The sequence below is a fragment of the Rattus norvegicus genome, chromosome X, assembly GCF_021556685.1.
Source record: "Rattus norvegicus strain SHRSP/BbbUtx chromosome X, alternate assembly SHRSP_T2T, whole genome shotgun sequence".
Classification (NCBI taxonomy): domain Eukaryota; kingdom Metazoa; phylum Chordata; class Mammalia; order Rodentia; family Muridae; genus Rattus; species Rattus norvegicus.
The window spans coordinates 24,725,999-24,798,087 of record NC_141554.1 but is presented as its reverse complement, the minus strand read 5'-3'; the positions used below and the strand labels follow the sequence as shown (position 1 = coordinate 24,798,087).

At 39.1% G+C, this 72,089-nt stretch overlaps 1 protein-coding gene across 3 annotated transcripts; it reads right to left on the bottom strand.

Annotated features, from left to right (window-relative positions):
- Positions 1 to 31,814: 31,814 nt before the first annotated feature.
- Positions 31,815 to 42,849, bottom strand: Kctd12b (potassium channel tetramerization domain containing 12b). 3 transcript variants are annotated; one of them, XM_087600952.1, is made up of 4 exons: positions 42,724 to 42,849; positions 42,273 to 42,322; positions 40,601 to 40,745; positions 31,815 to 36,627 (listed from the first exon to the last, which is right to left on the bottom strand). In XM_087600952.1, the coding sequence occupies exon 4, from the start codon at positions 36,619 to 36,621 to the stop codon at positions 35,743 to 35,745; it is 879 nt and encodes a 292-aa protein (XP_087457078.1). In that variant the 5' UTR covers positions 36,622 to 36,627; positions 40,601 to 40,745; positions 42,273 to 42,322; positions 42,724 to 42,849; the 3' UTR covers positions 31,815 to 35,742. The 3 variants fall into 3 exon arrangements, with proteins under 3 accessions (XP_087457078.1, XP_087457076.1, XP_087457075.1); XM_087600950.1 differs by lacking the exon at positions 40,601 to 40,745; XM_087600949.1 differs by lacking the exons at positions 40,601 to 40,745; positions 42,273 to 42,322.
- Between the last annotated feature and the right edge of the window lie 29,240 nt (positions 42,850 to 72,089).

Here is a 72,089-nt window from a genome sequence, read left to right as displayed (position 1 = left end):
AGAAGTCTAATGTAATGCGGATAGGGCTGGCTTTATATGTTACTTGACCTTTTTCTCTTACTTCTTTTAATATTCTTTCTTTGTTTTGTGCATTTGGTGTTTTGACTATTATGTGGCATGAGAAATTTCTTTTCTGGTTCAATCTATTTGGAATTCTGTAAGCTTCTTGTTTGTTTATGGATATCTTTTTTTTAGGTTAGGGAAGTTTACTTTTATAATTTTGATGAAGATATTTACTGGCCCTTTAAGTTGGGAGTCTTAACTCTCTTCTATACCTATCTTCCTTAGGTTTGATCTTCTCATCTTGTCCTGGATTTCTGGGATGTTTTGAGTTAGGAGCGTTTTGCATTTTACATTATCATTGATGGTTGTGTCAATGTTTTCTATGGTATCTTCTTCCCCTGAGATTCTCTCTTCTATCTCTTGTATTCTGTTGACAATGCTTCTGTCTATGATTCCTGATCTCTTTCCTAGGTTTTCCATCTTCAGGGTTGTCTCTCTTTGTGATTTCCTTATTATTTCTATTTCCATTTTTTAAATCCCAAGATAGTTTTGTTCAATTCCTTTACCTATTTGGTTGTGTTTTCCTGTAATTCTTTAAGGGATTTTTGTGTTTCCTATTTAAGGGCTTCTAATTGTTTACCTGTGTTGTCCTGTTAAGGGAGTTATTTATCTCCATCTTAAAATCCTCTTCATCATCATGAGATGTGATTTTATATCCAAATCTTGCTTTTCCAGTGTGTTGGGATATCCAATATTTGTTTTGGTGGTAGAAATGGCCTCTGATGATGCCAAGTAGCCTTGGTTTTTGTTGCTTAGGTTCCGTGCTTGCCTCTTGTCATCAGGTTGTCTCTGACGTTAGCTTGTCTTGCTGTTTCTGACAGTGACTTTACCCTCTTGTAAGCCTGTGTGTCAGCACTCCTGTAGACCTGTTTTCTTTCAGCCGGATCTGGGAACAGAATGCTGCTCCTGGATTTGTGTGTCCTGAACCCTGCAGACGAGTCACTTGGGCAGAAGAGTTGGTCTTACCTCTGCTCTCAGGTGTACTCTCAACTCCTAGCGACTTTCTGTTCTTGGTTCAGGCAGAACCTAGAAGGCTCCTGCCCCTGATTGCTCCTAGGTTCCTGTATCCAGAGGGCTCTAGGCAGGTTCCTCTTGGGCCAGGAATGTGAGCAGAAGTGGCAGTTTCCCCTGAGCTCTCAGGATTTTCCACATTTCTAAAAGTCCAGCTCTTCCCCCCCCCCCCCATGGGATTTGGGTACAGAGAGCTGTGGGAGCAGTTCAGCTCTGCATGCACACAGAAACCAGAAGTTAAATGCCTCTATTTTTAAAATATTTATTTATTTGTGAGAAATAGACAGAGAAAGACAGACAGCAACAGAGCAGATGTGAGGTACATGTGTGGATGTGTGTGAATCAGAGGACTTTTAAGGAGTTGGTTCTCTTCTTCGACCCTGCTTTGAGCCAAGGTCACTCATTTCTTTCATCACTCTGTATTCATGGATAGCTGGTCTTCAAATATTCTGCCAATTCTGCAATCTTGAACTCCCTTTTTATTATATGTCCTGGGGTTACCAATACAACACCACCTTATCTCACTCTCTATGTAGGTTCCAGGGATCAGACTTCCATCATTTCAGTCGCACAAGGTTCACTTTGAGCCATGTATGGATTTTTCTATGAGTTCTCGAATCAAACTTTGGTCATCAAGGTTGAGGGACAACACTTTTAAACCTCTTAGCCATCTGGCCTATCCAGTTTCTGCTCTCTTATTACACATATTATGTGGCTCTGTTTCCCACATCCCTTAGCATCTCTTCCTATCATCACTTTTCTAGTTTTGCGCTGTACAAATGCACATATAAAAATACAAACAAATGATATGCACATAACCCAAAGACAACGACTTCATTCTTTTTAATTTTTCTTCTTTTTATCTCTTTTCACTTCTTCACTAGAATCATAATTCTGCCATTCTAGACATTCTCATCTTTTCTCTGAAGCAGAGTCTTTGCTCAGAAAGCTGCTCACAGGCTTCCATTGCTGAGTCTACTTTCTTCACTTCTAACTCAAAAAGCAATGCTATCTATGAAACTACCAAGATCCCTAGCTTGTCTGTCTTGACAACACATGAAAGTTAAAGTGGGAACTATTTGAAAGGATGAAGATGAGCAGGAAGACAGGAATAGGAGTTAAGGGGGAGAGCAATGTGTCTTACAGAGTATAATGGCTATAATGGTCTATAAGTATGAAATGCCATAATATCCCATTGCTTTGTATGTTAATTTTTATACATTAATTAAAAATGAAACCACATGGTCAGTAAGATGGCTCAGGGTTTTAAAGAGTTTACTGTTCAATCTTGAAGTTTGATCCTTGGAATCTACTGTGGAAGGAAAGAATTAACACATGTGAACCTGCAAGTCACACACATATGCACTAATAATAATAGTAATAATAACAACAACAACAACAACAACAACAATAATAATAATAATAAATTTTCAAGTGGAGAAAATTCAATTACCATGGTTTCAATAACCACTCTTACCTCTTTCCAGTAATACTGCTTAAGTAAAGTTTTATAACTCCCATAAAACTTTGTGGCATGCTATCCTGCCAAAGAAAAGAAAAGTCAGAAACCTAAAAGAATGTATTGAGTAGTATCATAGTTTGCTTCAGCTGTCTCCCTGACACAAACCTAAAGCCATCTGGGAAGAAGGGACATCAATTAAGGAATTGCCACCATCTCATTGGTCATGGCTATGCTGGTAGAGCATGTTGTTAATTCATAATTGATGTAGGAATGTATAAGTTCTCTGTAGATAGTGCCATCCATAGCCTGGTAGGCCCGGGCTATACAAGAAAGATAGCTGAACAAGCAAGAAAGAGACAGTAATTAGTGTTTCTCAGTAGATTCTGCTTTAGTTCTGACCTCTAATTCATTGCTTAAGTCCCTTCCTTTGCTTTCCTCAATGATGGACTTTAATATGTGAACTAAAACAAACCCTTTCTCCCCTTCTTGGTTTTGGTCAGTGTTTTATGTCAGCAACAGAAATCAAACTAGAACAGAAACTAGTACAAGGAGTGGAATCTTGCTTGATAGACTTGGTCATATTGTTCTAGAGAAGATTATGGAAATATTTGGAACATTAAGCTGAAAAAGCCATTGAATTACTAGAGCTTACGGGGTGGTTCTATGAAAGTTTGGGAGATAATGACATTGGAAAAATGTAGATAATGGAGGTTGACTTGTGGAATTTCAGAAGAAAAGAAGACTCAGGGCCTTTCGTGTGATATTTTGAATTAAAAATCTGTGGAAATGGAACCCTTTCTTTACTAGATTATTGGATGTTGGCTAGTTTGAGCTAAAAAATAGTTATTTGTGATTTATAAGAGACAGCATCTTTGAGTTTAAATCTTCTCCAAATTGTTTCCTCAGGGTCAGCACAAAAAAGCTATGCACCAGAGGAACTAAGGCTGCATCTCAAGCTGGCAACCAAATTTTTTAACAGGTAGGATTCTCCCATGTGACTGGCTTTAGCAGCATGGAAACTGCTGGATTGAAAGGATTATGAATAGAAGTTGAATCTTTACACCATCTAGAAAAGTCAGAGTCCCAGAAGAAGATAGTTGAGGCCATTCATGAAAGGGCAGCCTCTGTTGTAGTAGAGACTCTAGGATAGTGAAGATGCTAAGACCATGGGACCACCATAAAGGACAGCGGCTGGTGTTGTGAGTGAAGCGGGCCTAAATTTATGGTTCAAGTTATGTGTTCTGCTGATGGTAGAGCTGGAGAAGTTGAACTACTCAAGCCCTTTGGAGTCCAGAAGATCTTGAGTTCAAGATGCTCGACAATGGGCTATAGGATTTTATTTACACTTCAGGTGTTCATTTTGCTATGATTGGATTGCAACTGTGCCATTTCTTCCCTATTGGAATAACAAAGCATGTAACTTGCTTTTGTGATTTGGCTCACAGTTAAGAAATTTTGTAATTTTATTAGAGACATTAGACTTTGTTTTGTTTTAGTTTAGTTTATTTCCAAGAGAGGATTTTTCTTTATATTCCTGGCTGTCTTAGAACTCCCCCTTTAGACCAGTGTAGCTTTGACCTCACAGAGATCTGCCTGCCTCTGCCTCCTGAACACTGTGCTGGGATTAAAGGCATGTTTCACCAAGCCTGATGGACTTTAAAGGTGTTGAAATTATTTTTTAATTAACTTATTTTTAAAATATTTATTTCACATGTTATTCCCTTTCCTGGTTTCCCTTCCATAAGCCCCCAACCCCTCCCCTCCCACATCTTCTATAAGTGTGTTCCCTCTTCCCAACCGCCCCCTTCCCGCCCTGACATTCCCCTGCACTGGAGGGTCCAACCTTGGCAGGACCCAGAACTTCCTCTCCCATTGGTGCCCAACAAGGCCATCCTCTGCTACATATGCATCTGGAGCCATGGATCTGTCCATGTGTACCCTTTGGATGGTGGTTTAGTCCCTGAGAGCTCTGGTTGGTTGGTATTGTTGTTCTTATGGGGTTGCAAACCCCTTCAGCTCCTTTAAGCCTTTCTGTAACTCCTCCAACAGGGACTCCGTTCTCAGTTCAATGGTTTGCTGCTAGCATTCGTCTCTGCTGAAATTCTTAAAGATTTTGAAAGTTATCCTGTACTTTTATTGTGGTAGCAATTCGTTTTCAGTTTGATCTTTATTTATCTATAGTCTTCTTTGGTGTTTCCATCTCCTTATTGAATTCCATTCTCAAGCCCTGGATTGTTGTTGCCATTTCCATCATCCTTATGTGCTCTCAGACACCACTCAGGTGTTCTTTCTCCTTCGGGTCCTTCTTAATTTCACTGAGGTTCTTCTTTGTGTCTTCTTTAAGCTTCATGAATTCTTTGATGAAGTTTATGATTGCTCCTTAAATTCTGTGCCCTGATAGTCAACTAGGGAATTCTCATTGGCAAACATTTCTACAGGACAGGCAGGTTTTAGAGTGGAGATACTGGCTTGGTCTTTCCTATTGTTTGCATTTTTGCAATGAGACCTGGGCATGTAGACTCTGTTAGTTCTGTGTTTGTTGTGGACAGAGCAGGTTGGGGAAAAAGAGAGGGGGTGTGGGTGGGCTGGGTTTACAGTTTGGAAATGTCTTAGCCTGCTGAGGGTCATGTAGGAGGAATGACAAATGGCTTTAGAACTCATGGAATATGGTCCACTGCTTAGCATAGCCATGATGGGTGCTTCTCAGTTGAGACATAATCCCGAAGACTATGTGTCCTGAGAACTTCATGCTGTTATAGAGTTCTGCTCTGCTTGTTGCCCTCATATCCCTCTTAATCTAGGAATTGTATGAACACTGTAAGGGGGCTTCCAGCTGCTCACTGGGCAGTATCTCTGGTACTCCCAGTAATAATACTTGGTATCTTTCAGGCATTGCTGCTGGAGCAGATTAATGATTCATTCACCACCCTAGGAAAGAACTTAGAAATGTTCTTTCTATGTTCAGCTATGACCCCCCACCCTTAGAAAGTTTTTGGAAAAATAAAGTTGTTAGTGAAGCTAGGTTAAGATATTTTTGCTACTGGCTCTGATGTAAAAAATCTTACGGAACAATTTGAAGTTCAGAAAGGCACACTTGTAATTAAACTAGGGACATTTTATGGTCAGGGAACAAGAACAATGGCAGTACTGGCTGACATGACTCTCACTGAGGCTGGACTGCTGATGATTGGTTTCTAATATCCATTTTTACCCTCTGCTTCCTGATATGACTTAATAAGAATTGCTGGTGAATAGATATGCATTGTGAGGGTTTAAAATATACATGACTGACTTTTATATTTTTATGTATTTTTAGATTTGTGATTCTTTCAAGATTACTTTTAAAGATAGATAATAATGAATCCTTTCTGTGAATTGCTGCCTGCCAGTAAGAGAAACTGCCTGAGAAAATTACTTAATTGCTTACACTTTGTTAATCTATAACAAGTTGCTTAGTTACGAATGCACATGAGTTCTTGGGAATAATTTGTTTTCTTTACCTGTACTATATAATCTTATTTCTTGTAAGGGTATTGGGTACATACTGGTTTTCATAGCTATTCAATAGAAGAAAACTAGTGTGTAATCACATTGTAATTTTATGCTGCTTGAAAAATTGTACTAGGATTTATAAGCCATAGGAGAAAGAATAAAGTTGTTGGAACATTCCTTCTTCCATCCATCAACTATATGTATATACATAAAGTTTATGTGAGGGTACAATGGAACATTGTTCCTTCTATCCATTAACTGTGTGTGTGTGTGTGTGTGTGTGTGTGTGTGTGTGTGTGTATAAAGTTTATGTGACAGTATTTTGGAACTTTGTTCCTTCCACCCTTCAAGTGAGATTGTAATGTTTATGCATTGTTTATATGTTTATATGTGTATAAATGTGTATATGTATATTTGTTTGTATATGTATATACATGTGTGTATGTATGCATACAGATGTGTGTATATATATATGTATAAATGCATATGTGTATGTGTACATATGCATATGTGTGTATGTATATATGTATGTATGTGTGTATATATGTATATATGCATGTGTGTATATATACATGTGTATGCATGTATATGTATAAACTTTGTATGAGAATATGTTGGAACTTTGTTCCATGCATTGAATCTGTATGTATATAAAGCTTGTCTAAGTGTGTGTTGGAATTTGCTCCATCCACCAATTGTGTGTGCTTGTGTATATATGTATATGTGTCTTAGTCTATTCCTGCACAAACATCATGACCAAGAAGCAAGTTGGGGAGGGAAGGGTTTATTCAGCTTACACTTCCACATTGCTGTTCATCACCAAAGGAAGTCAGGACTGGAACTCACACAGAGCAGGAAGCAGGAGCTGATGCAGAGGCCATGGAGGGATGTTACTTACTGGCTTGCTTCCCCTGGCTTGCTCAGCTTGCTCTCTTATAGAACCCAAGACCACCAGCCCAGGGACAGCACCACCCACAATGGGCTGGGTCGTCCCTCCTTGACCACTAGTTGAGAATATGCCTTACAGCTGGGTCTCATGAAGGCATTTCCACAACTGAGGCTCCTTTTCTGTGATAACTCCAGCTTGTGTCAACTTGACACACGAAACTAGCCAATGCAATATGTATACATATATGTATATGTAAAATACTTGGAGCCCGTTTGTTGGAACTTTGTCCCATTCATCCACCAGGTATGTGTATATATGTGCATATGTGTATATATACATACGTGTATATGTAAAATTCTTGGATCCTGCTTGTTGGAGTTTTGCTCCATCCATTCTATGTGTGAATATGCATATATATGTCTATCTGTCTTTCTGTATGCATATATGTATGTATTTGTATGTATGAAGTTATTGGAGTCTGCCTTTTGCTTCATTTACTCAGTGTGTATGTATGTGTATTGCATATGAATTTTCTCTTATCTTTTAAAAGAGTTCAGAGTTTTTGCTGGCCACAGGGAGTGCCAGCCCCAGTAAATTAGGCTTGTTCCCTCAGAAACTTCTCTAACTACTGGCTGTCATAGGCAGCAGCCCCATCAGTATCTAGACTGATCTCTGTCAGCAGCCCTAAGCACTGATCCTCATTGGCTACCTGCTTCAGTTTACCTACCCCCTGGATGCCAAAGACGGCTATTGGCATTGGGTGGAAGCAGGAGAACCTGGGATAGTTTACAAAATGTGTATCCTTCTCAAAGTCTGAAGTGTGGGAGTAGACCTGGCTGGGTGGAGAGGGTGGATGTAGTATGGGAGGAGCCCGTGTGTTGGTGAGTAGGTAGAACAAGTACTGGCAGATTCCTAGAGATTGGTTGTGCTATAGGTAGGTGTGGGCAGATTAGGCTGGGAAACTGGATATGCAACCTGGGCTAGATCAGGAAAGAGTTTATGGATAGGAGGGTCAGGCATACTCACTAGGTTAGACCCTGGAGAAGTCTGTATAGTATTTGTTTGGAAAAGTTGTTCTTAGAAACCAACTAGGATGGAAAGGTTATGCTTTCAAGTGACATGTTTGTTTACCAACATTGATAAGACACAGAATGTCAGAATTAGCTTCAGACTTCAAGGTGACACAAACCTGGAAAGAGCGAACATTACTAAAAGAATTGTCTTCACCTCATTAGCCTGCAGCTATGGCTCTGATGCATTTCTTTTGTTGCTAATGGACGTAGGAAGGTCCAGTCTTCTGTGGGTGGTACCGTCCCTAGGCTTTGTAAGACAGGTAGCTGAGCATGCCGGGTGAAACAGGCCAGTAAGCAGGATTTTCCCCCATGCATTCTGCTTTAGTCCCTGCCTTCTGGTTCCTGCCTGAATTCTTGCTTTGGTTTTCCTCCATGATGGACAATAATCTGTACACTAAACCCCCTTTTCTCCTGCTGTTTTTAGTCAGTATTTTAAGACAGCATCAAAAAGCAAACTAGGACACGTAGCAATGAGTGCCAGACTTCTCAGGTTATTTTCTTCATAGCCATGTAGAGCAGGACGCATATCTTTATTTTATACATGAGAAAAAATCGATTCAATGACCTAACAAAGGCGGCACAGCTAATCTGTATCAGAACTAGCATTTAAACCCTTGTCTGTTCGAATATTGACAAAAATTCTTTGCGTAACCAACTGTAGTCAAGATACTAAAACTCTTTGTATGCTTTACTGTGTATTTCCTAGTCCAATTGGGTTGCAGCAAGAATCCTCAATCCCACAGAGGATGGTAAATGTGTACCTTTGAAGCACTTGTCTTCAATTCTCAGTGATTCCATGCCTGAGCCATTACTCCAAAGAAAACGACTCTGTACGCAAAGTATATAGAGAATGATAAGATGTATGTTAACAAGGTAAGTTTCCAGGTTTATGTTTTGTTCGGGGAAAAAAGTGAACAGATTTAAAAGAGAACTATTGGTTACTCAGGAACAGAAAGCAAACATACAGAATAAGAATAAAAAAAAATGAAGGTTGTACAAAGGTTTTCAAGAGAAGAAAGTTGGAAATTTATCTTTTACCATTAGAGTTAGCTAAGAGAAAATGCATTTATTTATAAGATTTTTGCAAACATAGCCTTAGTTGCAAGGTTGCACACACACATATAATCTTAGACTTATAGAGGCTGTGCTAGGAGGGTTGTAAATTTAGGGTCAGCCTGGGCTGCATAAAAAACTCTCTAATAAAAAGCAACCAAACAAAAAGTCTTAGCATCAGCGATACATATACAAGTCTAGAATTTGATTTTCCCCTTGCCAAAACAGTCCAAATCCTCCCTTATCCTCCTCATATCTCAATTAAATTGTTTCTATTAAGATTTATTTACAACAATATCAACCAACCAGATCCCCCAGAGCTCCCGAGGATTAAACCACAAACCAATGAGTACACATGGAGGGACCCATGGCTCCAGTTGCATATGTAGCAGAGGATGGCCTTGTTGAGCACCAGTGGGAAGAGAAGTCATTGGTCCTGTGAAGGCTCTGTTTCCCCAGGGTAGGGGAATGTCAGGGTATTAGGATGGGAATGGGTGTGCTGGAGGGGGAGCACCCTCATAGAAGCAGGGGCAGGGGGAAGGGGGTATGGGAGAGGGAGGAAAGGGGATAACATTTGAAATGGAAATACATAAAATATCCAATAAAAAAGATTTATTTGTTAGGAACATTATCAATTTGTGGCTACATCCCAACAAACTAATGTTTGAATAGACTTTCTTGTTAAAGATATTAATTTTTTTATTACACAAACTGCTAGTGATTTGGAGGCTTAAAACAACATAATATCATTGTTCTCAAACCACAAGTACACATGAAGTATGGCTCAACTCGCAGGACTGGAGAGACAGCCTATTAGTTGAGATTACTTGTTACTCCTATGGAGGAGTTCAGTTCTCTGTTTCTCTGCACCCACTTTAGGAGGTTCATGACCACTTATATGCCAGCTCCAAGAGATCCAAAGCCCACAGATGGCCTGGGAAGGCACCAGAACACATGTGGCATACATTCACACATACACACATACATATACATAAAAATAAATCTTAAAGAAAAATGAATGACTCAGGTAGCCAGGGAAATAGATAGGCTAATGGTAGATCCTCACCCCTCTCTGCTCTTCTCCAGATCCATCCACCCTGTCTCACTCCCAGCTCTATAGCAGAGCACCTTCTGCATCTTCCCCAATATCTCTGCCCCCCGTCTCCAACAGATCAAGCATATCTCTTCCTCCAACCTTCCTTATCATTCACTCTGTCAAACTAGCCTCCAACTCCAGCAGGAATTTCCTTAGAACACACCCCCTGAGCCTGCCAAGAAAAGCAAGTTAGCCAGCAACGCAGGTAGGCAAGCTTCAGAACTTTACTCTCCTTCCCTTCTCCATAACCAATCCCCCACTCTTCCTCCTCAGCTCTGTTGAAGACTACATGCTTTGGTCTCTTCTTACTCTCTGTTCCCACTCCCTTGGGGCCAGGCAGATCCTAGTAGATCCTGCTTTTCTCCTTCCTGTAGACTCCATCAGTCCCCCTCTCCTAGCCCATCCCAAAGTCTAAGTGTCAGTTCCCAAGAGATAGATACAAACTATCTATTTACCAGGAAACCACAGTAGACCACCTCCTCCTAAAAAAAAATATGAGGAGAGTAACATAAATCAGAGAACAAAATGCCCACTCACCAAAGACAAGGCCAGATTATCAGCACCTAGATTTGCAATCTTTCCAAGCCCAGATGCATGAAGACCAGTGTAAAAACAGGACAATATGTCTCCACTATAGCCCAGCAACCCTACCACAGTGGGCCCTGAGTAATCCACACAGTTAGAGCACAACTAAAAGGGCTTAAAATAGACTTTATGAATGTGATAGGGCTCTTTAAAGAGGAAGCAAGTAAATCCTTTAAAGAAATGTCTGAAAACACAACAGTGGAAAGAAATGAAGAAAACCATTTAAGCCCTGAAAGTTGAACTAGAGTTAATAAAGAAAATTGAAACAGAGAAGAATCTGGAAATGAAAAATTTAGGAATTTGAACAATAATGTCAGAGACAAGTTTCACCAACCAAATAGAAAGGATGGAAGAGAGAATCATAGGCACTGAAGATGCGATAGAAGAAACGGATAACTTGGTCAAAGAAAATGTTAAATATAAAAAGCTCCTAGTACAATACCTTTAGGAAATCTTCGATACTATAACACACACACACACACACACACACACACACACACACACACACAAAATTCAAGAATAAGAGAAATCTGGCCAAAGGCACAGAAAATATTTTCAACAAAATCATAGAGAAAATTTCCCTAAAGAAGGAAGGAGATGTATATCAAAGTACAAGAAGCTGAACAGATTGGACCAGAAAAGAAAGTCCTCTTGACACATAATAATCAAAACATTAAATTTAAAGAACCAAGAATATTAAAATCTGCAAAGAAAAAGGACCAAGTAACATATAAAGGCAGACCTATTACAATCACACCTGACTTCTCAATGGAGACCCTAAAAGCCAGAATAGCCCGGACAGATATATTGCGGACTCTAAGAGATCATGGATGCTAAATTATTATACTCAACAAAACTTGAAATAACTATAGATGGAGAAAATAAGACATTTCCTGAAAAATAAAAACACACAAAGAGATAGAGAGACAGAGGAATCAACAAAAGTTGCTTGTTAATATCTCTCAACATCAATGGTCTCGATTTACTAATAAAAAGAAACAGACTAACAAAATGATTGTGAAAATAGGACACAATTTCCGATTGTACCATGAAATACACCTCAATATCAAAGATAGACATCACCTTAAGGTAAAAGGATCAAGAAATATATTCTGAGTAAATGGACCTAGAAAGTAAGCTTGTGTATCCATTTTAATATCCAATTAAATAGACTTCAAACCACATATAAGAAAGAGATGGGGAAAGACTCTATATATTCATCAAAGAAAAAATTCACCAAGAGGATTTTGCAATTTTAACATCTACGCACCAAACACAGGGCACCCAAATTTGTAAAAGAAACACTACTACACTTTAAACCATATTTTGACCTTTGCACATTGATAGTGGAATATTTCAATACCCTACTCTTGCCAATAGTTAGGCCATCCAGAAAACAAACAGACAAACTAACTAACTAACTAACTAACTAACTAACTAACTAGCTAACTATACAGAAATTTAGGAGTTAACTGACCTCAATAACCAAATGGACTTAACAGATGTTTACAGAACATTTCACCCAAACACAAAAGAATATACCTTCTTCTCTGCACCTCCTGGAACTTTAGTCAAAACTGACCACAATCACTAAGACAGAGCAAATCTCACCTGACACAAGAAAATAAAAACAACACCATGCATCCTATCTGACACACAGATAGGATAGCTATGAGTAGATTAAAGTTGGGTATCAACAATTACAGTAATAAATAAAACCTTACAAACATGTAGAGCCTGAGCATTTCACAACTGAATGGAAAAAATGGGGGCATGACATAAGTGAAGAATAAATTTAAAGCTTTCTAGAACTGAATGAAACAAATGTAAAACTTATGGGACTCAATGACAGCTATTCTGAGAGGTAAGTTCAAAGCACTCAATGCCTACATAAAAGAAAGGAGGAGTGGGGAGACCTCACACTAGAATGGTAACAGCACAGCTGAAGAGACTAAATCACATCTGAAAGATTGATTGCAACTAATCATCAAACCCAGGGCTAAAATTAATAGAACAACAACAAACAAACGAATAAAAGCAATATAAAGAATCAATGATACAGAGAGTTGTTTCTTGAGTAAACCAGTACCATTGGCAAATCCTTATTTAAATTAACTAAAGGGTTGAGAGGGAATATCCAAACTAACCAAATCAGAAATGTAAAGGGGTACACAATAACAGAAACCTAAGAAATCTCTAGAACTATGAGGACATACTTTAAAAACCTGTACTCCACCAAATAGGAAAATCTAAAAGAAAGGGATAATTTTTTGATAGGTACCATTTAGCAAAGTTAAGTCAAAGGCATATAAACAATTTATCAGATCTATAACCCCTGGTGAAATAAAAGCCGGTGAAATAAAATTCTCCTAAAGAAAACAAAACAAACAAACAAACAACAGAGCCAGACAACTTTAGCTCAGAATTCTACCAGACTTTCAAAGAACTAAGTTCAATACTCCTCATATTGTTCCAGAAATGCATCAGAAGGAACACTGCCAAATTCATTTTACAAGGCCAAAGTTACCCTATACTCAAATCACATAAAGAAATAACTAAGAAAGAAAACTACAGACTAACTTCCCTTATAAAAACATATGCAAAAATACTCAATAAAATACTTGAAAATCAAATCTAAGAACACATCTAAAAGTTTATCCACCATGATCAAGTAAGCGTCAGCCAAGAGATGCATGGATGAGCACCGTATAGGAAAGTAAGTAAATGTCATCCACCATATAAATAAACTAAAAGAAAAAAAACCACATGATCATCTCATTCAATGCAGAAAATGCCTTTGTTAAAATCCAACATCCCATTGTATTAAAAGAGATACTAGAGATTCTCAGTTGGTTAGAGCATGGTGCAGATAACACCAAGGCCATAGACTCAATCCCCGTACGGGCCACCAATGTTGTTGTTAAATATCGGCCTTAGTTCATCTGGATAAAGCACACCAGACCAACACCAACACAATTCCACATGGAGTGATTTAATGGCAGAATGAGACAAGGGGAAGGGGGTGAGATGAAGAAGAGAAAAGAGAAAGAGGGCAGAAGAAGTCTGCCTTTTATTTGGAATATGATGTAACTGCTCCCAGGTAGGATTGCGAATTGAGCCAAAAGGGGTTCTGGGAATGTATGACCATTGCCATGGCAGCAGTGACCAACCGGTGTCCCGCTGCTGAAGGCAATTCCTAATACCAACACAAAGGGCATATCTTACCATACTAAAGGTGATTTATAACAAGTCCACAGACAGCATCAACTTAAAGAGAGAGTCATTCAAAGCAATTCCACTAAAATCAAGAATGAGACAAGGCTGTCCACTCTCTCTCCATACCTATTCAATATAGTACTAGAAGTCTTAGCTTTTTAACTAGAATAAGACAACTGAGTGAGATCAAGAGGGTACAAATTGGAGAGAAAAAAGTCACATAACTTTATTTGAAGATGATATGATAATATACATAAGTGACACTAAGAACTCCACCCAGTTTATGTTCCAACTCTGCAGATATGCCACAACTTCCCCCTTACAGTTGGGCCTCTGGGAGGTGAAGGAGTAAACCACAAAGTTTGCACAAAGGCAAAGTTGCATACTTTTGAAACAAGGAACTAAGAAGGGCAGAGTAACTGTACAAACTGCCAAGGAAATGAGCAATCCCCCTTTGGCAGTGGCCAAATGCACAGTCTCTGGCTTCTTGCACTAAATTATTGTCCAAAGTTAGTAAGGCAGTGATGCTGTGACATCACCAGGCATAATTCAATATGTATGGGGACTCCAGCAGTTTGAAGGTGGTCCATAGAGTCAGGGTCCTGATGCTCTCTTCCTTTCAAGAGGGCTCTAGCAACTTTGGCTTCATCTGCTAGCTCATCAAAGAAATGCTTCTGGGCCAATGAATATTCTGGGCTAATATCAAGGCACCGATGGAGATGGATGTTCCGGGTCCATCACTGTGGCAGTGTTTTCTGTGATTGGAAAGCTGCGCCTTCAGCATAAACTGCAGTTGAACAGGGCTCAATTTCTCCCATGACAAAGGTTGATGCACTGAGCCAACAGGGCATTCCCATTCTTAGCATCCAGAGGGACATCAACTCTAAAGGACTGTCATGTTGCTGCTCCCTTGTATTATTTTACACACACACACACACACACACACACACACACACATACACACGCACATGCACGCACCCACACACACTTTTCTTTTTTCAGATCCTTTGCATATATATTATGGCTTCCAGTTTAGTGTTTTTATGGAATTCCTGAGTGCAGGAACAAGTGGGTGACTGAGTCTATATTTTGTGCCCTTTCTTGGGCTGTTTTTCTTCTGATTGTTTTGTTCTATTCCAATGTGTTAGTTTTATTTTATCTTATTCTATTTTATTTCCTTTTATTATTATCTTCCCTTAGAAGCATGCTTTTTTCCTAGTGAAAGAGAGAAAGTGAGTGGATTCGGAAGGAAGAAATGGTGAGTAGCAACTGAGAGGAGTAGAAGGAGGAGAAACTGTAATCAGGATATATTACGTGAGAAAAACTACTTTCAATAAAAAAAGAAAGAATGACTTAATGGGAGCTCTTTGCAGAAATTGACTACAATCGGGGAATAATTAGCAGATAATGATTAGTGTTATTCTTTTACAGCCATTGTTGGACTACCAAGACCACAGCCTAATAAATCTAATAAATTTAATAACTTCTAATAAATCCCCTCTTAATCATTACTTCTCTCTGTCTCTGTCTCTGTCTCTCTGTCTCTGTCTCTCTCTGTCTCTCTGTCTCTCTCTCTCTCCACACACACACACACACACACACGCACACACACGCACACACACACACACCTGCACACATACACATGCATGTGTGGTGTTTAAAGGGACTGGAGGTGGTTGGAGAGATGGCTCGGCAGTTAAGAACACTGGCTGCTCTTCCAAAGGTCCTGAGTTCAACTCTCAGAAACCATGTGGTGGTTCACAACTATATGTAATGGAATCTGATGTCATCTTCTGTCATGCAGGCATGTACTTATACATAAAATAAATAAATAAATCTTAAAGGAACTGGTATAGGCACAAAACACCCCAAGACCAAGTTCTTGGGACAAAGGAGATTTATTTGGCCCAGAGAAACAAAGGACAAGAATAAGAGACAAAGACAGGAGATAGAGGACAGGGGAGACGGGGAAGGGAACAAGGGAAAGGGAGGACGTGTATTTGTTCCAGAGGACAAATAACTGCCTCTGGACACAGAGAAGGAACCAACAAGCCCATAGGCAAATGACAAATTTATAAAGGTAAAATGGGCAACCCCATGTTTAGATGAGGACATGCTCATCTAATTTAATTGGGCATGTTAATTAGGTGAGCCTTTGATTGCTGGATTTCAACACTTTGGTGGCTGCACCTTGGTGGTCAGCCTCAGGAGGAGGAAGTGGACAAATAAGGGAGTAGACCTTGGCAGCTAGCTTCAGGAATGGAATCTAATGTTTTTTTTTCTTTTTTCTTTTTTTCTTTTTTTTAAGCAAGGCCGAGGGAATGGGTGAAAAGGGCAAGGCTGCCAGAGCTGTGCTTGCCATGCCAGGACTGCCTAGAGTCCATTTTGTGTTTTTTTTTTCAATTCTGTTCTTTTAGAGAACCTGACTAGTAAGCTATGTTTTCTACCCTATGTAGCCTGCATAGAATGCAATGTGTATATCTAATATTTTTTTATCTCCCATCCTCTTCCTCTTCATTTACTACTATTTATATATTTATATTTGCCACATACATACTTTGTATTGACAATATAGAAAAGTATAAATGCTTAGAAATTATTTATTAGCTATGCATATTTGAGGAGACTGGCTAATCTCTTTGTATTTTAATTTCCTCAATTATTTTATGAAGAAAATAACATTAAGCGTACTTAATAGAGTTTTTTAATTCAATCAATTGATAATATGTGTAAAACACAATTCTGGAAACAAGGAACATGTCCCATGACTAATGTTACATGTGAATTCCATTTTAACAGATTTAAAATAATTTTATTATTTTTTCTTATATTAAAATCATAACATACATAGCACGATTCAAGTGACACAGAACCTTACATTAGAAAGTAAAAATAATGCTCTCCCTATGGGCTGTTGTTCCTATATGTAATTTTTAAATGATTTTATAGTTTTAATGGGCTATTGTGGCATTGCTTCCCGGAACAATTATATTTTTATCTGATATAAGACTGTGTGGCATGTTTTTTAAATAAGGTCAAAGTTATACAGTTGTTCTAATTGTATTTCACGCTTGTAATATTGGAGTCTTGTTGATATATTGGCTACAGAGACATATATAAGAGAAGCATTCTATACTCCTATTATTAGATTTGTAAGCGTAAACCACAGCTGTTACTCCAAAGGACATATGAGATAGTTTATTTGGGGCCATATATATAAATGAGCATGGCTATGGAATACAGATTTATGCTACTCTGAAATGGCATCTTCCACTGTATAAGAGATTACATGAACTTTGGAAATCACAAAATAAATTTAATTGAATTTATCATAGTGGAGTGAAGATACCTCTTCTATAGGTATAAATTTTTATTTTAAAACATCCTTGGCTTTAGAGTTAGTAGATGCTAGTGGTCTGCTAAAGAGAACAACATATGCCAAGATTTTTGCCTAATAGGCACAGAGATGTAGAACAAATATGAATACTGGTAGTAATGGTTTATTAAGAGTAGTAATAGATATACCCACAAATAGTTCTGGCTCTATATCCATACCATTTCACAATCCCAAAGTTTAACTCAATCACTCAGTCTTTAACACACATGTGGATTCTTCATTTCCTTTCTCAATCTTTTACTGATTTGTTTCAGGCTGTCACATTCCCAACTCCTCCTACTGCCCTCCCCCAACCCCTGCCACCTCCACAGTTGCATAAGACAGGAAATTGTATTTTTCTTCTTCCAAGTTTGCTGGGATTTGGATAAGCTATTCCTGGGACCTTGCTCAGGTGAAAATAATGCTCTTGGCATGTATCAAATGACTATTGCTCCCTTCTGGTAGAAATCAAATCTGTTCTTTCCTGGAGAACTCACTGGTCAGCCTCCTGAAGTGAAAACTAATCATAGATCTCACACAAGTATAATACTCCCTACAGCCTTTCTCCAACTTGTTCACAACTCAGTTTTTCCCACCCAGGGCTTTATTTTCTCACAGAGGTTCTCATTATCGTAGTTGTTATTTGAATTTGCCTACTTTCCAAATTTAGAGAAAACACTGTGATTATAATTGTCTGATGGATTTTTAAATTTTTATTTTCTGTCTATTCAGCTCTCAAAAAAATGTTGTAAGAATGGATGCCAGTTGGTGGTGTCTTACACATTTAATCCCAGCACTTGGGAGATGGAGGCAGGCAGATCTTTGTGAGTTTGAAGCCAGCCTCATCTACGAAGTAAGTTTCAGGACAGCCAGGGCTACACAGAGAAACACAACCTCAGAAGAAAAAGATATATGGAGGTGGGGAGAGGAGAGGGAGGGAGAGAGAGGGAAAAAGAATGGAAATGACACTCAGAATCTATTTACATGTCAGGCTGGAAAACACAGTCCCAAGAGTGATTGTGAAATAATAGTACTTAATTTGGCTTCACAGTTTCTCCAGGAATACTTAGAAATAAAGAAACAAAGTAATGGGCACTAAAATAAAGTGGAAAGGTTATCACACACTGGTTCAGGTAGATCCAGGTTTAAAACAGGTAGCCTTTATTTGCCATTTGGTGACTTTGATTACATCACTTTCTTATCTTCAAATACTAGTATCTATCTACCTTTCAAGCATCTTTTAACATTAAATAAAGAAAACTCTAATGTAGTTCAATCTAATTAGGGAAACTGAACATAGAAATGCTTGGTGATGAAATGAAAGTGTTGGGTCAAATAGCAAGAAGAAACGATGGAAATATGACTTTGTAGTTAAGGAAAAGAATTTCTAACCTCAGATCATTAAGGCTGGACAGTTAAAAGTGACAGTTAGAAATTATCCAGATGAGATACTAGGGTGAGGTCTTTAATGCAAGATGGTAGCCGCATCTAAAATTTAATTACAGAGCCAATAGGAAGAGCATTGCACAGCATTTCATCAGGACGTTATATACTCTAAGATAATATTGGAATCCATTACTAAATTTTTCCTGGAAAACTGTTAATGATTTTCAAACAACTTCCTGGTCTCCTAGTATAAGAGCCATGTGGCCTTTTGGTGATTCACTTAGCTTTTTACCAAGAAAAATACCTGAAAGTGAGGCAAAATTCAAATTATGTCTATTGAATTCAGGCAATCATTGCCAGGCATTGTTAATTCTATCCTCAAATGCATGTAGTGATGTTCTGCTCCCTGGGTGTTAGAGAATAAAAAACTAACCTTAAGGCTTCCTAGCTTTTGGATGTGAGTTTTCATTGGCCTTCCTCTCTATTTTTAGTTTCAGTTTTTTTTACTCCAGGAAGTGCCACTTCAACATAGAATAAAGTTTGACCTTTATCCTTCCTTAGGTCTCTGGAGCAAAACTAATCTATTGTGAGTATATAAAGAAAGGGAAGATTACAGTAAAAATACTTTGTTTTGTTTTGTTTTCAAAAGCACTGCAATACCAAAATCCCAAGCAACAACAGGAAACACACACACACACACACACACACACACATACACACACACAGTTAGACTTCGTTAAAATTAGGGACTTGTATGCATCAAAATATGCTTTTAAAAACAACAAAAACACTAAAGGGAAGAAAATATTTTATAAGTTATATCTGCTAGAGGATTAATACTTAGAATATATAAAAATTCCCTTCCCTAAACAGATAACAAAACCTTAGTTAAAAATGAAATTAATTTCTCAAATAATAATTATACATGTGTTTTAGAAAGAAAAATAAGATATACAGATGGACAAGAAGCACGTGGAGACATAGTGTCACTAATCATTTAGCAACTGCAAATGAGAACCATAATGAGATACTTCTTCACATCCATTAGAATGTTAATAATAATAGTAATATTAATAATATACATTGAAAAATAAACAGAAAGACATGAATATGAGGGAAACATTGCTGTACAGATGTTGGACTCTGCACTTCAGTTCTTTTTGTACATAAACACAGGCATGGAATGTTCTATTTTACATGATAGTTTTATGCTTTACTTTTTTGTACACTGCTGAAATGTGTTTGAGAGATCCATCAGCAATGCATGAGACTGCTTAGGGATGCAATCCAGGGAAATTCAATTGTATAGTTCTACTTACGGGAACCATGTAAAATAAGCAAACACATGTAGACAAGTGTGCAAGTTTGAGGAGAGAAGATGGAGGAAGCAGAGTTAATATTCAATGGGGCCTGGGTTTTTTCGTTGAGACTAATGGAAATGTTTTGTTACAGATAATAATGGTGGCTACATGGCATTGTAAATGCAGTTAATGCCACCGAATTATACACTTATGAGTGATGAAAATGATGAACACTTTCATGGTTGGGTATTTTGCCCTGGTAAACATACTTTACTAAGTGACAGTGGGTTCTTCTGTCTCTGATTGCTTCCTTGATCTATGAAACAAGAGATTACTAATTTGAGGAAGTTTATGGCCTGCGCTGTGTTAGGACGAGAATTCTGTAGGGGTTTGAATGTTTCTTAAGATCTTGATTGTTTATTATAATAAATATAATTACTAAACTAAACGAGGGAAGAACCAAAGCAGAAATAGCAATATAATGGAGGACATATAACAATAAGAATATGAAGAAACCAAACATGCCTGCACCGAAGGGAACAATATAAAACAGCTTCTATGTTGAAAAAAATTTTGAGCCGGAAGATGACACAGAAGAGTGAGATTTCAGGAACACTATTCTTAGAACAGCTGGAAGATGAGTTAAAGGCTGAGGACCAAACAGGAAATAGGAAAACCGGTGGCTGTGCTGTTAGAACTATCCACACCAAAGAGTGTGTTCAAATGTCTGCTGTGATGGCAGGAAGAAAGAAACAGACGCAGTCTGCAGACACAATCAGCAAACATCAATCACTTAAAACTGCAGCTGATAAGGGTAGAAGGAAAGCTAAAGAGGACTTTGGGAGACCTCTGTCAATAACAGAAACAGGAAATTCAAAGTAAACATTGCTGGCTTGAGGGAAGAAAGACCTTTAGTGGCATAAAGTGTAAAAATTTAGTCATGAAAACACTGAGTTTGACATATAGGGACACTATCAAGATATTCTTCAAACAACTTGAAGGTGAGGCAGAACCTTTAAAAGAAGGATGGGACTGCAATTTCTCTCGCCTGGCTCATATAATTACTGAGTGTCCTCGTTGCAACATAGAGAATGTCACAAAGAAATGAACTGTCGGGCTGTGAGATGGTGCAGAGGGACTGTAAATGCAGTGCCAGAGGAAAGAAGCCAATCTGAAGAGGGTTTTAGTCATATGATTCCAGTTACTTGACAATCTGTAAGGAATAAACATCATGGTGGTATTTTTTAATGATGGGTTCCAGAAAGTTATAGAGGAGGTAGAAATGGATTACCTGGAACATGAGATAGTTATTTATGGCAGGAGAACTGCTCTCTGTGATACTATTGTCACAGATTATACATCTGTCAAAGCCTATAGAAAACACCTTACCACTAGTGTGGTCTATGGGCTTTAAGTGATACTGATGAATCGACTGGTTTATTGATTCTAGCTAGTACATTGTGCTGGTGCAGTACAGTGGTAACAGGCAAAGCTGTATGTACACGCAAGGGACATGTGGGAAGTGTATGTTCTTTACACGTAATTTTCCCATGAATGTAAAAGTGTTCTTGAAATCAAAAGGTATATTCAAAAATTGGGCAAGTATCAAACAGGCTCTTTTAATCCTAACCAGTTAGATTCTTAAGTTTTTCTAATTTTATTTTAATCATTTTTAATTATGTATACGGGCATATGTGTCTTTGTGTGGGTATGTGCATGTGACTACAAGTACTTGAGGAGGCCAAAAATGTTGGATCCCTGGAAACTTGAGTTGAAGGCAGTTGTGGGTCACCTGACATGGACACTAGGAATGAATTAAAGTCCTCTGTTACAGCCTATGCAAGAGCAGAAAATAATGAGTTGTATTTATGAAAATATAAATGTAATTCCTAAGGAATAATAGCTTAAAAGTAATGAAGTGATTCTGGACTACAGATAGCCTTCTTTCAAATATTGTCATGAAATGTTTGCAAGGTGATGGGTGGGGAAGATAGAACTAGATGAGGTAGAAGGCTGGATTCTAAACCCAACTTTCCCAATAGCTCTCTCAAATTTCATCTTTCTGGAAACCTTATTTTTCTAAGTAAGGTAAGGGAGTTGAGTTAGATCACATTTAAGTTTACTTTAAATTTGAGTTTTACCTTTCTGTGAAACATTGACAGTTTCATAACAAATTATTCAGTTCCTGAAGATAATACCCTTCTAACTTTCCTAGCTGAAAGTAACTGAGAGAATAGAGAAAGTTTTGCATTTGGCAATGGAATTTAAATTTATTACAATATTTTGAGATTCTTCCACACTCAGGTTTGACTGTGGGAAGGCACAGGCAGACTGTCCTGTCTCAATTCGAATTTCCTTCTAAATCATAGAATTTGAAGTTTCTCATAATCCCTAGATAACCCGGTTCTCAAATCAAAACTTTCCCAGAGGGAGAAAGAGCTAAAACCTGCCATCATCTTCAGTCTCAGACTTTGAGCTTTCTACTCAGATTTTTGTTCTTTGACACAGGGTTTCCCTGTGTCACCTGGGCTGTCCTGGAACTCACTCTGTAGATTATTCCTTCATGTCCCAGGCTCATCCTCAGCCCAAGCTTTAGAATGAAAGAATCTTACAATGTCAAGCAACCAGAGCTTCCAGGGACTAAGCCACTACCTAAAGACTATACATGGACTGACCCTGGACTCTGACCCCATAGGTAGCAATGAATATCCTAGTAAGAGCACCAGTGGAAGGGGAAGCCCTGGGTCCTGCTAAGACTGAACCCCCAGTGAACTAGACTTTGGGGGGAGGGCGGCAATGGGGGGAGGGTTGGGAGGGGAACACCCATAAGGAAGGGGAGGGAGGAGGGGGATGTTTGCCCGGAAACCGGGAAAGGGAATAACACTCGAAATGTATATAAGAAATACTCAAGTTAATAAAAAAAAAAGAATCTAATCATCTTGGTAAGGATTTTGACCCACTTGGGCCATCTTATTTTCTCAAATTTAACATCATGTCCTATAAATCCAAGCCAAATAGCTATTTGAGAGTGCTGAGAACCAGCCTTGACATTTTTCTCATGCTCATATATGTCATTTCTAGATTCACTTCATATCCTATAATCCAAGCTGCAGAAATACTCTTTCCCTGGCCATAGCATTCATACCATGCTAACAACTCCAGGATTACATAGCCAGAATTATACTTGATATCAAAAGTGAAAAACATGCCAAAAGTAATATGGCCAGGCAAAAAGCCCATGGCCAGGAGTGGCATACATCCCCTTGAGTTGTTGGTCATAGGTGTTCCAGGAATCCCTCAAAACAACGCAGGCTACTGTCATTGTTCTTTTTGTCCAGCAGAACTTAATTATAATGTCCTGCTGCTGAAGACACCATATACACTGGACACAGCACATAAAGAAAAACTAGATGTTACTGACCAGGAAGCTTCCCCATTTCTGGCTAACCCTCAAAGGCACAGAAGGTGCTATGCATGCTGCTGGGGTGTCAGGGGGAAATCATGAACACTTTTACTTAGCTGTGAACTCTGTGCACCAAAATAATGACCAGCATGACAAGACATGTCCATGAGTGAAATAGTGGGAAAAATGTTATGAGAGCAGCTGACCACCTTATGATTGGATTTAGAGCCATTCTATAGGAGCAAATACATGGCTGGTATTGCAGATGTGGCCACCAACCCAAGGTTGTGGAGTTTATAGTCCCCTGGGTTGAGCATATTACTCTTAGTAATATTTCTTTCTAACAGTCATATGTTTAGAAAACTAGTAGTAATATGTCGAAGTGCTCTCTGAATTTTTATCTCTCTTCATATAGTTTAGTGCCGATCCCGGGCCTCATCAAAGAAGTTTCATTGTATAGAAGATGGTGACTAAGGCAGTAACTCCCAACTGATCCAACACACAGATGGTAAGTGACTGAGGAATGCTCTGCACAAATGGAACATTAATGTCATATATAACCCCAAGGCTCAGGGACTATTCTTAAAGTGGAGCAAGAGATCCACTTTAAGAGTCAGAGATCTTGGAATATCATATTGAAACAGTGTCTTCTGAATATGAGAAGACACACCACAAACTCATAACAGCTGTGATTGTCTGCACATGATCAAGGCAGTCAACATTTCAGCACTGATTGGGAAAAGGATAATGAGCCCCACTCCTAGCTGAGGAGCTATGAACACTTGATAGTTTCTGGGGTTGGAGAGTCAGTATTCTTTAAGAGTGTGGCTTCTGGTAGGTCCACCATTCTCTAGTAGATGGCCCCACACCAAGAAGTATGTAGACAATACAAATTAAGAGTTGATAAGTATACCAGCTAATTTTATGTTAATTTGACATAAGCTATAGGCATCTGAGAGGAGAGAACAGAACTGAGAAAATACCCCCACAAGATCAGGCTGTAGGAAAGTCTATAGAGAATTTTCTTAACTAGTGATTGATGTAGGAGGGTCCAGTTCATTGTAGGTGGAGACATTCCTGGGCTGGAGGTTTATAAGAAATCAGATTGTGTAAGCCATGAGCTAATAAACCAGTAAACGAGATCCATCCATGGCCTCTGCATTAGCTCTTGCCTCCGGGTTCCTGCCCTGTTTGAGTTCTTGCCCTGGCTTCCATCAATGACGGATGACAATGTGGAAGTACAAGCCAAATAAACCCTGTTCCTCAACTTGCCTTTTGGTCATGGTGTTTCATCATAGCAACAGAAAACCTAACTAAGAGAGTGGGTTACTGAATTTTCAGAAAGAGGACATGAAGTTGGAGGGAATTATGTTGTGGTAGTATATTTTGGAGGAGTTAACAAGACATTTGCAATGAATATGATCAAATACAATATATAAAATCCTCAAAGAATTCATAAAATAGCAAATCATTTAAAAATGAATCAGACTCCAAGATTCGGACTATGTAGCAGAGATCACATGGCAAGATACAAACAATAAAAATAATAAGAAATAAGATGATTCTTTGAAAAGCACTATAATAATTAACATACAATGGTCAGGTCTGAGCTATACAGTCAGCATAAAGATCCAGCAAGTTTTAAGCCCCAGTAAATCTTGAACCCAAATTCTATAGCCATGTAATCCTGTATTATAATCTTGTTTTCCATTTAGATCTAAATAAAATGATAGAGTTCATAGTCTTATCTAACTAGTTATCTCATTATAAATTAATGTCCAAAGCTTTTCGCATTTAGATGGATAGGTATCATCAAACTACTAAGCACTTATCTTCTAGATAGCATCAGGTTTTAGGCTCAAACATAGATTTTTACACTATAATGAATTAAGTACTTAAATGTCATTCACTCCTTTTAATAGTTAATAGGATTCATCTGGTAACATTTTAAATGAGGCATACATCTTCTTTTAAACTTCCAACCATCATGAAATAATTTAAGTCACAATTTAATTATTCCTTGAAAACAGAGGTCTATGAAATTATAATAAGATCAGATGTTAAATTGTCCATGGAATGCTACTTACATTTGATATTTCCATTTAGATCTTAATAAAATTTTAGAATAGTCTTATCTGACTAGTTATCTCATTATAAATTAATTTCCAAAGCTTCTCACACTCATATGGATATGGGTAATCAATCTTATCCTATGCCTGATATTTCTGCTAGTTTTTAATCTGTGGGCACTGGTTTTTACTTTGCTGGTATAGTAACTCTAAGCTCTATGTTTGTTCATGGTTTGTGTGCTTCTTATCTAGAAAGAGTAAATCCTCAATTTGTTTTCAACCCAGAAAACAGATATTGTTATCAACATATTAACTCCTACAGAAGCTTAGCTCTAGTGGCAGGTGTTGCTAGAAGTGTGTATCACATAATTAATATTTTGTCTTTTTTATCACGTAGCCCCCAGTCCTCATGGATAACACTCATATATTTAAATAGGGAATTTATTAACCCTTTTGCAATTCCCTATGTATATCTCTTTTGTATAGTCCTTATGCAATGAATTACTGCTCTCATGGAGTTTACAGTGGTCTTATGAAAGAAATAAAGTTCACTCAAATTCAAAATTGTGTTATTACTGATTAATTAGTAACAAGAAGATACTAGAAGTTATAAGAGGTGATTAGAAGATCATGATCTGTTCTACATGAATGGGGTTTTAGGTTTTGGTGAGAATTTTTGAAAGACTGAATAAATGATTGACTATTGGACTAATCATAATTTTGTCTCATGCTCTGTCAAATTGTGTCTAAGACTTCTAGTGTTCTCTAACTAGTCTGTCCTTCTACAAGAATAGACATTTTACCAAGACTTATACTTCCAAGATTCCCTTGAAGTCTAACACAACAAAATTCTTGATATATACCATATGCAACAGCAATGATATGTAGAAAATTCAAAATCATGTATTCTTGGGAGTATCTCTTTCTCTTTTATGATAGCATTTGGCTAAATAGTTCAAGTTCGCCTTGCTTCTTGATTCTGCCTTTCACAGAAATGTGCCACCATTCTCACTTCAAAACATTTTTCTTAAAGAGCAAGAGACCCCTCTCCCTTCTTCCTGTCAATGTAAAAATAGAACTCTTGCCTCAAAAGGGACATCTTGGTAACAGTTTCATGCAGTTTTAAAAATAAGAAAATAAAGAAAAATGAGTCAAGGTATCTTCCAAATGTATCTGTAGCTATATCCGGCAGGTGGACCATTAGAAAAGCAGGAAAAGCTCAACTATAGGCCTCAGATGCTATCTGAGAGCATCTTAGGTTTTTGCTCAGTGAAAACTAGCACTTTTTTAATATATTCCAAAACATTTACCTAATAGTCATAAAGATGTTAGGTGAGATATACAGAAAGGCAATAACTAGCTACTAGGGGTGGGCGCTAAAGAGGGCTCAAGATACTTCTACTCTGAACTTGCAACATTCCAAACTACCTCCAGTCATCGAACCAGCTAGTCAGTCATAGCTCCTTTCCAGGAATTGTTGTTCGCATTCCTATGGACTTAAGTTTTCATGTGGTTATCTTGGACCAGGGAGGGGGAAGTAAATGCCACAGTGGTAGAGCCATGAGACAAAAGATGCTTTAGCTCTTGGCCTCTGTTGAACTGAGTAATATTCCAGTTTGGACTTTAAATTTTTACAAATGAGAGCTATTTCTATCTTACTTAAAACCATTACCTTGGCCTTTCTCTCATGTGCAGATGAACCTATCAATCATATGAATCCTATACATGCTCATTTAAAGTAATTTAATTTCCCTTGCAGTGCATTGTAAAATCATGTGGCATTGGAGTAAGTAGGCTTGCCATCTTAGCTCTTTCACATAAATTCTATGACCTTCAATAAGTAGCTTGGCCAATTTACTCACTGGGGAAACAGAAGTTGAAATATATGATTCACAGTTATAAGAGGTAACCAATCCCTCCTTCAACTAGAATTCCTACTAGTATATTTAAACAGGTTTTAGAATCCTCTTTTAGAAGGGATTCTCTTCCACACCCTCAGCCATCCTTCCTCATAAGGAAAGAGATGGTTTTAGGTTTGAATACTAGAGAAAAGATGATCACTATATGGCCTACTTGTTTTCTTTCTCAAAACAGTCTGTCCATGCAGCGCCATAATCAATATGCCCACACTGGAAGAGGACCACAAAACTAGTTGTTCTGCCTAAATCTGAGCACAAACATTGAATTTTGGAGGGAAAATTAAAATTTTGCACTGTGGCCAGATGGGTAAGAGGCATTCCCTGAGTCAGATTTAATAATAAAATGGGCGTTTTCATATTCTCCCTGCTTAAACTTTCAACTATTCTCCCTGTTTAGCTTTCAACTATTTGAATTCACAGAGGGATCATGAGGTTTGAAGACGTCTCAAGAATTCAAAGGCAAGGTATTTTATAAACACTAAAATTCAATCATAGACAAAAGCGTGGAGCCCCAAATCAGAGTTCAATAAAATATACTATGCCACAAAAGGCACTTCAGTCTAAGTGGCATGTTAGCGCCAGATTCTCACCATTCTTTCTGAGGTTGAACGAAATAGCACAAGTACTCAAGACTGTGCCCAACATTTAAGAATTGATATTAAATAAAAGATACACATTAGGTCAAATTATTGTCTGTAAAACCGATTCTTTTCTCCTAGAGACTCTTATATGTCAGCTGTTTCAATCACCAAGTTCTTTCTCATTGGAGAAAGTAAAACCTGTGTTTCTTTACAAATTTCTTATTAAACGGAACATGCATTTTCTTTCAAATTCAGTACTTTTGTCCTATTAGCATATGTATCATTAGACTTCAAAGCAATTCCAAGCCATAGAATCCTATGATTCTCAAAGTTTTTCCGAGATTCTACAGTCAGTAATATGGCACTGTATGTTAATGGAGCAGCCCATCCATTGCTTTTACATTGTTTGTAGAACAAACAAAAGTGATTTACTTTTAGATTTCCATTAATGAAAGTTTGAAATATACTAACTTAAAACAAAACAACGATGCCTACAGGATTTTTGCTTCAAAGAGCTAAACTGCTATTTTGAAAAAGTAACAACCATTCTGCCTCAGTTTTTCTTTTCTTTTTCTGTTTTTTGAATCTATGGTAAAATTGGAAACCAATATGAAGGCCAGAACCTAGGGTCAGTCCACAGTAACATACATGCACGCATGTAAGCATGCACACACACAGAAAAAGGAAGAAGAAAGGGAAAGAAAAACAAAGAAAGGAAGGAAAGAAGAGAAAGGAGGGGAGAGAGAGAGAGGGGGAGAGAGAGAGAAAGGGGGGAGAGAGGGGGGGAAAGAGAGAGAGAGAGGGAGAGAGAGAGAGAGAGAGAGAGAGAGAGAGAGAGAGCAAGAAGTGGAAAACAGTGAAATTAGATGTTGTCACTGACACTCTAGGGTTGAGCTAGCAAGTGAGTTTCTTTGGCCTTTTCCATTCCAGTTAACTTTCTCTTAAGGCTCTAAGGCAAAGACATTTGTCACTTTCAGTACTATTTAGTCCTTGAACAGTCTTTCTTCTTTTACAGATTTTTCTGTCTTTGGAGGAGGTGGGTAGAGTGATAGAACACATGTGACATGGAAATAGAAAGAAGGTCCCTGGGAGTGAAAGGGTACAAGGGAGAGCAGGGGTAGGGGAAGGCAGGCGAGAATCAAGAAAAACAAATGATGTTTGAAAATGTCATAGTGAGGGGCTGGAGAGATGGCTCAGCGGTGATCAGCACTGTTTGCTCTTCCAGAGGTCTTGAATTCAATTCCCAGCAAGCACAGGGTGACTCACACCCATATAGCCTGGGTTCTGATGTCCTCTTCTGGCATGAGGGTATACATACAAACAGAGAATTGATTTATATCAAATAAATAAATAAATCTTTAAAAAATAAAAGAAAATGCTATTGTGAACCTTGATAGTTTGGATGCCAATTAAAAATAATAATCTAGCCAGATGTAGTGGCTCATACTTTTAGTCTCAGCACTTGGTGAAAGGACAATATAAACCCCATTTGTCTTCATTTAAGAACCCCATTTATCTAATCCCATGCGTGCTATCAGACCACCACGGCCTAAAACTGGTCTTCAATAATAATAAGGGAAGAATGCCCACATATACGTGGAAATTGAACAATGCTCTACTCAATGATAACCTGGTCAAGGAAGAAATAAAGAAAGAAATTAAAGACTTTTTAGAATTTAATGAAAATGAAGGTACAACATACCCAAACTTATGGGACACAATGAAAGCTGTGCTAAGAGGAAAACTCATAGCGCTGAGTGCCTGCAGAAAGAAACAGGAAAGAGCATATGTCAGCAGCTTGACAGCACACCTAAAAGCTCTAGAACAAAAAGAAGCAAATACACCCAGGATGAGTAGAAGGCAGGAAATAATCAAACTCAGAGCTGAAATCAACCAAGTAGAAACAAACAAGACCATAGAAAGAATCAACAGAACCAAAAGTTGGTTCTTTGAGAAAATCAACAAGATAGATAAACCCTTAGCCAGACTAACGAGAGGACACAGAGAGTGCGTCCAAATTAACAAAATCAGAAATGAAAAGGGAGACATAACTACAGATTCAGAGGAAATTCAAAAAATCATCAGATCTTACTATAAAAGCCTATATTCAACAAAACTTGAAAATCTACAGGAAATGGACAATTTCCTAGACAGATACCAGGTACCGAAGTTAAATCAGGAACAGATAAACCAGTTAAACAACCCCATAACTCCTAAGAAATACTCAAGTTAATAAAAAAAAACCATTTGTCTTCATTTTAATCACCAGACCTGGTTTCAAAAAAGGCCATAAGGCACCAGCTTCAGGAATAGACTCCAGAAACTAAGTCACAAGACACCAGCTCCAGGAACAGACTGTAAAATCCAGAACAAGGCCATAAAACCCTTTCCCGAATAACAACCTGGGGATAACCACAAAAGTGTGGAAATACTTTATCTCAGTATGGGCCATCTGTGCTGGGCAGCCATATTTCATCACATGGTTGAACATTCATGACATAGGAATACAGATCACTGACTAGGTGTGACACTTCTAGCACCCACCAATGAAATTTTAAATTATCTAATCATTCTAGAGTTTCCCTGGTTTCCTATAAGAAGACTTTTATGCCTTTGTCTGGGGTTGCCATTTTAGAGAATGGTTGACCCCCGCATGCTGGTTGTTTCTGCAAAATAAACGCTCTTTGTTTTTGCATAATCTGCGTCTGGGGCCTTCCTTCAGTGATTTTCAGACCCTTACACTGAGAGGCAGAGGCAGGTGGATCACTGTGAGTTTGAAACCAGCCTAGTCTATATTGTAAGTTCCAGGACCACATAGGGAGGTCCTGTCAACAACAGCAACAAAAGGGAAAAAAAGGAAAAAGAAATATTTTAAAAAATGAAAGTGGGACAGATCTGAGCGATCAATACCATCTATAAGGACACTTGGATGGTAGGTAGATAATCACTGTTCAGTACTGTGAAAAATTTATCTTTGTGTTGGGTCTTTATTGTAAGCATGTTTGTTTATTTGTTTGAGACAGGTTCTGCCTGTCCTGGAACTCACTAAATAGACCAGGATGGCCCCACAGACATCCACTTGTCTCTGCCTGCATGGAGTAAAGGCATGTGCCATCATGCCCAGCTATTTTAAGTATTTTTAATGCTTGAATTTCTTTTAATAAGCTGAGGGGGTGGGATTTGATCTTCCAACTGACAGCAGTCAGACCCTTCCCATGTCACTGGTTGCCTTGATTGGGAAGCCGACCCTAAGCACTCAGTCTTTTGGAAATAGGCTGGATGTCATTAAAGCAACCTGGCTGCTTTAAGTAGTTCATGACACTCTTGAGGAAACTAAGATACAGCTGTATGTAACCACAACTGATGCTCAAGTCAAGATTCCTAATCAGGAGGTTTCATTCTAGTCAAAGCCTTTTCTAGGCAATTAGCATTGGTTTTAGAACACTCTAGGCAAAAAGAACCCTTGATAAGCTCTATATTATTATGCTCTTCCTCATTTGGGAAAATAGGGGAAACACTTCCACAGTGACTCAGCAAAAAGCATATGAATGGTGCTGAGGCCAGGCTTGCAATTGATCCATAGGTAAGGTTGCAATTGGCAAAGCTAGAAGCTATGCAAATGCAGCACTGGAAATGATGACATCACAATGTATATACAAACATGCCTCATTATTTTTTTGCTATAAAATCGAGGTGTTCACACACACACACACACACACACACACACACACACACACACACACACACGATTAGTACGACAGTCTGATAGGTTTCTTATTGTATACTATACATCCCTGTTCCAGAATTACATTAGGCTCAGTAATGACTTCTAAACAGTCTGGGTTTACATACTTTTTATTATTTTGGTGTTTTTTTGAGATTTCATACATGAGTACTGTATTTACATCATTTTTACCCCTCTCTTTCCCTCAATTCCTCCCCACATCCTTCCAAGTCCCACTCAAATTCACAATGTCTTTAATTCTGATTGTTACATATATATTTATTTACATACACATGTGTATAAAGAAATAATCTGCTATGCATTTAGTATTGGTCCTATGTATATGTGTTGACTTCTTGGGATTGATGTCCTTGAAGAAGACTAGTTCTGCCCTCTTAGCAGCCATTGTTTGTCTATAGTTCTTCATCTGGTGAGGAGCCTTTTATGATTTCCCCAATCCAGTCAGGCATGGCAACCGGTATTGTCATTGTGTTGAGCTTGTTCAGGTGTCCATGTTGTTGATATTACATGAGTGTAGCTTCCATGCCATACCCTGAATAGTCTATATGCCACCAGCCTGTGGTATTTTGTACCCATAGAGTAGGCTGGACAGGTTGTATTCATATTTTGCTTTTTAGCCCTGACAGTGGCAATGATAAGTAAGCTATGGTGGCAATGTTCTAGAGAGTCACCCTTAGCTAAGAACCCTGATTCCCAAAGATTGGAATTGTAATATCAAGAGGCAACTAAGAGTTTCATAGAGAAAGCAAAGGTAGACAGTGCAACAAGCTCTGAATATGAAGGAAGGCAGGAGTATGGAGGCAGCAAGAGACTCTGAAGAGTTGAAGATGGTAGCTGAGACTCTAGGGGCTGAAGATCATGGTCACTAAAGGAGGTTGACAGAGTCACCTAGAGTTAAGGAGCCGAAGGTGGTCCTCAAACCTAAAGTTTGGGAGCTACAAGTCTAAAGAGTGTGGGCACTCTGAACCTACAGCAATTAGCTTCTGAGCTCAACATCTTTAGGGCAGGAAATTTCTGACTTTTGAAAACTTGAGATCTGAAACCTGTGCTACTCAAGGCTTAGAGCCATCAGTGAGATTTAGAAGGTCAGCCCAAAAGAACTCGGGTCAGGCAATTTAGAGGGAGCTGCTACTTGCTTTGCCATGATTTATACCTCCGTGTGGCAGAACAACTCCTAGCCAGCTATATGTGACAAGTTCTCTTGAAGTGTTTGGGGCACTTTCAAGTGTCCTAGACTCTGCCAGTCAGGCTTGAATGACAAACTGATCACAGGGTGAAGTAACATTTGCCTGGACTTAATTCTGATGATGGAGAATGGTGTTGGTAGGGGGAGAGAGAGAGAAAGAGAGAGGGAATAGTTGTAAAGGCTGCAGCACTAGTATACAGTTCCATTAATGTAGAGAGCACAAGCTGCAGTAAGCAAATAGCCAAGAATCAGAGCAGATTATCACCACTGTGCAATCATTTTGGATATTGCTCATGGCTGTGTAACATCAGATGTGGTTCTCTATGTGCTTTCAGGATTTTTTGAACCAATTATTTTTTTCTATAAAAAATCAGTTTCTTCTTTTGCCAACATGAAACTTAAAAACTCTAAGTGCGATTATTTATGAGCATCTCTCTCACTAAAAACTCAAGGCAGCTGAGCTCAAATATTCAATCACATAGTTAGCTGCCTCTTACTTAGCCTATGCTTTTTCTGTGTTGCACCTTCTTAACACTTAACACAACAACCCCAAGAGATGTTATAGTTCTTCCTATTATTTCCTCCATTAAATTATTTGTGAGTGAAAAGTATTTGAAGAGCAAATGACAAGTGTTTCAGAAATAATATTAAACCAAGAATAATGTAAATTGATGACAGAGTATAAAAAAAAACAGTATTACAAGTCCTCAGTTTAAAACAGTTAGCCCTATTTCTGAAAGATCAAACTGTAGACAACTGCATCACATAGTAAGTTACCAAAGCACAGCATCTTCACTTTCGGTACTATGCAATATATTCACCACCTTAAATACATGGTGACCACTTCTCTACTGGGCAGATGGGCAATTGAGACTTTGTTAATACTAAAAACACACAAGAGAGGCTAAAGCTAGTAAATGTACCAATGAATAAGTAAGCAAACGTAAAGACTAAACTTCATAGGACGAGTACGGCAATGACAACAATCCTGAATGTCACATAAGCTGTTTGAAGGAACATCTCTTTAAGAGCATATAAAATGTCCTGCGTCTCAACTTCTGTATTCAACTGACCTCTAAAGGAGTTAGTGACCAGAGGGTATCTGAAGTGCTATACTGAAAGACTACGTAAGATTGTATACCTTCTATGTGATAATCCATGTAGTAATTGGAATAACTGTCTGTCCAAGCCACAGAGCTGCCAACCACTCAGCCTTTCTGTCCTACATCATAGCTGATTTGGATTTAGACAAGGGGATTAACGACAAAAGAAGTGAAGTGTGGAGAAGTTTCCTGGGAGTTGATGTTCAGTGAAAGGCTGGATTACTGTTTAGGTCTCCTATAAATTGTAAGGAAGAAAGTGAATGGCCTGGAGAAATATGGAATCAGTGAGCTTTGGAGATGACCAAAGGAAAATCATATGGCCTTTGAAAGAAAAGATAGAATATCAATTATTGACAGCTCCCCAGACCCTCTGAGACTAATCCGTCTACATTTCCTTTAGATGCAACAGAAAAAGTAAAATAAATGTGAGCTTAAAATACTCACACAGCCACACCACTGACACATGCACATTTTTTTCTTTCTCAAGCCATTTTATGTGAGTTTTAGTTCTTTGAAATTAAAAAGACCTGATTAGAAAAGGAATTAGAAGGCAATGCAAACAAAGAAGGTGAGTAGTGCACGTTAAAGGCAGAATAAAGGAACGACAAGTCTATCTGACTACTTGATTGCTTTCACAGAAGTGAGGAAAATGCTCTAATGAGCCCTACAGACCTCTTTTTCTTGGCTTGGTCTTGGTCTTTTACAATTCAGTCATTTATCTTAGATTCCCAACATTCTCATCTGCGAATGAATACTTGCTTCCAGCCTGTTTGATTACAAAGTCATTGGCAGGGAATCAGATGATCAATCTCAGGTGTTTTGTTTTGTTTTAGTTGTTTTCTTGTTTTTCTTCTTTCTTCTCCCATCCTCGCCTCCAGAAAAGCAAAGCATATACACCATCAACCAATACAAACAAGTTAACAACGGATGAGTACAGCTAATTATTTGACTAAACTAATTAAAACATGTATATACTTATTCCAAGCAACATTGTTCATTGTTCTCTTCCCTACATATGTTTGTATGTAATTCTAGTGAAAGGTATTTTAGGACAGTATTTTTTAATGGCACAGCCACTTATGACTGAGGTAATAGCTATGAAATACTTCCTTACTATATTTTCATGTAAAAGCAAATTGAGTGCTAGACCTTTTATTCTTGGAAATAATAGTCATACAACTGTCTGTCTAGCTTCTATCAAAAGTCCATAATAATTCTAGAATTGGTTCACTTTTCCATGAACCTCCTAGAGGGCTGTCTTCCACTAAGCTTGGTAAAACATCTGGAAAGCAGATTCATACTACCTACTGTAATCTCCAGCCCAGCCATACAGAGCTTTATGTAGGTGAATACTGATGATAATAAGGTACATAATCAAGTTCAATGTGGGTTATGAGTGAGAAACAACTTGGAAGCCATAGCTTAATAGGTCTCAACACATGTAATTTAGTGGTTATATTTAATAGCAGTCACTCCAGAAATAGAGTCTACTACCTATACTGATGCCACTCCACAGTCCAAAGAAAATAGACAGATGGACTGCAATAGTGTATAAGAACTAAACCATCAAAGATTCAAGTGGTTATGATGAGAGAAGTGGCATTGTTCAAGATTATGCAGAACACTGGGGAACCTAGAGTGATTAATGTATCTATTTCTAAAGGAGACAGTTGATATGGAAACAGAGGAGAGAGACGGTTTGAGGGTTTGTATTTCCTGGGTGACTTTAAGTATCACTCACGATAGAAAACATATTCAGTGTAAGAGGTCCAGATCCTGTCATCTGTTTGGTCATGTGTGACAGTGCAGGTGCCAGTGGAGTTGCATGCTACCATGTGGAAGCCAGCATCAGCTAGTTTGTCAAAGGCTTGTTCCAAGAAAGTGAATTTGAGGTAATATCGAGAAGTATATCGCTCCGGAGGGCGGTCTGGGTCTCTGCTCTCATTCAGAGTGTCTCCGAACACTTCTTTGGCTAATGAGATCTTACCACATACCATGATTCTGGCCACACGGCGGAATTTGGCATCTGTTTGGCTGTCCCTGCCCAGAGTATAGGAACCTCGATAACCAATAGTGATGAAGCCAGCCTTCTTGAGCTCAGAACCAGGGGCAGCTGTCAGGACCACAGGATTATCAGGGCCACTAATATGAATGCTATTAGTTGAAGAGAAATTGAACGTGGTGTCAATGCTGGGTGAGAGCTCATCTAGATCAATCTGACATGAGTCATTGCCAATTGAGTTGAGCTTGTTCATTTTAAGAGCCAACATCTTGGCTAGTTCTGGCAGCTTAAAGTATTCTGCTTCTCTATGGAGTCGGCCACACTCTGGAAAGTGATCTGGAAGGACTACTTGCATGTCTCTCATGTAGTCTAGGACATAGCGAAAGAGAAAACCATCTCGATCTATGAAGAATCTCCCTTTGTTGTCCTGGATCAGTGAGCAAGGGTTCTTTACACTGAACATTTCCCAGAGCCGGGAACCAGGAATGCTGATCAAAGTAGGATAGCGAGTTATGTACACCTGGCCACCTACATTGAGTTCAATAATCTCAGGAAAACTGCTGCACTCCTCAGTCGGTTTGACACAACTTGACTTTTCTGGCATGGCCATGTTGACCTGCAAAGAACAAAACATTACTTCTGAGCAAGAATGTATATAGTATGGGGAATCTGTTCATAAGCATTCACTTCCTGCATATATACAGTCTGTATATCAAGAAACCCAAGGGTGTGGAGATCACTCAACATATAAAAGGCACTAGGAAAATTTCCCAGAAATTCATGTGCCACTTAGTGTAGAGCGTGTAACACAGCAGAAACCAGAAAGAGTCCATCTCAACAATGAGCAAGGAGGGAACCAACTTCTAAATTTTATCCTCTGACCTCCACATGTTGATCATGGTCAACACACACACACACACACACACACACACACACACACATACACACACACACACACCATTTATTGACTGTAAAAAGAAAAAATAGACTCATGCAAAAGCATAACCATCTATTCATTAACTGTGTTAAATTGAAAATGGCAGCATAGAAAATGCCTTCATGGTTTGGCTTTGCAAACTTTTCCCCATCTTTGAGGACTTCTAGCACCCTAGGCAAGAGTTCTTCCACTGAGAAAAACCCCAGTCCTAAATGCCCATACATCAGACAGTAATTCTCATTTCATAACAGGTTACTTGAAGTTTATGGAAGATCCCTTTTCTGCCACATGTCTCCTTTTCTACTTTATTTTCTCAGCTCGTTCACTTTCCTATCCCTGACCCCAAGACAAACGACCATGTCAGTCCATTTAGTGTGCATCTTTTCATTTGTGTGTATTATTGCAAAATAAATTTTATGGTTTTGGATATATTATGTTACTATATTAGATATTTCCCCCTTTTCACTCTCAGCCCTATATTACTTAAATACTTTTTGTTGATAACACCCTGATATGTTCATTCAACCACTCCCAGCATCTGCAGCCCAAATTGGTTTTAACTGCCTGCTGTAGTGAGCATCCTTGCAGGATTTCCAGAATAGGCCTCTTCCTGTCTTCTAACCTTCAGCTCCCTATTAGCAGCTCCTTGCTTTGGCAGTGCCTTGATTCTAGCAGTTTGGAAGTCATCTTTATGTATGTGAAAGATTTTTAAAAATAGAATTCATTACTATTTCTTTTCATGTTTCCAGCCCAAACAGGTAACATTTTATAACTTTTCCTATTGTTAGAAGAACCACAATTTTATGTCGTCCACATCAAAATTCTAAATCCTAAGTCATCTTTATGACTTATCCTTCCTTCTTATCCATATTTGTTCCTAACTAGAAGCCATTCCTTTGGGATGTCTCTTGGATACACATTGTTATCACTGATACTTAATTTATATTGTGTACTAACATAATACCTTCCCAACTGCTTTGTCTCCCTCTGGTTGCTACCCATTCACACAAGAAATTCTTAATTTTGCTACCAGACCAGCTGCTATGACATTTTCTCGGTTTGCTGCAATTAAATGGTTCCACTTTACCTATATATCAAATCCAAATCTCTTACATGGAAACTCAAAGCTCTAAGCTAGTTGCATCACCTAACACTATATAGGGTATCTGTACTGGGCATTGTTCCTGGCTGAAGAATTGGTTACTTTTATCATTCACAAACTGTTATATAACAGATGTTAAAACGTTGCCCAACATAAACTAGAAAGTAACTATGGTGCTATCTAAACTCAAGCAGAAGACCACAGAACATTTTATTAACTACTTCATCCTTTTGATTATATCTGCTAACATGTATATGTATGAAAAATGTGTAGGTCACTGTTGGCTGCCTTTGATGTGTCTTTTTCTATTTACTGTTTGTTTATATGCCCTTACTCAAACCTTTTCTTTCCCTTTCCTCACATGCCTTATTTCATCCTTTTGACATCCTTCCTATTGCTAAGAACAATTGAGTTTCCCAATAAAGAGTAGAAATGTTCAAGCATTCCTTTACCTTTGCACTCATAGTGTTTCCTACACTTTCATCTAGTATAATGATAAAGTGGAAGGTATATGCACCTAACATTTATGAACTACTGTATGCCAGTCTTCATCTGATCTCTTTTCCTCTTTGCTAATTCTGTTAATTACATATAATAATCCAATTAGGTAAATACTGTTGAAGTTCTCGCTGCCCAGAGAGAAGCAGGTGCACAATCTATTAACTTCTTTTCAGGGACAATTTTTTTTTCAGTCTCTGTTTCTACTAGGATTAGAACTATCCTACTATGATGCTAACTCTGGCTATCTGTATCCAAACTTCCTCAAAGTCAAGATAAGAAAATGCATAGATATTAAATAAGGCTTATGAAAATCCACAGAATGCAATTCACCATTTTCACAATGAACACCTGTTAATAACAAAAACTAAACTAAATTTTAAAAATGAACCTGAAAGCTATGAGGAAAATAAAATGAAGACCACAATATTGGCTCCAAAATTCCATAAGGTAGTTGCCCTTGCCTTGCTTTTTCTTGGTTAATCCCAGTTCTCTTTCTTTTTGACGGAATGGATACCTTAGCCACATGGAATCTATACCCAGTTCCTCAAGCTCATTCACTTTTTCAAGTCCATATGACTAAAACTTATGATTCTCTATGTTTGCAATGTCCTTTTTATTTGTTTTACTAATTCAGTACCTACCCATCTCTTCTTATAAAATAATAAAAGTAAATGGCAGGTTTGAATTAGAATCCTGACTCTACTAGTTATTACCTGGCTAACTTTGAGCAAACTATAAATTCTCTAAGCCTCAATTTTTTTTTATCCAGGAGATGGATATAGGAAAAAACATGATCAATAAGATGAGAAGGAAATTGTATAAGTCATATAAGTCATTATTTACCAGCTGATAAGTAATAATAACAGATATCAGTTACATTAGCTTCCTGAACTTGTCTCAGAGCAGTAGTTCTCACTTCGACCTTCCTAATACAGAATTGTGGTGACACCAACTGCAAAATTATTTCCTTGCTACATCATAACTATAATTTTGCTATTGTTATGAATTGGAATGTAAATATTTGATATGCAGATGTCTTAGGCGACCCCTGTAAAGGGTCATTCAACCCCAAGGGATCATGGCCCACAGATTGAGAAGCACCGAAAAGCTGGTGAAGTGCTGCTTTCCACTGAGTATTTATGGTACTCAATGGATCACAGCAATCCATTGAGATGTTGCCTAAATGAACTATGCTGTTATATTCCACATTACTGTGCAGTTCAGAAATTATTGTACTGGGACACGTAACAAGATTCTGGAATTGCTTATTTATGTAGATGCCTGTGGCTAATTTGTCCTCAGATACAATGTAATCTTGATTATACTTCTTTGGATAAGCATCACTGGGAGGCTGGCCAGTAGGAAGGTTGGAGTAACTATTGAATGGTGAGAAAAATCACCAACAAACACATGGTATAATAATGCCAAGAATGTCATAATCTCAGAGATGTGAGAAGAAAGCCATTTATAGAAGTTCATCTTGAATATATATATATATATGTATATATATATGAAATGTAATTGATTTTGCAGATTTCTGAATACAAAAAGTGGTATTCTTCCAAAAAACATTATCAAAAGTTGAAGATGTTTTCCCCCATTGTACAAACAGATAATTTTATGGCAAATTAAAAAAATAACTATTTTTTCTTCTGTGTTGTTTTAGATATAGTTTTGTAAGAAATCAACTTGAAATTGGCACTTAGAAACCATTCTTGCTCAAAAAAATTGACTCACTGGACCCACAAGATTAATTGAAACCAAGGTAAAAGTTTGACGTCTCTGCCTTCATTCTGTATCTCTTTGCCTCCTTTACTTTGGCTGAAGGTACTCAGATAAATCTTTTTCTTTAACCTTTCCTCTGGAATCATCCTCCAGCAAAGGAGAATAATCCATAACAGTACACTTAGGAGCAGAGATAATAAGAAGAACCACATTGATTCCTTCCACGCAGTAAGCGTTTCTTCACGTCGTCTTACAGGAAGAGAGCTGAAATGGTCAAGCAGAGTGCATCTTGACTAGGGCTGCTTCATTATACATGTCTCTTACCCTTAATATCAAGTCCCCCTCTTCTCAGAGTGAATGCTCTGAAGAAATCTCTCTGTTTTCACAATTACTTGTTCCTCTGTCATATGCTGATAGTATAGCTGGGGGTGGAGGGCATGCGAAGACTGCCAGAAACCAGACTTCTGACCTGAAAATTTCAGTTATAAGCCAATGATCCAAAATCTTATGAATCAGAAATATAGTCAAGCTAGGGCAGTGGTTCTCAACCTGTGGGCCATGACACCCTTGAGGGTCACATATCAGATGTCCTGTATATCAGATACTTACATTATGATTCATAACAGTAGCAAAATTAATTATGTAGTAGCAACAAAAATAATTTCTTGTTTGGGCGTCACTACAACATTAGGAACTATATGAAAGAGTTGCAGCATCAGGAAGGGTGAGAGTCACTGTTCTAGGGAGTCAAACTGAGTGGTCTGTTTGCCACTCTGGTTAACAAAACAATGTTAGCTACTTTCAAAAGGACAGAGCCTTTATTCTGGGAGCAGAAATCAGAACAAAAGTCAGGATGAAACTGCACTGGAACTTCAGCTGCTGCCTTTCTCCGACGTTTTTAAATATAGATATAGAAGCATTACTGTGAAAAGCTACATTTGATATTACTCATAGCTAGGAACCTCAATCTGTGAGTGGTTTTGGGTTGGTTGGTTTTTGTTTTGATTTGATTTGATTTTTTCTTTCTGTTAGAAAGAAAATGGAAGTGGTTTCTGTAATATTGAACATATCTAGCGCAAAACAGCCCCTTGTGCATACATTATAGCACTAATTCAAGAAGGGCATACTCCCCAAACAGGAAGATGTTTATTTTTCTTTATGTGTTTGCAATGTAAAAAATTCTTTTTTTACACATAAAGCTTCCCGTATAACTTTTTTCTCCCTTTCTCCAACCCAATGATTTCTGTTAAACTGGCTTTGCTTATGGGGAAACAGACAAGCAACAAACACAAAGAGTTCTCTTAATCTAACTGGCAGTCAGTTTTGGAAATGCTTTTTCCTCCTTTGTGGGGGTTCTGGGGGTGGGCAGCGGGCAGCCTTTTAAGAAACCCTGAAACGGCTCATTTATTCTCTTTCATGAATAAACCGGAGGCTGCTAAGGGTTTGTTGGTAGTGCCCTCAGTTAATCAAAGAAATAAGAGTCCCTGTAAATGAGGTGACATTTAATAAAGGGCTTAACTCAGGCTGCAGAGAAGACCGGTAAAAGCAGCTGTATGCCAAGCCCAGAAAAACCGAGCTGTATATTCTAGCATTTCAAAGGTGGTAAGGAACTAGCTCATGTATCGCTCCCTTTCTGGCTCTGAATAATTCTACTTGTAACCAAGATCCATGGTTTTCAAAGACAAAAGTCAGCTGTAGCAAAGTACATCATACTGTAAGCTCGTCAAAATGTGTGACTGCCAGAAAATATGCAGGAAGACATTTCTGAGGAAAACCAGACACTTTATAAACAACCAGCTTTCCATTTTATTAAGCTTTAAATCCCTGTGTCCTAATCCCTCTTTCTTACCGCCCTCCATTTTCTTCTGGAATCCTTCACTTTCTTTTCTCTGTCTCTTGGCTTCTGTCTCTCTCCTCTTTTAAACCAGTGTGTTTTAAATATTTACTTGTTTGTAAGAACAAACCCACACATTTAAAATAGAAAAGTGATGCCCACCTTTTATACTGCTCCAAGTTAGAGTTCCAAGAAAGGAGTTAACAGCTAAACTGCAAGTGTAAGCAAAGGGAGAAAACAACTTCAAGTGAGAAGAATTAAGAACCAATTATTTGCTTCAGCACTATCCCCTTTTGCTTCCAACTAGCTTGTGTCTGTGACTTTTTGTCTGCTCATAAAAGAAAATGTTAGCACCCAGATACAATAAAGTCAATCAAAATACTTTAAAAATTCACCAGATTCTCGAAAGCAATCTGAATTTTCTGAATTCCCTCCTCAGAAAGAGCTCTGGATGCTTTTGGAACTCTAAACTGCTTTCTAGTCATAGGCTTCACAGATCTCTCAATCGAGAAACAACAGACGCCTAGCCCCAGCTCAAATCCAGAAGGTCCGGAATTCCAGAAGCAATGGACTGGAAAGAAAAGACAAGAAAGCAGGGTGGTAAAATAGTTACCTTTGAGTCTTGAGCCACTCAGGTACTGCCAAGCCGAGCCTCAGTGCCTGTCTGCCTCAGTGCTGTGAGGGCTCAGCTCCACAGAGCCTTTCTGTTCTTCCTCTCCTCTCCCTTGCTGTGTGTTTTGGTGCTTGATTTGAGTTTTCCTCTTTAAAACTAGCAGTCCCGTAGACCCTCCTCCCCTGCTATGACATACTTGACTTCCTCTCCAGCCTAGCCAGCCTCCAGCTCTATTCTGCAGCCTGAAAAGAAGCAAAGCAGAGAGAAGGCACGGAACGGGGAGGGGGCAAGAAACAAAGGTAGTGGTGACCGTGAGGGAAGAAATTTTGTTCATCTTGGTTACAGCAGAGCAAGTAAACATTTTGCAGTCACAACTACATAAAGGATTTGTAAGGGGCTTGTTGTTTGTTTGTTTGTTTGTTTGTTTGTTTCTGAAACAGGGCCTTCTTACATACTCCAGGCTAGCATTGAAATTTACAGCGTTTGGTGTACCAGGAGTACCAGGATCACAGCTATGGGCAACCACAATCACATTCTTTTCAATAAAGAATTGGTTGGATTCCGAACTTAATATTAAATATGCTTACTTTAACACACAGAATCCTGAGTGTCAGATAGTATGCTGAGAGCTGAGAATAAAGAAATACTAGACACATTTTTTTTCCTTTCTTGAGAAGAAATAAGCACTGTAAGTATGATACTGCTATGGATGAGAAAAAGCACAGTATTGTAGGAACAGAAAGGAAGCATTCTGGGGCTATCTAGGGAAATCTGAAGGCTTCCTGGGGGAATAACGAAGTTTTACCAGATGCATAGGAATTAGCCACAAGCAGAAAGACATGATTAGCATGGCAGGCAGAAAGGACAGTGTTAACAAAGACAGGGGAGGGGACACCATGTATTAGCCACTACATTCAACTTTTTTAAAAATGCTAGAGTCAAGACATTAGGCTACCTCACTCCAAAAATCCTAGTTAATGTTGTCCAGATGTGGTATAAACCCGACTAAAAACTGAACCACTTATCCATCTAAGTTATTTCATTGTGTTTGCATTTCTTTCTCTAAGCACCAATGAAATCATTGGCTTGAAATGTGGATTTCTTCTCAAAACTGGGCTATGCCTCTCTAAATCTTAAAGTTCTTTCTCAGTCAAATAGTCCTTTCTGAGAGATGAGTTTTAAAATGGTTCAATTTGGAGTGAGGATATACTTACAGGTAGAACTTGACATACACCTAGAAATATCTGGAATCTTAATTCAAGATTTGTCAACCTCAGATTGCCCTGTAGGCAAGTCTGCAGGGGGCATTTTCTTGATTAATAACTGATGTGGGAGGGCTCAGCCCACTGTGCATGGTGCCACCTCTAAGCAGGTTGAGTCTGGGTTGCATAAGAAGGCTGAGAAAGCCATGGGGAGCAAGCTAGAAAGAAATGTTTTTTCCATGGACTGTGCTTTGGTTCCTGTCAAGATTCCTTCCCTAACTTTCTTTATTGATGAACTGTGACTTAGAAGTAGAAGATGAAATAAATAGTTTTGTTTCTGAGGTCATGGTCTTTATCACAGCAGTAGAAACCTAACTAAGACACTGTTTTTGACATGTAAACAATGCCCTTCCAAACGGGCATTGGCTGCTTCACATATTCAATGTATATGCAATAAATTCTAAAGAAACAGAAGTTATTAAAAAAGACTGTGTTTACAATCTAAAGCAGCTTGGTCTTTTTAATTCTGAGACCAAATGACCTATTTTAAGTTAGACATTTCTTTTTAAAGTAGTAAAATCCTCCCTAGAAAATTTACCTGTATTCCCAGACATTCCTACAGATCATATTCACCTTGATTATGATATATGCAAGTAAAATGTAATACCATTAACTAAATCTATTTTAATGCATTGTCTGGGCTAGGGAAAGATACAGTTTCCTCTGACGAGTATAGGGCCAAATTTCCAAGTGGCAGCTAAATAGACAATAGTGTTGACTGTAAGTCATTGCTTTTTTCCCCCTTTATTCTCATTCCCCCCTCTCTGAATGTGTGTGTGTGTGCGTGCGTGCGTGCGTGCATGTGTGTGTGTGTGTGTGTGTGTGTACACATGCATATGTGTATATGTATCACATTTCCTCCCCCCTGGAAAAGTCTCTCAAACAACACCAGTATCTCAGATGCTTTCAAAAATCCTTTCTTGGCTGGCACTGCTTTAACTGCTTCCAAGTTTGACTCGTGTTTTGATTGAATCTGGAGAATATCTCTTAGAATTGCTGTTGCTTTTGGAGGAGTGGGAGTTCTGAGCAGATTGTCGTACGAAAAAAATTATAGTGGAAAAGGGATCTGCAAAATTCCCACAGTGCTCATCTGAATTTAAAATTAATGGAGTACGATCATTAACTTCTAAGTCACTTGACAAAATGATCTTTTTGTTCATTATAGATAATGTGTGGCTATCAAGGCTGTGTCGTTCTTTGTAGGGGGAATTTTCACACCTTAACACCTACATCCTGAACCCAAATATCTGCTAAACATGTGTGTATTTATGCACAAACATGTTCTTAACAAAAATAGGGCAGAAATATTCATGTCAATTACAAGTTTTGTTTCTTCAACTGATCTCATGGCCTTGGTTGGTATTTATAATACTGTCCTCTACTGCCCATTGTGTACTTCCTCCATCCCCAGCAAACACCTCAGCAGTTCTTAGTTGTTCTCCTGCTACCCATGCAGTTATTATCGAAGTGTCTGTGCCCTTTGTCATCCTGCCTGGATTAGGTTATTGTAGTTTCCCACTGACTTTGGTCACAGGACATAGCAGCGCCAAGACATGCCTTCAAGTATCTCCTGCACTCCAAACATTATCTTCCTTATGGTCACTGTGGAGAAAAATTCAATTTCTGCCTTAAGGATTTTATTGTTGAAATAAAACATCATGTCTAAATGCAAGTTGTGGAGCAAAAAATTTATTTCATTTTACATATTTTACACTTCTAGGTAACAGTCCATTACTCAGGAATACTGCTCACCATGGAATGAGCACATTTACATCAATCATTATAACACACACACAGACACACACACACACACACACACACACACACACACACACGAGTGCACGTATGTGTGCATGTATATCATTTACCTAAATTACTTATAGTCGTCATGCTTTCTTGTGTCTGGCTAAGTCCTACTCATTGTTTCAAATTTACCTCTTGTCTCAATTCCTCCAGAGAGCGTCCCTGTTACCTCCGATTATATTAAATTTCCTTCCTTCTAGATAATTCCCTCCATCTTTTTGTACACCTCTCTACCATCACTCCTGCCATGGTATAGTGGCATTTATTTTGTACATAAATATCTCTAAAACCATATATATCTCTTAGAGCTTCTTTAATATAAAAAAAGTCTACAGTGTTTTCTAGTCTTATTTTAAAAGATTCTAGCACAATGCTCTAAAATTGTTTGACTCACACATCAGATGTAACATATGGAGATATAGAATACATGGCATGTTTGGAGAACATAAAATCAAGAATAGAAATTTGGTAATGCCAATGTTGAAGTAGTGAGTACATTAAAAAATGCTGTAAAAGAAATTGTAGCAGTGAATATAGAAAGACACGGGTTGTGCATGAGCAGAGACCCTTTTTTTTTAAAAAAAGACTGTTGTATTAGAGTTGTCTAGAGAAACAAAACTGAAGTAATATATATGTGTGTGTGTATATATATTCTATGTATATATGCATATATGCATATATAAAAATATGTACACGCATATATTCTATCTATATATAGGGTCAAAGGATCATACCATGCCTCTCTGTTCAGACAGAAGCCAGCTCTTAGTACAAGGAGTACAAAGTAGTTTATTCCGAGCCAATCAAATATGAATGCCCATAGACCAGGAACATAGCTTCTTTGAAATGATGTGAATGAGATAACATGAACTTCTACAGTTCCATACCAAAGGCATTAATTGGCTCATCAAGCCAGAGATTACAGTAGCCTAGAATTTTTCTTCTGTATGTATCTGATGCTTTCTTACAACATTTTTAGCTTTAAAGTTGGTGAAAGTTAGTGGTCTGCTAAGTAATACATTCCACAAGCTATACCCAATAATCATAATGATGCTATGTCAAATATAGAGAGGTTGGCAATGAATGGTATTGTTATGGTAGAAAAAATGTTAGGGTTAAAATAAATGTTAAAATGTTAGGGCTAAAATGGCAAGGTCATGAACGCTGAGGAAAGCAAATAAGAGAGCTTGCCAAGCCGACCAGATAAGAGGGAAGGCAGGGCTCTAGGGAAAGAAAAAGTCAGTCTAGGTTTTCTTGGCAGGCTCTGAGTGGCATTCACAGATACATCCCCATCGTCCTGAGGAACTCACGCAAGGCACTCCTGCCATTTCACATATTTTTCTAATGCATTTAATCGTAACTCAGTAAGCTATGGGTAAAGATGGCTTCATAAGAAAAAGCCTCTACCTAGTCCATGGAGCATACCACCCCAGACCAACTCCTAGACAAGTTAGGTATAAAATAATCAAGGAAATCTAGTTGAACGTTGGTAGCTGTTTCTCCTGATGATCTGACTGCCCCATTGTAGTTAAACACTGCTAAGGCTGTTATTAGATTATTTCCACTGTGTCAGAAACTAAGGAACCAGGCCATGCAACAAAACATGTACTCTAACATCCTCAAAAGACCCAATGTCATCATATCACTTGCATCGTGGTTTGATACTCTTTCCTTTTGTGGAGATCATGGAATACCTTGAGAGGATGATCTGGTCAGTCATCATTTGGGATAGAAAAAGGGCTACCTTACCTCATAAATATGCCAATTACCTCATAAATAGTCATTAAAATGTCTTTATAATCCATAGTGCAGAACCTATGCTCCTACTCCTCATGATGAAGATGTCTACACCAACCCCTCTTTCAAGCACTGACTTCCCAGCCCTTCCCAGTTTCTTTTGGATTGTTTGCTTTATTTATCTTTGTTTCTGTTGCTTTGCTATATAAATGTGTCGCCATTAAAATTATAAAGAAATATAATTTGGGGTGTCTTTGAGAATTATGGGGCCTTTGCAGGGGTCGTGAAAAACTCCTCAAAACCTGTTCTGAGCTAGCAGCTTTTGGGTTATTGTCTCATGAATTCAAGAAATAAAATTCACAACCCATAGAAGGTGAGTTTTAGAGAAAAACTTTATTATAGAATCATAAGTGAGAGATTTATAAGGGGAGAGAGAGAGAGCCATGCCATTTGATTTAGGTGTGGAGGTCAGCCATGTGGCAGACAAGCAGCCGCATGGCAGGGGAGAGGAGAGTCTTTATAAAAAGAGTGACAAAACATAACCAGAAAAGGCATATTTGGACTGGAGAGATGGCTCAGCAGTTAAGAACACTGACTCCTCTTCCAGAGGTCCTGAGTTCAAATCTCAGCAACCACATGGTGGTTCACAACCATCTGTAACGGGATTCCCTCTCATACAGTGTCTGAAAGCAGCAACAGTGTACTCATATACGCAAAATAAATAAATAAATAAATCTTTAAAATAAAAAGCATACTTAGGTTCTGGCCAGCATCTGAAAGAAAAGAACCAGAGAGAAGAAACAAAATATCTGTTTCTTGACTGAATTCCTTCCTTCAAGGAAACAAGAACTAAGGATCCCTGCAGCACCTACTATAAAGTTGAGACCAAAGGTAGCCTAAGGTAAGTTTTATTCCCCATGTGCAGCATCCTATCTCTTCACAATCTCACAGTTCAAGTTAATTCATCAGTCTGCAGGACATCAACACAACCTGTGCCTTCTTCAGGGAACTTTATATTTCAATGGGATTATTGAATAAGCCCACCCAGGAAGTGTCCCGATCTCTCAGAAAATCTGCCCATTTCTGATTCTTCTTTCTGACATAATTAATTAGAGCCCCGACTTTAAAGTTGTATTTTAACTCATAGGGTTTTTTTTTATTATAGAGGTACAATTGATTTTTCTTTCTGATGAAAAAAATAATAACTCCAAAAAGTATGATTTATTTATATATATTATAATATTAAAGTGTTATATCTAGCTTTGCATACTCTTTTAAAAAACATTTTGCATTTCATGTATGAAAATACCTAGTTTCCCAGATGATATTGAGATAATTCGTTAGTCCGCCAGTTCCCTCACTAGTGACTTGGATGGATTTGAGATTTGTGTTCATTCTATATGCAAAAATATGTGGTCTAAATTTTCTGTTATACTTTGACTGATCATTCCTGTTTTTTTTTATATTTCATTGGTCATTTAAGTAAAATTCAATGGATTCCAAAGAAAAGTAAGATATGTGTGATCAATTCTCCAGTTATGTTGAAGACTCTAATTCTATGAATTCTCTATGTCTCTGAGATTATTGTTATTGTTATTATAGGCAATAAAGTAGTTGCAAAAGATTCTCTAATGCATTGAAAGTGACGCATTGAAATTAGGGTTATTTACCTCCATTGCTCCTCATTGGGGACTTTTTTTTTTTTTTTTTTTTTTTATTAACTTGAGTATTTCTTATATACATTTCGAGTGTTATTCCCTTTCCCGGTTTCCGGGCAAACATCCCCCTCCCCCCTCCCCTTCCTTATGGGTGTTCCCCTCCCAACCCTCCCACCATTGCCGCCCTCCCCCCATAGACTAGTTCACTGGGGGTTCAGTCTTAGCAGGACCCAGGGCTTCCCCTTCCACTGGTGCTCTTACTAGTATATTCATTGCTACCTATGGGGTCAGAGTCCAGGGTCAGTCCATGTATAGTCTTTAGGTAGTGGCTTAGTCCCTGGAGGCTCTGGTTGCTTGGCATTGTTGTACTTTTGGGGTCTCGAGCCCCTTCAAGCTCTTCCAGTTCTTTCTCTGATTCCTTCAATAGGGGACCTATTCTCAGTTCAGTGGTTTGCTGCTGGCATTCGCCTCTGTATTTGCTGTATTCTGGCTGTGTCTCTCAGGAGCGATCTACATCCGGCTCCTGTCGGTCTGCACTTCTTTGCTTCATCCATCTAGTCCAATTGGGTGGCTGTATATGTATGGGCCAAATGTGGGACAGGCTCTGAATGGGTGTTCCTTCAGTCTCTGTTTTAATCTTTGCCTCTCCCTTCCCTGCCAAGGGTATTCTTTTTCCTCATTTAAAGAAGGAGTGAAGCATTCACATTTTGATCATCCGTCTTGAGTTTCCTTTGTTCTAGGGATCTAGGGTAATTCAAGCATTTGGGCTAATAGCCACTTATCAATGAGTGCATACCATGTATGTCTTTCTGTGATTGGGTTAGTTCACTCAGGATGATATTTTCCAGTTCCAACCATTTGCCTACGAATTTCATAAACTCGTTGTTTTTGATAGCTGAGTAATATTCCATTGTGTAGATGTACCACATTTTCTGTATCCATTCCTCTGTTGAAGGGCATCTGGGTTCTTTCCATTTTCTGGCTATTATAAATAAGGCTGCGATGAACATAGTGGAGCACGTGTCTCTTTTATATGTTGAGGCATCTTTTGGGTATATGCCCAAGAGAGGTATAGCTGGATCCTCAGGCAGTTCAATGTCCAATTTTCTGAGGAACCTCCAGACTGATTTCCAGAATGGTTTTACCAGTCTGCAATCCCACCAACAATGGAGGAGTGTTCCTCCTTCTCCACAACCTCGCCAGCATCTGCTGTCACCTGAGTTTTTGATCTTAGCCAATCGCACTGGTGTGAGGTGAAATCTCAGGGTTGTTTTGATTTGCATTTCCCTTATGACTAAAGATGTTGAACATTTCTTTAGGTGTTTCTCAGCCATTCGGCATTCCTCAGCTGTGAATTCTTTGTTTAGCTCTGAACCCCATTTTTTAATAGGGTTATTTGTTTCCCTGCGGTCTAACTTCTTGAGTTCTTTGTATATTTTGGATATAAGGCCTCTATCTGTTGTAGGGTTGGTAAAGATCTTTTCCCAATCTGTTGGTTGCCGTTTTGTCCTAACCACAGTGTCCTTTGCCTTACAGAAGCTTTGCAGTTTTATGAGATCCCATTTGTCAATTCTTGATCTTAGAGCATAAGCCATTGGTGTTTTGTTCAGGAAATTTTTTCCAGTGCCCATGTGTTCCAGATGCTTCCCTAGTTTTTCTTCTATTAGTTTGAGTGTGTCTGGTTTGATGTGGAGGTCCTTGATCCACTTGGACTTAAGCTTTGTACAGGGTGATAAGCATGGATCGATCTGCATTCTTCTACATGTTGCCCTCCAGTTGAACCAGCACCATTTGCTGAAAATGCTATCTTTTTTCCAATGGATGGTTTTGGCTCCTTTGTCAAAAATCAAGTGACCATAGGTGTGTGGGTTCATTTCTGGGTCTTCAATTCTATTCCATTGGTCTATCTGTCTGTCTCTGTACCAATACCATGCAGTTTTTATCACTATTGCTCTGTAATACTGCTTGAGTTCAGGGATAGTGATTCCCCCTGAAGTCCTTTTATTGTTGAGGATAGTTTTAGCTATCCTGGGTTTTTTGTTATTCCAGATGAATTTGCAGATTGTTCTGTCTAACTCTTTGAAGAATTGGATTGGTATTTTGATGGGGATTGCATTGAATCTGTAGATCGCTTTTGGTAAAATGGCCATTTTTACTATATTAATCCTGCCAATCCATGAGCATGGGAGATCTTTCCATCTTCTGAGGTCTTCTTCAATTTCTTTCTTCAGTGTCTTGAAGTTCTTATTGTACAGATCTTTTACTTGCTTGGTTAAAGTCACACCGAGGTACTTTATATTATTTGGGTCTATTATGAAGGGTGTCGTTTCCCTAATTTCTTTCTCGGCTTGTTTCTCTTTTGTATAGAGGAAGGCAACTGATTTATTTGAGTTAATTTTATACCCAGCCACTTTGCTGAAGTTGTTTATCAGCTTTAGTAGTTCTCTGGTGGAACTTTTGGGATCACTTAAATATACTATCATATCATCTGCAAATAGTGATATTTTGACCTCTTCTTTTCCGATCTGTATCCCTTTGATCTCCTTTTGTTGTCTGATTGCTCTGGCTAGAACTTCAAGAACTATATTGAATAAGTAGGGGGAGAGTGGGCAGCCTTGTCTAGTCCCTGATTTTAGTGGGATTGCTTCAAGTTTCTCTCCATTTAGTTTAATGTTAGCAACTGGTTTGCTGTATATGGCTTTTACTATGTTTAGGTATGGGCCTTGAATTCCTATTCTTTCCAGGACTTTTATCATGAAGGGGTGCTGAATTTTGTCAAATGCTTTCTCAGCATCTAATGAAATGATCATGTGGTTCTGTTCTTTCAGTTTGTTTATATAATGGATCACGTTGATGGTTTTCCGTATATTAAACCATCCCTGCATGCCTGGGATGAAGCCTACTTGATCATGGTGGATGATTGTTTTGATGTGCTCTTGAATTCGGTTTGCCAGAATTTTATTGAGTATTTTTGCGTCGATATTCATAAGGGAAATTGGTCTGAAGTTCTCTTTCTTTGTTGTGTCTTTGTGTGGTTTAGGTATAAGAGTAATTGTAGCTTCGTAGAAGGAATTTGGTAGGGCTCCATCTGTTTCAATTTTGTGGAATAGTTTGGATAATATTGGTATGAGGTCTTCTATGAAGGTTTGATAGAATTCTGCACTAAACCCATCTGGACCTGGGCTCTTTTTGGTTGGGAGACCTTTAATGACTGCGTCTATTTCCTTAGGAGTTATGGGGTTGTTTAACTGGTTTATCTGTTCCTGATTTAACTTTGATACCTGGTATCTGTCTAGGAAATTGTCCATTTCCTGAAGATTTTCAAATTTTGTTGAATATAGGTTTTTATAGTAAGATCTGATGATTTTTTGAATTTCCTCTGAATCTGTAGTTATGTCTCCCTTTTCATTTCTGATTTTGTTAATTTGGACGCACTCTCTGTGTCCTCTTGTTAGTCTGGCTAAGGGTTTATCTATCTTGTTGATTTTCTCAAAGAACCAACTTTTGGTCCTGTTGATTCTTTCTATGGCCCTTTTTGTTTCTACTTGGTTGATTTCAGCTCTGAGTTTGATTATTTCCTGCCTTCTACTCCTCCTGGGTGTATTTGTTTCTTTTTGTTCTAGAGCTTTTAGGTGTGCTGTCAAGCTGCTGACATATGCTCTTTCCTGTTTCTTTCTGCAGGCACTCAGCGCTATGAGTTTTCCTCTTAGCACAGCTTTCATTGTGTCCCATAAGTTTGAGTATGTTGTATCCTCATTTTCATTAAATTCTAAAAAGTTTTTAATTTCTTTCTTTATTTCTTCCTTGACCAGGTTATCATTGAGTAGAGCATTGTTCAATTTCCACGTATATGTGGGCATTCTTCCCTTATTGTTATTGAAGACCAGTTTTAGGCCGTGGTGGTCTGATAGCACGCATGGGATTATTTCTATCTTTTTGTACCTGTTGAGGCCCGTTTTTTGACCAATTATATGGTCAATTTTGGAGAAAGTACCATGAGGAGCTGAGAAGAAGGTATATCCTTTTGCTTTAGGATAGAATGTTCTATAAATATCCGTTAAGTCCATTTGGCTCATGACTTCTCTTAGTCTGTCGACATCACTGTTTAATTTCTGTTTCCATGATCTGTCCATTGATGAGAGTGGGGTGTTAAAATCTCCCACTATTATTGTGTGAGGTGCAATGTGTGTTTTGAGCTTTAGTAAGGTTTCTTTTACGTATGTAGGTGCCCTTGTATTTGGGGCATAGTTATTTAGGATTGAGAGTTCATCTTGGTGGATCTTTCCTTTGATGAATATGAAGTGTCCTTCCTTATCTTTTTTGATGACTTTTAGTTGAAAATTGATTTTATTTGATATTAGAATGGCTACTCCAGCTTGCTTCTTCTGACCATTTGCTTGGAAAGTTGTTTTCCAGCCTTTCACTCTGAGGTAGTGTCTGTCTTTGTCTCTGAGGTGTGTTTCCTGTAGGCAGCAGAATGCAGGGTCCTCGTTGCATATCCAGTTTGTTAATCTATGTCTTTTTATTGGGGAGTTGAGGCCATTGATATTGAGAGATATTAAGGAATAGTGATTATTGCTTCCCGTTATATTCATATTTGGATGTAGGGTTATGTTTGTGTGCTTTCATTCTCTTTGTTTTGTTGCCAAGACGATTAGTTTCTTGCTTCTTCTAGGGTATAGCTTGCCTCCTTATGTTGGGCTTTACCATTTATTATCCTTTGTAGTGCTGGATTTGTAGAAAGATATTGTGTAAATTTGGTTTTGTCATAGAATATCTTGGTTTCTCCATCAATGTTAATTGAGAGTTTTGCTGGATACAGTAACCTGGGCTGGCATTTGTGTTCTCTTAGGGTCTGTATGACATCAGTCCAGGATCTTCTGGCCTTCATAGTTTCTGGCGAGAAGTCTGGTGTGATTCTGATAGGTCTCCCTTTATATGTTACTTGACCTTTTTCCCTTACTGCTTTTAATATTCTTTCTTTATTTTGTGCGTTTGGTGTTTTGACAATTATGTGACGGGAGGTGTTTCTTTTCTGGTCCAATCTATTTGGAGTTCTGTAGGCTTCTTGTATGCCTATGGGTATCTCTTTTTTTAGGTTAGGGAAGTTTTCTTCTATGATTTTGTTGAAGATATTTACTGGTCCTTTGAGCTGGGAGTCTTCACTCTCTTCTATACCTATTATCCTTAGGTTTGATCTTCTCATTGAGTCCTGGATTTCCTGTATGTTTTGGACCAGTAGTTTTTTCCGCTTTACATTATCTTTGACAGTTGAGTCAATGATTTCTATGGAATCTTCTGCTCCTGAGATTCTCTCTTCCATCTCTTGTATTCTGTTGGTGAAGCTTGTATCTACAGCTCCTTGTCTCTTCTTTTGGTTTTCTATATCCAGGGTTGTTTCCATGTGTTCTTTCTTGATTGCTTCTATTTCCATTTTTAATTCCTTCATCTGTTTGATTGTGTTTTCCTGGAATTCTTTCAGGGATTTTTGCCATTCCTCTTTGTAGGCTTCTACTTGTTTATTAATGATTTCCTGTGTTTCCCTACGTGTGTTCATGTCTTTCTTGAAGTCCTCCAGCATCATGATCAAATATGATTTTGAAACTAGATCTTGCTTTTCTGGTGTGTTTGGATATTCCATGTTTGTTTTGGTGGGAGAATTGGGCTCCGATGATGGCATGCAGTCTTGGTTTCTGTTGCTTGGGTTCCTGCGCTTGCCTCTCGCCATCAGATTATCTCTAGTGTTACTTTGTTCTGCTATTTCTGACAGTGGGTAGACTGACCTATAAGCCTGTGTGTCAGGAGTGCTGTAGACCTGTTTTCCTCTCTTTCCGTCAGTTATGGGGACAGTGTGTTCTGCTTTCGGGCGTGTAGTTTTTCCTCTCTACAGGTCTTCAGCTGTTCCTGTGGGCCTGTGTCTTGAGTTCACCAGGCAGCTTTCTTGCAGCAGAAAATTTGGTCTTACCTGTGGTCCCTAGGCTCAGGTTCACTCGTGGGGTGCTGCCCAGGGGCTCTCTGCAGCGGCAGCAACCAGGAAGACCTGTGCCGCCCCTTCCGGGAGCTTCAGTGCACCAGGGTTCCAGATGGTCTTTGGCTTTTTCCTCTGGCGTCCGAGATGTGTGTGCAGGGAGCAGTCTCTTCTGGTTTCCCAGGCTTGTCTGCCTCTCTGAAGGTTTAGCTCTCCCTCCCACGGGATTTGGGTGCAGAGAACTGTTTATCCGGTCTGTTTCTTTCAGGATCCGGCGGTGTCTCAGGCGCAGAAGTCCTGCCGCTCCTGGGCCCTCCCCCACGGGAGCCCAGAGGCCTTATACAGTTTCCTCTTGGGCCAGGGATGTGGGCAGGGGTGAGCAGTGTTGGTGGTCTCTTCTGCTCTGCAGCCTCAGGAGTGCCCACCTGACCAGGCGGTTGGGTCTCTCTCTCACGGGGTCTGGGAGCAGAGAGCTGCTGCGGGCCGGGATCCGCGGGTGTGGGACTTCCGGTCCTCATTGGGGACTTTTAAATGTCTAAAATTTTATTTTATTAACAACTAGAAAAAGAATACCTTTGGGAGATGAATCTTTAGGGAAATCCTCTCAGTGTATATATGTAGTATCCAGGCTTCCTAGAAAGAGTGAGTGTGTTTATCAGTTTACATAGTGAAAGTAGAGGAATTCTGAGGCATGGGTTGATGATAGAAGGAGGAAGTTCAGAAGCAAAGAGCAAAAGAAGTTGAATGACTGAGTGCAGAGGGCTAACTGAGATATTCCTTCTACCTTTTGAAATGTTTAATGAAGAAAACATGAATCAAGCAATGTCTGGTGAATTTTTGTGGGAATTGGGAAAGTGTGATAGTATAATGTATAATTACAGATAATGTAAGAGAAAGTCGAAGTAAAACAATCGATGTTATAAAGGATTTACTTACTAATCAATAGCTTAGGTGGCATTAAGTCACACGAAATAGAATTTAATTTAAAGGAATGCTGTCTCCAAAATACCCCGAAGATCAGTAATATGTGAAGCAGGACTGTTAGTGATAAGGGAAATTAACAGTGCTAGGATGCAAATGCTTACTTACCAGGATTGATCAGCCATTAGGCCCATCCTCAAAGAACAGACCAACAGCTGAGCAGAGTTGCAACCATCATTAAGTCCTGGTCTGCTATTAAGTCCCCTATGCCTTTATCAGAAAACAATCTAATTCTACCAGGTGGGCGAGGATGAACGTGGGTAACAACTATTGGAAAAGCATATTTAAGAACTAATTCTGGCAATATCTTTATTGTGTAAATTTCTCATCTGCCCAAGTAGTCAGACTTGGGTCTCCCGTTTCTGTTAAAAATTACTCAAAAGTGTAACCAGGAGCCAGGATCTGAAAGAAATTTAAGGATAAGAGCATATGGGGATGACATAAGGTGTGTCTTAGCCGGTGATATCTTCTATTTGAGGCCAGCTCTTCCTTAAGTACTACTGACAGCAGACCATGCACATTTCCAGTAAAAAGCTGGACCTCCAAGCATATGGAGTGAATGCTCATTGAAGGTACAATTTCTATGACAATATGGGGTTGGGGGCTGGGTACCGTTTGTGACAGTCTTTTTCAACTCAGGTGAACAATAACTTGGGCAGCGTAGGGTGCAGGAATATCATCAGACTGCTAAGCTACCTAGACCAGTGGCTTCCCGATCATTTGTCTCTGGAACTCAAAGAATGTATTTTGTGGACAATGGGCACATGAATAGCAGAATGGAGTCTTATTATAGACGAGAGATTGAGAGAAAGGAGATAAGCAGAGGTCCTGTATAGCAAGAGTGCATCCCAAGAATGGGTTGCCACTGAATGTTCACAAGGTCAATAAGGCTTTATTGGATTGAAAAATGGAGGGTAACTAGTAACTCCAATTTTCTTACATATAAAGTGCTCATATCCTTTTACGTCCTGGTGGCTGGACTGGAGTTTTGGTCACACCAGAAGGGGACAATGAAAGTATCTAATCACTCCAAGTAGCTATTGATATGTAAACGAAGAAGAAAGAAAGAGGTGGGAACCAGAAGAGGATTTAGTGCTTCTGAGCATTTCAGGCCTCTGTAGAACCAAAAACGTTTCCAGCTCCAGCCAAGACAGAACTGGTTGTCAATGGGAAGAAAGAGTATTGCCCATTTTCTAGTCCCCTGCCTAGAAACTGCCCGACTTTCTTTCTCTTATTCTTACAAAAATAAGACTCACACTGTGGTTGATGAGCTGAGACTTAGTGGGGACAGCATGTGTACTGCTAGAAGATGTGAATTCCACTCAAGACTGTGGTATAGTCAATTGAAAGGAAAAATACATATTTTCTGAAGATCTTTAAATCAAATGAGAGATGCCAAGTAAGATTAAGGCAGGATTAAAGGGCAGGAAAACTTTAGAGGAGACTTTAGAAGTTACAGGAGGAGCCACGTTGGCCTCCTGCCAGTAGAAAAGCACAAATAGCAAGAATTCCAACACAATTACTAACTACTAAAGTCTTCCTTCCTTCTCAGCTGTAAACCTCCAATTTTCTAGGAATCTCGCCCAGAAGCCCCAGTTCCAGGTTAAAGGACATGAACTAAATTCCTTGTGTAACCCTCCTGGCTCCTGTTTTCCTTTTCCTGGGTTATAATTCCATCTTCAGAGCCACCTCCCACATCTCCCTTATCAAAAGAGAGAAAGATTCAGAGCAACTTTGTGTGACGTAACTCGAGACCCACAAAATTGGCTCTTGCTAAGATAGCTAGCTGTGTCTCTCCTTCCGGGAGCCTGTACCCATACTTGGGTACATCTTACTTCCTAAAGACAGTTTTAGAGAAGTGCACAATCATGTTTTCTGCTGTATCTGTCTACGAGCTTTTCTTAACTCCCACAGTTATGCTTTTACTTTTAAAAAATATTTAAGAAATTGCCAATTCTGCTTCATCACATACTAAGACCTGCAGTTCCTAAGGAAAAACCTCATACTTTTGGTAAAGTTTACGCAAGCCAACTGACCGATTAGAACTTCTGTGAGGCTGCAACATTACACGTGAGGAGCCAAATGACCCTCATTGGTCTCTGAAATAATCACTATTGTTCACCTTTGTTTGTGACGATCAAGTAAAAGGCTAAAGGCTAAGAGAGTCATCAGATGATATGTAAGGTCTATAACAGAGATTTAATTACTCTGCTATAACTAGCCTACACAACATTTCCACCAAAGGGCTCTGAAAGTATTGATTTATGACTCTCTCTGTTCTGTTAATATATATAGACGGAGTGAGGGAAGTCACTGGATTTTTGTTCCTTTTCTCAATGTACCCACATAGGCTAAATCTCATTTTTTTTGCTATTACTTGTTTGCTTCATTTGGCTTATTAAGGATAAATGGCTGAATCTAGTTTATTGGGCTATCCAGGCCCAAGGCTCTGTGACCATTAATAACTCTATTAACAAATTTTTTCTCACAAGTGTGTTATGAGGATTCAATAGGAAAAGAAAAATATTTCTCATCAACTGTTTTGGGGAAACTAGCTATGTACTGGGGGACAAAAAGAAAAAGGGAAAGAAAAAGAAAGAAAATAAAGATGGAGTTTAGTCTCTTAATTTAAATCACATAGAAAAAATTACTCATAATGGATCAAGGACAAAAATGTATGAGCTAAAACTTACAGAATATGCAGAGGAAATTATTAGAGGCCAAGGAAGAAGGGAGAAGTGGGAATAATTTTCTGGATAATCAAAATGACAGCTAATAAGAAGTGGTGAATTGAATTACATTAAAATCTTAAGTGCATCATATGACAGAATGAAAGGCAAGCTATGGAATACCAAACTGCATAAGTAAGTGCTATGTCTGGTGGGGGTTTATAGGAAGCAATGAATTCTTCCTGGCATTGACAGGGATCAGGAGTCTGAGACACAGCTCCACACTGCCACCTGCCGCAGCAGCCTGAACAGTACTTTTCAGAGTCCTCATGGGCAAAGCCTTTGTCGCCACAGGAAAGAAATGTCCAGATGAGTCAGAGTTAAGGAAAGGTGGGGGTTATTAAGAAGATCAACTAACATAACCTTAGGCATGGAGTTAATAGGAGAGATCCTCGGGGAAATAAAATGCTACACCCAAGGATTAGTGTGGCTTCCTACAGGAAAAATCACATTTAACTGTCTTGGCTGAAGCCTTATATCCAATTTTGGTAGCTCTCAAGTTAGAACTCAATGAGTAACTAAGAAACTTCTTTCCTTATAGTTTAATAAAGGAGATTCTGAGGTGGCTTTGGAGGTACCTTGGGTATCTGATATGATAAACCATGGGCCACAAAGGTTTTACAAAGGTGGTTAAGACCTATGTTCTACTGTAATTGTATTCCTTGATTTCTGGAAATAGCAGGTTTGCAGAGGAGGAAGGGAAAAGGCTATTTCCTCTTAGAACTTAAGCACAATTTGCTGCTGCTTTAGCATCTTCGTTTGAAATATCTCTCTATAAAAGCTACAGGAGGGGTTGGGAATTTAGCTCAGTGGTAGAGTGCTTGCCTAGCAAGCGCAAGGCCCTGGGTTCGGTCCCCAGCTCTGAAAAAAGGAAAAAAAAGCTACAGGAAAGGAATACTGTCTGTGTGTCAGCCACCTTCCTGGCGCATGTTAACTGTGACGAACTCCTTTCTCTAGTGAGAGGATTAAACAAACTCCAATGTAAGAAGCTACTTTTCTCTTCTCGTGTTTCCTTAATTTTCCTTTACTATCTGACTTTTTACAGTACAAGTCAGCAAGAATGAGAATTTTTAAACGGGGCAAAGGAATTTAAAGTAGATCTTCCTCTAAAACGTGGAAATGGCCAATCAGCACTGAGATTCACTAATAATTCAGGAAATACAAATGACAACCACGATGAGCTATTATTTCATACCTACTGGGATAGCTGCGTAAAGAAAAGACGAGAACTCATTGAGGATGCTCAGCAAGGAAAGGTCTGCAGGCCTGATTTGGGTCACCAAAACCCACATGCTAGAAGGAAAGAGCCAACCTTACATAGCTGTCCTCTAACTTCCACAAGTACACATGTGTACATGTATGTATACACGATCAATCAACAAACATTAGAAGAAGAATATTAGGACGAATAGGTGGGGGAAATACTGACCAAGATAGAAAAAAGGTAAAATGAAAACAAATGTTACCAAAGGAGTCAGAAATTCTGTTTTTGAATATGCAGCTAAAAGATTTGAAAGCAAAGTCTTCAAGAAGTGTTTGTGTACTCGGGTTCACTGCATCATTATTCACAATGGCTAAAAGGTGGAATGAACACAAGTGTTTTTTAGTGGATGAATGGCAAAACAGAATGTGCTGTGTGTACAATATAATGTACACGCAATAGTTTTAGTTTTTAAAATTTGTAATTATATTTATTTATTTGTGTGTGTGTGTGTGTGTGTGTGAGAGAGAGAGAGAGAGAGAGAGAGAGAGAGAGAGAGAGAGAGAGAGAGAGAGAGAACATGTCATAGAATGTATATGGAAATAAGAAGAACAGGTTTTCTCCTTCCATCCTGTTGGTCCCTGGGATCCAACTCAGGCCACAGAGATTGGCATAGCAAGTAAAATTGACTTACAGAACCATTTAGTTTTTTAAAGGAAGGAAATTCTCAACAATGGACAAGCTGTGAGGACATTAAATGACCAAAAAAAATGAGTCATGAAAAGAATACTGCTTCAATTCCACCAGTATAAAGTACCCACAGTAGCTACATTTCTTTAGATTTTACTTCATCTTTTATATGTTTATGTGTGATATGGAGCAGATTTGCAGCTTGGTCTTCATACAGGTCCCCCAACAACTGAAGCAGGGGCTTACCATGACTCTGTTATCTGTATGTGGATCCCTTTTCCCTAACTGTGCTGCCTTGTCTGGCCTTCGTGGGAAAGGAAGTGCCTAGCCCTGTAGAGACTTGATGTGCCCAGGTGGGGGAATACCCAAGGGGGCTTCCACCCTCTCAGAGAAGAAAGGAAGGGGGGAAGAGATGCCCTGTGAGGTGAGACTGGGAGGAGGGGGGCTGCGATTGGGATGTGAAATAAATAAACTAATTAATAGGAAAAGGTGTGTGTGTGAGAGCCTGTGTGAATTTTTGGCACACATGTACAGGTGATAGAGGAAGACAGAAGAGGCTCTCTATCCTCTGGAGCCAGAGGTACAGGCAGTTGTGAGCCACCCGACATGGGTGCTGGGAATTGAACATGGGTTCTCTAGTAGAACAACAAGCAAAATTGGTAAATATAGAAAGTTGAATGGTGAGAGTTAAAGCCTAGAAAGTTATAGGGTATTTACCATAGAAGACTGCTCAGATGTGGGTTTAAGCCAATAAAGTCTTCATTAGTTGTCTTGTGACTACACAGAGTATTCTGGACCCCAGAGAAGCCCCAAGTTTTTCTCAGGGTGAGTTTTAAAGCAAAAACCAACCAACCAACCAAACAAACAAATAAACAAATAAACAACAAACAAAAAAATCAGGTTTTGTTGACGTACTTCAGTTAACGAAAACAATTAGCTAGAAGCAGAACTATAGAAGTCAAAAAGCATGCTTAGGACATTTAGAGACTTTCGCAGAACTATAGACTTTGACACTTTAGGTCTTTAATTTTATTTTTGGCAGGAGGCCATCTGTATGTGCTGTGTTTTACAGCCTGAATCCATCATGAAATCAGTTGTGCTAAGATCTGGGTCGTGTTACATTCTCCATTGATCTTAGTGAATGACTGAACAGAATCATGGACTCATTCAGTTTTAGTTTAATATACAGAGCCCAGTTGTTAATTCAATCACGATGAGAATCAAAAATTCTGTTAGTGATGATAGCAGAGTTGTTAGTCAGGGGGACCAAGAGAACAGAGACTGTGCCAAATGTTTCCCTAACTATGGCGAGATTTTCTCTAATTACTCATGATCAATTACCACAGAACAGCAGATTTCTCCCAAAGGCATACAATTATTTTTCAATCTCATGAGAAGCAAGTTTAAATCTCTGTAATTTTATAGGGTCATTTCTACAAGGATACTGACTATTGTTTTAATAGCTCTAGGTCGTGATCAACTTGTCTACTTAGTTTGGAAAGCTTCAGATGAGGTGCTTTTAGTCAAATCATCGGTACATGCCCTCCAAGTAGTCTCAGGGGCTCAGATTTATTGCTGTTATTCATACCAACTAACCTGTAAGTCAGAATGACCAGCATCAGAATGAGGGGAAGTGCCCAGGTTAAAGGCTTTGGCAAATTTTAGCCCCTTTAAGTCCTCTAATGTTAATTTGGGTTAACCCCAGTTTCAGTGAGTTAAGTTACTCAATGGGCTGACAGTCTGGTTTGTTCTAATCCCTATGTAATACGTGGGCAGAGTGTTAAGCACAACCAGTAATCCTGGCTGATTTCTGGCTTGGAATGATGAACTTTATCCCCAGGGTCCTTTCCTGTGTCACAGAGTCTGATTCCCCAGGTTTTTCCTGTTTTCCAAAGGCCAGAATCTTTTATAGGAATTTTTCAGGAAGCCTCAGTTTTACAACCCCAATTTTTATAATGGAAACTCCATTGTTTCTGGCAGCCAGGGGGTCCAGCTGGAGGGTATGCATAGAATTGTAAACTCTTAACTCAAAAGATAAAGTCCCACATCTTTCCTTTTCTCCAAACAAGACATTTACAGTGGGCATCTGTAAGTAAAAGTCAACATGAAATATGGGGTGCTGGTCTGTAGTCACGCTAGCTAATCCCTTCCCTGTATCTGTCTTCCTCAGTTTCCAGTCCAGGCCTGAGGGCAGTGGGGATTTGGACTATAACCCTGTATTTTTACCCATAGTGCAAAACATAGGTCTCAGAAAAGGTGACCGTGACTTTCAGTGTAAAGAAAAGAACGTTTCCCAGTTAGCTCTCTGTTGTCAAAAATCTTTGGAGTTACATCTAGCTACTGGGACCTACTTATACCTTTATAACTTCTTTTAATACTTGGAGCCAACTGGGTGACAAAGGAAATCTTTTTAGTAGCTGTCTTAGTCCCATTAAACAATCCTGGCAAACGTTGTTTACTGTCTCCTTGGTCAGTGCTAGACAGAAGGGAAACTTCATTCTGTTGAGCCTGTGTGATCTATCAGCAATCCTCTGTGCCCAGCCCAGGGACAGTTTTTCACATTTTTTCCCCAGAGAATGGTAGGTTTGGGTTTTTCTTCCAATTATACAGATCATTGGTTAATAAGGAGGCATAAATCATGAACAAAATGGAGTTGAAATGTCTCTTTTCCTTTGGGCTCAGAGCAAGCAGGAGTAAAAGTAATGCTCAGCTGGGGGTGGTGGTGGAATATTTCACCCTCCCTGTGTGCATTCCACTTAGATGGCAGGGGCTCCTGGATGAGAGGCCTGGCCCTTCTCCACCTCCACAGGGACCAACCCTGACTGTGAATAGGAGTCAAGCAAGAAAACATGCAAGTGCTCTGACTCTTGAAGGGGAACAGGTCATCCTGCGTCCATGTCCTGTCCCCGCCATGGCAATCTAGCAGAACAGAAAGGATTCCAATCCTCAATAGGATGGTACACAGATCTTAAGCCAGGGGGTTCTCATACCAGAGAAAGTCACTGGTCAATAAAAGGAACCAGAACTGATTGAAACAGAGAGGTGGAGGCGGGGAGAAGGAAGGGGAAAGGGAGATGGAGAGAAGGGAAAGGGGGAGGGGGAGAGGGAAGGAGAGAGACGGGGAGGGGGAGGGAGAAGGGAAGGGAGAGGGACAGGGAGAGGGACAGGGACAGGGAGAGGGACAGGGAAAGGGAGAGGGAGAGAGAATGACCAGGGATGACCACTACACATTCATGTACCTGGACAGAAGGATCCAGTGCTGTTTCACATAGGTCCCGGATACCGGCTCAGCAGCCTCATTTTGTAAGACACTCAGAGAGAATCTTCCCTCAGGAGGGAGATCCTCAAGCCCAATGACCAGTCTGAGTCCACAGGCTGCAATCTGCAAGAGGATTTTTATTGATCAGGATACACAGGTATCTGTGGACGTCCCAGTCAATTCGGAAGACTGGCGCGCCTAGCAGAACCAGGGACGGGTTTTTATAGGGTATTGGGGAGCAGAAGCAGGCTTACAGAAGCAGATGCATGGTTGGTGGATTCAAGTGAGGCGCGGATGTATGGTTACACCCAATTGGCTATTCAAATGAGGTTGTCACACAGCAAGAGAATACGTGCAGGTTGGGGCGTCCGGAATGTCAGGGGCTAGGGGCTTATCTCTTGTTAGGTGGCCCATAAAGCAATATCAATAATTTAGACTGGTTTCTGTATTTTGTTTTCTTTTATGGTCTGTTTCGTCTAAATAATGGGTCAGCTTGTCCCACAAAGCTTGGACACATCTGAACTTTCCCAGGCTTATTTTAGTTCTGAGTCTGTGTATCTAAAAACTTACTTTTTACTTCTATAGTTGAGGGCCTTGGGCTTGTACAATTCCCTTTCTGGGAGGGGGTCTTTCAATTTGACCTCACCAATGTGTTCAAAGAGAAGAAGGTCCTTTAACCAGAGTTACCCTCTGGAGGTGGCAACTTTCTAATCTGTTTCCTTTTTGGGTGATGGTGTCAAACCCCTCTGAAGTGTTCAAAAGGAAACCTGGGGAACATCTCAGGTTGCATACTCCCTAGGAGGCCCCATTACCAACACACTGGAGTATCTCTAGTATTTCAAGGTCTGGTCTCTGGGACATCAGCAGGATCTCCAGAAATGTGAGAGATTCACCATAGAGGACTGCTCAGACATGGGTTTAAGCCAATAGAAAGTTTTCATTAGCTGGCTGGTGACTACTTGGTGTTTGGGATCCCAGTGTAGACCCGAGCCTTTCTCAGGATGGACTTTTAAGTACAAAAGCTGATGTTGAGAGTTTAGATGCTTCAGTTAACGAGGACAGTTAGCTAGAAGCAGAACTACAGAAACTAAAAAGCAGGGTTAGTATATTTCGAGACTTTCCCAGAGCTATAGACTTTGATGGATTAGGTCTTTGTTTTAGTTTTGGCAAGTGCTGTTGTCTATGTGCTGAGTTTTCCAGCCTAAACTTCCACCATGGAGTCAGTTGTGATAAGGTCTAAAGATGTACTAAGGTCTCAGGACCTGTTACCAGACAATGTAAGCAGAGAATATAATGAGGAGTGTTATCATGTCAGTACAATATACAATACTCTGCGTATACGTTAAAATTTAACGAGGATGAAGACAAGCAAAGTGGTTCAGTAGCAAAGGACTTGCTGACTACTCTGAAAACCTAAGCTTGAGCCCAAAAACTAGGGAGTCAAAAGAAAGAGCCAAATTGAGTCTTATCAGTTGCCCTCTGACAACCTGTGCAATGCTTATTCATACACATGCATATATACACATACACAAATAAATCAAAGTAATAAAGCCTTAGAAAAAATGTTATGAGATAGATATCCTTCCCTTCCTTTGTGTCCTCCATTCTGGCCCCTTCAGACTTCCTCTCAGTCCTACAGCCTGTCCCCAGGAACCTCTCCTCCATCTCCTAGGGACACAGCCTCGTGGCACAGACTTAAGTTCCCTGCAGTTCTTTCCCATTTCCCTTTCACCCCTATCTTGTAGACTGTGTCCATTCTTTTATGGCTCCTGCTAGGCCACAGAACCATTTCTTAGTAGGGAGCCACAGTAGCCACACTAGACCAAGAGTTAAGGAAGTATTGACCTTTGTTGACCTTCTGTCCTCCATTCTGGTCTCTACGTTCATGCTTAGTGGCTACTGCAGCCTGTCCATAGGAGCCCCTGCTCTCAGTCCATCTCCACCCACTAGGGACTCAGCTTCTGGGTACATAGCATGAGTCCCCCTAGTTCTTTCCCACTCCCCCTTTTAGTCTTACCTTCTGACCCATCCACATTGTTCTGTGACTACTGCCAACCCACAGAATTACTCCCTATCAAGGACCGTACAGCCACCATGCTTGGCTAGGAACCAGAGTAGGCAACAGTAACTACAGAACAGAGCACACAACCAACAAAAAATGAACTGAGATAGCTATACTAAGAAACACTTCAAATGTCATGACTCCAGATGTCCAGATCCCAGAGGAAAAAACACAAACGTAAGCAGTATGGCACCTCCAGAAGCCAGCAACTCTATTGCAATAGGCTCCGAGAAACACAATATAGTTGCTAAATCATGAAACAAGGACTTCAAAATAGCAATTATAAATATGTTCCATGACCTTAAAGAAGGAGAACATGAAAATACTAAGAGGTGAATGAAACAGTGAAAAGAATTCAGGACATGAAAGAAGAATTTAACAAAGAAAAGGAAAATTGAAATTAAACCGAAAAGGAAAAGATCAGTAAGTTAAACAAAAAACTTATAGGTAAGCCTCACCTACAGACTGGACAAAATGAAAGAGAAAACTTCTGGTCTTGAAGGCAACATCGAACAGTCAAAGAAAACGTTAAACCTAAAAAAAATGCAGGAAATCTGGAAAACTATGAAAAGACTAAATTATAAATAATAGGGATAGACAAGGAAGAAACTGATGTCAAAGGCACAGAAATATACTGTGCCTTTTATATAAAATATATCATAAAATTTACCTAACATACAAGAGGCATACAGAACATCAAATAGACTGGACCAAAAAAATCATTTTAGCAGATAATCAAAGCACTAAATATACATAACAAAGAGTTAATATTAAAAGCTGCAAGGGAAAAAGAAAAATTGCATATAAAGGCAGCCCCATTAGAATGATACCTGACTTCTCATTGGAGACTCTGAACAATAGAAGGGCCTGGCAGAAGTTTTTGTAAGTGCTAACGGACCACAGATGCCAGTCCATACTACTATTCCATCCATGAGATGGAACCATGCATACTTGAGACTGCTGAAGTGGCCAAGAACCTGAGACCAGCTAGGTCATGGGACTAGGGGAATACCTACTATTATTATTCTGCTAATAGAATACAGTTATAAAACAGGTCCTAAAGACATATGGCTATACCCATAAAGCTGCATATCTCTCAACTCTCATCAGAGAAGCTTCTCCTTTCAGTTGATGGTAATTAACATAGAGACCCACAACTGGACAATGTGCAGATGGTGAGAGAATATGGAGCACTCAGTCCTAAATGAGATGTCTTCCCAAAATCCTTCCTCCATAAGAGTCAGAGGTAGTGAACAGTTCCAAGGAAACAGAGTCTTCCATACAACAGGGATGATGCACATATTGACTTACAGAGACTATGACAGCATACACAGGTCCTGCACAGGTTCGAGTCAGATAAAGTTCCAATACTGAGAAAAGGAGGTGGACACAAAGCCACACTCTTAGTCAGCATTCTTAGCTAAGAAATGGTTTACGATTGATACCTACTGGGAAATGAAGAATTAGTTTGGGGAAGGCCAACTCACCACAGACTCAGTGTGTGTGTGTGTGTGTGTGTGTGTGTGTGTGTGTGTGTGTGTGTGTGTTGTGTGTGTGTATCTGTGGTGTATGCCAGAAGAAGGCATCATATCCCATTATAGATGGTTGTGAGTCTCCATGTCGGTGTTGAGAATTGAACTCAGGAACTCAGGACCTCTGGAAAAACAGTGAGTGCTCTTAACTGCTGAACCATCTCTTCAGCACCCATTTTTAGTTGTTTTTTGTTTTTGTTTTTGTTTTTTGTTTTTTACTTTTGGGGGGCTTTTTTCTTCTTGGATTATTTTGTTTGTTTTGATTTTCATTTCTTTCTTTTTTTGAGAGAGAGAGAGAGAGAGAGAGAGAGAGAGAGAGAGAGAGAGAGAGAACATGACATTGGGTGAGTAAGGAAGTTGGGGAAGATCAGGGAAGAGTGGAGGGAGAGAAAAATATCACAATATATTGTGCAAAAATTTTATATAAATGTTTTAAGCAAAAACATTAATGTGATACACTTTCTCATGTGGAGTTAACCACAGGTAAAATAAAAAATAAAGTATTACTATATAGGATAGTATCATGAAGTTTGCTATGTTTTGTGTAAAATGATCAAAAACAAAAGACCATATAGTGTAAGACAGGATGGTTAAAACTATGTGGATACAAAACACTAGTTTTACTAGATTCTAGGTGTCATGGAGTATTATAAATGATTGCTTATGAGTACATAGTATATTTTGAAATCATAAAATATTCTTAGACTAAATAATGTTGCGGATATTTAAATAGCTGAATATATTTTAAAAATCTCAATGTGTACTATAAAAAATGAATTGTCAGATTAATCTTCAATTTAAAAGCCTAGAAACAATTTACTTGTCCATAAATACTCTTTCACAAAAATTAGTTAATTGAAACATTATGGTAGGTCTACAGAATGGGATTATATGTAGCCATTAAAGAACTATTAAAAAGTGAGGAAACAGGATATGTCATGTGAAAAAGTACTAAGGTATTCCATTGTTAAAAACACATGTTATGATTAGAGAGTAAAATGTAATACATATTATAGTAGAAGATTTTTCACATATAAATATCCTGGTAGAAGATTTTCACCTGTAAGTATGTGCATGTATATATTCTCACTCTCCAAAAAGAAAAAAAAACAATTTAAAAAGTCATCATAATGACTAACTTTAGACTTTTCATTTCATAAGCTTTTGGCATCGTATGGTTTTCTGTGTTGGAGAGATCAGCAGTTAACAGCATTTACTGCTCTTGCAATTTAGTCATTTCAGGGTCCAATGTGGTGGCATAACAATGATGTTTACAACTCCAGTTCCTGGGGATCTAGTGCCCTCTTCTGGCCTCTGGAGGCAACGTACATGATACACAGTCATACATTCCGGCAACATACTCATACACATTGATCCAATTAGCGTCTTCCTAGCCTTATAATATCGATATCATATTTATTTAGACTTTTAAAAAGTTTTAAACATCAGTTGTGATGGTACATGACATTAATTCCAGCACTTGGGAGGCAGAGGCAGAGGCAGAGGCAGAGAGGCAGAGAGGCAGAGAGGCAGAGGCAGAGAAGCAGAGGCAGAGAGGCAGAGAAGCAGAGGCAGAGAGGCAGAGAGGCAGAGGCAGAGAGGCAGAGGCAGAGGCAGAGAGGCAGAGAGGCAGAGAGGCAGAGGCAGAGAGGCAGAGAGGCAGAGAGGCAGAGAGGCAGAGGCAGAGAGGCAGAGAGGCGGAGAGGCGGAGAGGCAGAGAGGCGGAGAGGCAGAGAGGCAGAGAGGCAGAGAGGCAGAGGCAGAGGCAGAGGCAGAGAGGCAGAGGCAGAGGCAGAGAGGCAGAGGCAGAGGCAGAGGCAGAGGCAGAGGCAGAGAGGCAGAGAGGCAGAGAGGCAGAGAGGCAGAGAGGCAGAGAGGCAGAGAGGCAGAGAGGCAGAGAGGCAGAGAGCAGAGAGGCAGAGGCAGAGGCAGAGAGGCAGAGGCAGAGGCAGAGGCAGAGGCAGAGGCAGAGAGGCAGAGAGGCAGAGAGGCAGAGGCAGAGGCAGAGAGGCAGAGAGGCAGAGAGGCAGAGAGGCAGAGAGGCAGAGAGGCAGAGAGGCAGAGAGGCAGAGAGGCAGAGAGGCAGAGAGGCAGAGGCAGAGGCAGAGAGGCAGAGGCAGAGAGGCAGAGGCAGAGGCAGAGGCAGAGGCAGAGGCAGAGGCAGAGGCAGAGGCAGAGAGGCAGAGAGGCAGAGAGGCAGAGAGGCAGAGAGGCAGAGAGGCAGAGAGGCAGAGAGGCAGAGGCAGAGAGGCAGGACTCTGTTTGAGGTCATCCTGACCCACATAATGAGTTCTAGGCCAGCCTGGGCTACATAGTCAGCCGTGTTGTAAAAACAAGCAGCAAAAATAAAATAAGGTTCTTCAAGCTGATAAGTTGTCAACTTTCTGTTTTCTTCCTTGTATCTTTTAGTTTTATAAAACATCCCTAGTCATATTTGTTCAACAAAATAATGCAAAAGAAAAAAAAACTGTGTGATGTCCCTCTAAATCATTTTTAGTTTTCATTTTATGAAAATGTTACATGAATAGATTAACTTGAAGAATTTGGGGGTGGGGAGATTGTTTTGAAACCTCTGAGGAAAAAGGAGCTTGTTCTCTAACAAAAACAAAAAAAAAATAGAAAAATGGTTGCTAGGGAAAGACAAAAATGGGCTGCGAGTTTAATGAGAATAAACTGGCTATAATGAGAGACTGGCTATAGAATTAGGTGAACATACTTAACACTACTGGCCTGTATATTTAGAAATGACTAAGATAGTGAAAAATAAGCAATGTATATTTTACCACAATCAGAAACAAACAAATTGGCCTGGGGGTGGAGTTCAATTGGTCCAGGTTCCTCCGTCTCAAGCAATGCATAAACCAGGAGTAGTGACAAATGCCTGTAATGCCAGGACTTGAGAGGGGAAGGAAGAGGCTAAGAGTTCAAGGTAATCTTCCAAGTCTTACTGAAACTCTGTCTGTCTTAGGGCTTTACTGCTGTGATCAGACACCATGATCAAGGCAACTCTTCCAAGGCCATCATTTAATTGGGGCTGGCTTACAGACTCTCAGGTTCAGTCCATTATCATCATGGAGGGAGCATGGCAGCATCCAGGTGGGCGTGATAGAGAAAGAGCTGAGAGTTCTACATCTTGTTACAAAGGCAAACAGGAGGAGACTGGTTTCTGGGCAGTTAGGATGAGGGTCTTAAAGACCACCCCCACAGTGACACACTTCCTCCAACTAGGCCATACCTCCTAATAGTCCCGCTCCCTGGGCCAAGCATACACAAACTACCACTGTCTTGAAAATAAAGGTAAAACTCAAAATAAATCTAGTTATATTATAAATAGTCCAGAGTGACTATAGCAGTCTAAGTTGAAACTCAAGCCAAATTTGTTATAATCAAACCTTCCTGATTTTGCTAGAATTTTAATTCTTGTCATTTTACCAAAGCTATCATTCATCTCTCTAAACTTGTTAAAACTATAGCAATGAAACAATTGAACCTCAATCTTTACTCTGATATGTGTGGTTTTACATATTTTTAATGGGAACCTGCACAAAAAGATTATGACAAGGCTAATTATTTTGAGAACTGATATGGTCTTTAATTTGAACAATATAACGTCTGCGGTATACATTGGAGTGAAGGACTAACATTTGCTGAGATGCAAAGGTACAAGATAAGGCATAGATTAATTAATTTCACTGAGGGGAATTGGCTACCCAGAAGGCATTTGGCAATGTCTTGTGGTATTTTTGGTTATCATAACAGAGGGGCAGGAAGTACTACTGGTAGAGTCATAGCTTAGAATATTATTAAACATCCTACAGTGTACTGACAGGTCACCATCAGACACACACACACACACAATGTTCTACCCTCAAAGGTCAACAGCTTAAGTTTCAGAAATTCTAGGCCACAGCTTTCTGATTTTGTGCTCACTTTTTCCTTTAACTTTGACACAGTTTTTCTTCCATCTGCCATGACCTACCCGAATTTGATTCATATTTCTGCCTCTATTTTTTCTCGGCGTAGTACCCACACCCATAACTTCAACTATTAATTCTAGGATGTTGACTGCTCTCATGTTTAAGTACAAATGTTCTTCTGGTTCTAAAGCGTTCTCTCAATATCCCTCACTTTTTTTTCATTAGGATTTTCTGGTGCTGATGGTAGCAGTTGATACACTGATCCAGAAGGGTTTAACTGGGGGGTCATATTGGAGGTAGGGAAGGCAAAAAAGGAAGTGATGTTCTTAGATTTTAATCTTTTAATTAAAAAAAACTATAGGGCCTTTGAATTTTACCAAATATCGATTGGTACCTTCTTTATGTAAGAGGCTGTGCTGGTGCTTGGAGGAAGGAAGCCATTTTAGAGGTGTGAGTTAGCTATGGCAGTAACTGGTTTAAATGGATTGTTCTTAATATGGTATCATTTTGCACGTATATTATCATAGGTAGAAATCCAAATTTCAATACTTCAATTAATGAAATACA

What these genes read in the sequence shown, in the direction of transcription:
- Kctd12b (XM_087600952.1), bottom strand. Translation starts at nt 36,621, where the DNA reads ATGGCCATGCCAGAAAAGTCAAGTTGTGTCAAACCGACTGAGGAGTGC.